This window comes from Dipodomys merriami, unplaced genomic scaffold, assembly GCF_024711535.1.
Source record: "Dipodomys merriami isolate MVZ:Mamm:240054 unplaced genomic scaffold, mDipMer1.0.p SCAF_658, whole genome shotgun sequence".
Classification (NCBI taxonomy): Eukaryota; Metazoa; Chordata; class Mammalia; order Rodentia; family Heteromyidae; genus Dipodomys; species Dipodomys merriami.
This window is the reverse complement of record NW_027206244.1, coordinates 296,500-368,588: the sequence shown is the minus strand read 5'-3', so window position 1 is coordinate 368,588 and position 72,089 is coordinate 296,500.

Below are 72,089 nucleotides of genomic sequence, written 5' to 3'. Positions count from 1 at the left end.
TCATGGGTACGGCTGCTTTGACAGTCCTGAGTTTATCTTCAAATCAGTAAATGTGGACTTCTTCCAGAACATTCTCAAGATTCCTACCTTGGATATGGACTTCTTCTAGAACTTTCTGACAATTCCATCCTTGGGAGTCGATTTTGGTATCTGTTGTCTATGACAGTTTCTCACCTCTTTCAGAATGAGTGGAGGGAAAAGTTTGGAGGGTCACAACATGGAGGGGATTAAGGAGATGGAGATGTGGATTAATGACAGTTTGGTAATTACTCATCCCGTGTGTGTATTGGCTTATGTACAGTACCCCACACATAAGTACAAATATTGTATGTTCACTAAGAAGAAAAAAAGCAGTCAGGTGCAGTGATACATGCCTGCAATCCCAGTACTTGGGAGAAAAGGTGGGAGGATTTTCAATTTGATTAAGGGAAGTTCAAGTAGTAGAGGCTAACTTTGAGCAGAAGAGCTTAGGCACAGAACCTAGGCCCAGAAATTCTAACCCATGACCGACAAATGGTTAGCACTCTACTACTTGATCCACAGCATCACTTCCGGTTTTCTCACCAGAAAATTGGAGATAAGAGTCTCACAGACTTTCTTACTCAGGCTGGCTTTGAACCATGATAATCAGATCTCAGCCTCCTCAGTAGCTAGGCTTACAGGCATGAGCCACTGGCACCTGGCTGCACATGTGTTTTGAACCCCTAAACCAGAGCTCAGCCTCTGTCCTCCTGGTTCCGTGGAGTCTCATGGACTTTCCTGCCCAGGCTGGCTTTGGGCCATGATACTGAGATCTCAGCCTCTTGAGTAGCTGGAGTTACAGGTGTGAGCCACTGATGCCCAGCTAGTCTGGGGGGGTGTTGTATTCCTGGTTCAGGAGGTTAAGAGGACCTCCCCCTATGGCCTCCCATGACCCAGGCACCCCAGGGTTCCTTTGTGTCTGCTTCCCTTCTGCCTGGGTGGAAGGTGAGCAGCTTTTCTCTGCCAAGACTGGAATGTGATGATCTTGGGCCTGGCGGGCTCTGCCATGGCTGCAGACACTGCTCAGCCCCGGACTATGGCCATGGACACTGCAGTAGACCAGCACCACAGCATGCAAATGCAGATAACAAGGCCGTACCTGTGAGGGTGGGCAGAGCACCGCACTGACAGGCTGAGTCCAGATGCCCGGCTCTGCCATGTCTGTCCCTGGGACTACATGGTCCGTTCTTGTCCTGGTCCCTAGACAAGAAGAGACATGCTGATGGGGAGCCATTCAGCCAGGCAGTGGATGGTGGTTGTTTGAGTGTGGATGCTGAGGGACACAGGCAGTGACCAGAATTTGACTAAACCCCGAGATCATGGACAGAGGGGATGGTGATCAACCCTCCTCCCTCAGCGTGGGAGAGGGGCCTGTGGGAACTCTCTAAGGGAATGGGGCCAAGTGAGCTGACTCTCAGCTATGGTCTGGGTCTAGAAGATTCTCCAAGGCTCACACATAGAAAGATTGGTCCTCAGTATGAGAGCAATATCTAGTATAGGTATGAGTCAAGCGGAAAGGTCAGATAATGTGATGTTAGGAAAATGAACCCTTAAATATGTATTTTAATGTTTTCGTTTCTTTCATGCATGTGTTTTTAACGCATTTATAAGATTGTTTCTTTGTTGCTTTGTATGTCCCTCCCCCACAGTGTAACCCCCGCTTTCACTATATTTGATGTCAGTATAACATGTGGAGGAGATGGGGACAAACACGTCGTTTAAGGATTCAGGTGGACCTGTGCAACAATGAGAAGTACAAAATGTCATGTCAAAACCAGCTTTACAATGTCGATGTGGGGGGGGTATAATTGGTGTGGGGGGAGGGGGGAGGCTTGGAAGGTAGGTGAAGGGTAAACAAAGGAGGAGGCCGCAATGCTTGGTAAGAAATGTATGCATTATCCTGCCCATGTAATTGTAGCCCCTTCTGTACAGTATGTTCTCAAATAAAAGAAAATAAAATTTAAAAAAAGAACATGATTTAATAATTACAGCATCTCCAGGAGGAGTGGGGTTTGGACTCTTCTCTCTCTCTCTCGTCTCTCTCTCTCATCTCTCTCTCTCTCTCTCTCTCTCTCTCTCTCTCTCTCTCTCTCTCTGTCTCTCTCTTCTCTCTCTCTGTCTCTCTCTCTGTCTCTCTCCTCTCACCCTCTCTCTCTCTCCTCTCTCTCTCTCTCTCTCTCTCTCTCTCTCTCTCTCTCTCTCTCTCTCTCTCTCTCTCCTCTCTCCCTTCCCTCTTTCTCTCCTAGCTGCCATGAGGTAAGAAGGGTAAGAAGTCTTCTCTGCTACAGGTAAACCCACAGCAATGGGACCTGCTGCCCTTAAATGGAAACCTATGTGGCAGTGAACCAAACTAAACCTTCTCTCGTGGTGAGTGATCCCACTGTGGGTCTGGTCACAGTGCTGGGGAGCCGGTGCATGCAGCCCTACACTGGACATCCAGCCCCAGAGCTTCTCCAGAGTCCCTACTGGCTCAGAGCCCCAGGGGTCAGAAACCACGATGGACTAGGATGGAGCAAAGGGTCAGAGCCCCTGCCAACCCAGTGGTCCCTCCCCATCCCCTGCATCTCCCTGAAGGTGTCTCCTGTTGTGCTTGTGGGTTTGGGGAGGCCCAGTGTGGTGCTGTTATTTGAGAGTTAATGTCTTTACCTTGGAAGGAATAAAAAAAACCAAACATGTGTTGACAAAAAAATTTGTTCTGCTCTTTAGGCGGTAGGCACCGATTCCCTCGCCAATTAGCAGCATCTAGTTCTAGTGGAAGATGGGTCCCTGGTGGCGTTGGCAGCCACCCTGGATGCGATGGTGAGAAGCTCCTGATGGCCCATCTATGCTGTCTGCCCTTCCAAAAACCATCCTCCCTCCTTCCCCTCTGCAGCCCCTCCCCACCCACCAGCCTGCCTGCCTTCCTTGCTTTAAAAATTATGTTAAATGCTCAGCACTGAGAAGTGGCAGCTATACTCCTGCCAGAGCCTGCCGGCAACAACAGGGAATCCTGAATTAGGAGGTGAGGATGAGGAAAAATAAAGACATAAGACAAAGGATGGGGTTGGGAAGTCTACAGCTTAAGACTGCAGCCCCAATTTATTTTTAACTTTATTATATACTATTAGAAGTAAAGAGGTAACATAAGGTTACCAAAGTCTAGAAAAACAAAGAAAATTTCAGTAAAAACAGAGTGCAGTAAAAAAAAAAAAAAAGACAAGGTCAACTGGTAGACAGTAAAACAAACTCTGCAGGCATAACAAAGAAATCCCAGGCACCTGGTGTTTTTTAAGTAAGCCAGTTTCTTGTGCATCCCACATTGAGCATTTGGGTCAAGATGACCTTTAAACTTCACTGTCCGCTCCCAACAATCTCCAGCTCTTTCTTTCTTTCCTCCTCCTCCTCCTCCTCCTCCTCCTCCTCCTCCTCCTCCTCCTCCTCCTCCTCCTCCTCCTCCTCCTCCTCCTGCTCCTTCTTCTTCTTCTTCTTCTTCTTCTTCTTCGTTTATTTATTTTTTTAACATTTTTTATTTATTTTTTTGCTAGTTTGATATCCCTTTTATTGACTCATGTATTGTGTGGACAGAAGTTTTGGGTGTTTGGGGAGTTACAGGGATCCTGCTTGAAAGGATCCTTCATGCCCATCCCAGGAGACCACCCAAAGGCAAGCAGGCACAAGAGAAAGATTACTACAAGGTGTATTAGAGAAGCCTATTTCCCCGAAGAGGGAACACATGGCATCCGTCCCTATTCAGGTAGCAGGAGGGTCTGGGAGCAGGAAGTGAGGTGGGTATTTGCTCAGGTGTGTCTGGGTGGAGAGAGGGGGTGGCTAGCTGCAGGGCGGGAACTCCAGGGCAGACAGTAGGTCAGGGCTGGGTGGAGCTGAGGACCAAAAGTGGGCATAAAGCTAACTTCACTTGGCAGCTGGTTTGAGGCTCAGCTTTCCAATACGGCTTCTTGCATTGGTCTGACAATAGTGTTGATTGCTGGCTGGCTAATCTAATTTTGTTCACTTGGTGGAAGACTTCTCAACAGGAAGAGGGGGGTAAACTGCAATGCACAAATACCTTTCAAGCTTCTGTTTATATTTGCTGATGGCCCAATAGCCAGAGCAAAGTGCATGTGCAAAGGGCAGAGTGCGTGTGGGAGGGTGTGCAGGGAGTGAATTCAGGAAGTGAGATTCCCTAGCCAGCTGTGAAAGGAATCATCAAACAAGTTGTTGAAACATCTCCAAAAATCTGAGTGGTTTCCTCCAACTAAGGACTCTTCTTATTTTTGTCAGTCATGGGGCTTGAACTCAGGGCCTAAACACTTCCTCTGAGAATTTTTTGCTCAGAGCGAGCGCTTTACCATGGTAAGCCACAGCTCTACTTCCAATTTTTAGGTGGTTCATTGGATATAAGTCTCATGGACTTTCCTGCTTAGGTTGGGTTTGAGATCGTTAGATCTCGGCCTCCTGAGTAACTGCGATTACAGGCATGAGCTACTGACACCCAGCTTGAGGATTATTTCTTGCCTAACACAATTCCAAGCTGAGGAAACTCAGCAGGAATTCTCTTATTCAGTTGCTCTGCCATGGGCTAAGAACTTCAAAGCCCATGGCCTGGTATCAGTGTCCACCCTTTCTGGAACCATGGGCCCCAGGAATTCTCCACTGCTCTGTACAACACTGGGAAAAGCAGAGGATGGAGGACTAAGGAAATGTTTTAGAGATCAAGTGTGGAAATGTTGTATGGCAGCTCTAGCTGTTGCCAGGTCAGAGGGGCTGGAAGGTTCTAGAAAGAATTCAAGGATAAATGGAGAGGAGACACGAGTGGGAACAGGCTTACTAATACAAAGTGAAGGCAAAGGGCGAAGGCGGCAGAATAAAGGACTAATGGCCTTGAGGGTCCAAGGACCCTCGATCTTTTCGGGGAGCTTAGAGGTGGTCATGTCTGGAAACCCATGTCCATAACTTCAGGCCTGTGCAGCACCAACACCGGCATGTTGGGCAGGACTTGATGGTCAGACTAGGACTGTCCCCTTCCAAAACTGTGGGGATGGCAAGTCAGCAAGACCTCGTTGTATGTCACGACTCATTCTATGAAGGGCAGCAGGTCAAGATGTGACTTTTTCTTTCTTTCTTTTTTTTTTTTGGCTATTGCTGGGGTTTTGAACTCGGGGGCCTTCCCTTCTAGGCAGTGCTTTACCAGTTGAGCCATTCCCTCCATGGTTTTTTTGCTTTCTTTTCTAGATTGCATCTCTTGTTTTTGCTTACAGCTGGACTCAGAGCAAGATCTTCCCTCCTGTGATTGCTGAGGAGCTGGAATGCAGTTAACTTTGGCTTATTGGTTGAGATGGGGAATCTTCTTGTTTGCTACACTGGCCTTGAATTTAAACCCTCCTGATCCCTACCTCCCTTGAGAGCTTGTTTGATGGGTTGTTCTAATGTAATTCGTAACCCTCTGACATTCTGCCAAGCTTTTAGAAACTGACTAAGATGTTGGAAATTAAACAAGTTCTACCTGAATTCCAATTGTTGTAGGTGTTACAGGTGTTCTGTGGTCTGTTTTGCTTTATGGAAGGATGTGAATATTTTCTGGGGCTTACTTCCTGATTTCTTATAAAGTTTTTAATTCATCTTCAGGAAATTAGAGTGGTTTAGCTTGAAAGCTAGTGACTCCTGTTAGCCATAGCCAGAATACAGGACTGATTTCCATTTGTCCAGACTGCCTCTGGTATAGATGGGGAGCTGGAGTAGTATGAGGGAGGTTGTTTGAGGGTAGACCATTCTTAATCCTGGGTCCACCCCCTGTCTGTGGACTGGCTCAGGGTCCATCACTCCCACGTGTCTGTGCTGGCAGCGAAAACGTTGATGGGTTAGTCAGGGAATCTGAGCGACAGTGTTCCACGTGGCACCAGCCGAGCACCTGACAGGGACCTCCAGCGATCATTGAGCCCAAGCCCGGTCCTAGCCGCACGCTACCAATGCACTGATGTCGCAGGCTTCTTCTTCTTTTAATTTAAAGTTTTTATATTTGTAGAGAGATTCCCAGTGCATTGTTTATTTTTCTTGCCCTTTTCCATATTTTATGAGGGAAGAGTGCCATGGCAGTAACAGCTGTGATTCATTGAACCTTTATGTTGTCTGGCTCTGTATGCAGCACCGTGTTGCAGGGTCTTCATGATCAAAACAGACCGGGGGGAGGGGGGAGCGGGATTGTCGATGTCAGCACCTCATTTCCACACCTCAGGGGTGGGAACCCCTCCTGGCCAAGGCACCATGGTACATCAGTGTTTGTTGTAGTGGAGACCCCACCCTCCCACTTTGTCTGTCAGATGGATGAGATCTGAAATTCATGTTGGCCCAGCACTGGTGCCTCACATCTGTAATCCCGGCTACTACAGAAGGCTGAGATCATGGTTCAAAGCCAGTATAGGTAGGAAACTCCTCAAGACATTTGTCTTCATGGAGCCAACCAAAAGCCAGAAGTGGAGCTGTGAAAGTGAATGAAAATGCTTTGGGACAGCGCCCAGCCCTGAGTTCAAGCCCCAGGACCGGCACAAAGGAAAACAAACAAAATTCCCATTGCACAGAGGACTGTTTTATCAGTGACACCTTGTGGGAAGTGCTGTCTCCTCCTGCTTTTGAGTGAAATCTGGGTCCTGTGAGACAGGTGGGCCCTGTACATCACTAAGCTCTGCTGCCAGGGGCCCAGGCGTGGCTGCTAGGGATGTGGTAGGCCTGCAACCACAGGGGACAGAGGAGCTGCTTCCGCCTGGATCCAGAAGTTTCCTAGACTCACAGGCTCTCCTTTCTCCTTCAGGTATAGGAGGGTCATCTCCCAGAATTGTGGAATTTTCTATTTGTCGTCCTGAGCAATCCTTGCCTGCTGCTTCCTGCTGTGGACATTTTCAGATGGCAGTGGGAGAGCCACACAGCCTGTGATCATGACTCCATTCACTGGGACGGAGCAGGCCTGGGCTTCTTGGAGAATGAAGAATTCAGAGATGGTGCCTTCTGACTCTATCAGAGGTTCAGGTTGACAAATGGAGACATGGCATTTTGTGGTCTTTTGTTTTCGGCAATGGTTGGTAAAATCTGCACCGGCAGCAGCTGACAGCTGACAGCATCCCAGTGTTGGCCCTTCGCCCCTCAATTTCATATCCTCCACTCGAAGCCACATAGCTCTTCCCTAAGCTAAATAATGAGACACACAGCTCTCCCAAGAAGACAGGGCTGTGTGCAAACATTCGCCTGGGTGATTGTGCACACTTGTGTGAGGGAGAAGTTTCCACCAATCAGAACAGATGCATCTCAAATAATGACTGACCTTTGAGCTTTTTCATTTCTCCTAGGGATCTGGAACACAATGGAAGCATCTGGAGTTGACTGGGCTCACTGTTCCAATGATTTCACATAAACACAGAGACTGAGTGTGTCCTGGGGTCTTGGAATTGAGCAGATGTGGGTGAGCCTGCATCCCACCTTGCCATCTGACTCCTGCATTAACCTCAGGATGCAGCTTCCATCTTTGGACACTTTCTTTTGGCCTCCCAGAGGCTTCTTGGTTTGAACATTATGGGTCAAGACTAGCTCAGGCAAACAAAAAGTTTATGAGACCTCATTTCAATGAAACAAGCCAGGTGTGTATCACATGCCTATCACCCAGCTACACAGGAGCTGTAGGTGGGAGGATTGCAGTCCGGGCCAGCCCTGCGTATTTAGAAGTGATTAGAACAGTGGGGGCACAGGAAGCAGAAGGTTGGAGGGGTGTGTGGGGGTTGGTTAGCAGGGGGTACCATTGCTAGCTATGGTAGAGAGGGAGAAGGTGGTGAATCTCCTGGAAATTGTAAGTCTGGGATCAGGAGGGAGAGACAGGAGGTGCTCACGTTCCTGGTCTTTGGGATCCCATACACACATCTCCCTGCCTGTCCCTAGCCAGCAAAGCCAGACCTCATCTTCATCCTGGGGTGCACACACAGCCTGACCCACCCTGGGTGCCAGGACCGAGACAAGGAGAGGTCTCGGGAGACATGGAAAGCCACAACAGAGGACAAGCGAAGGCTCTCTTTGCCCCTTGTTTCTCCTTTGGGAGCCATTTGGAGCCCTCACTGTGCTCACTTTCTTGGCCTGTGATGTGTTCTTAATCACATTAATTCCTCCTCTAAATATAGAGGCCATCTGCTGCCAGCTGGCTTGTGATCACTGATCGCCCACTTAACAATCACTTCCTGCGGCTGCTGGGTTGGGGTGTCCGTGGGGCCAGTGCAAAGCACAGTCCTAGAGTTCCGGAGGCCTAGACCTGCAGGCTTCACCCAAGGGCTGAACCAGGGCCTCATTGTGGAGGAGATGTCTGCCTGACTAGCTCATTTGTCTATCTATCTTTATCTATCTATCTATCTATCTATCTATTTATCTATCTATCTATCTATCTATCTATCTATCTATCTATCTATCTATCTATCTATCTATCTATATCTATCTATCTACCTACCTACCTACCTACCTATCTATCAACCTACCTACCTATCTACCTATCTACCTATCTAATGAGTCTATTTTATCTGTCTGCCTGATCTATCTGTCTTCTCTTTCTAATCCATCTATCTGTCTTATCTGTTTGTCTAGCTAATCCACCCTTCTCTCTTTCTTTGTGTTGGTCTTCTGTTAAAGCTCCTTCAAAGAGGGTGCCAGCCTGGTGGGAGGCACCTGTGCACAGGTTAAGGGATGCTAATGACACATATCCCCTCCCAGCTGGTCTCTGCCCTCCCAACCACTGCCTGGTCTATTCCAGCACTCCTATTAAGGACAATTGAGCCCTGCCACTAATTACTTTTAAAGTACTAGATCTCAATTAGAGAGTTCATTACATTTCACCATCTTGTCCCCATTAAAGACATTTTCATTATTAAGTTGATTTGGCAGAATGGAAGAGCCCTGCTGAGACCGAAGTGTTACTGTCCACAGTGCCTCCTGCCCGCTCTGCAGCCTGCCTGGTTTTAGGGATACCCTTGAAAGCTTTGCTTTGGGACCTCCTCCTCCTCACTCTCCAGTCAGTTAACAAATATTCTTGAGGTCTTGGCTTTGGACTCAGTGCTGGGATGGGCTGGGGACAGTGGAGCCGAGTTAGAGTGTTACCATTGCTCTAAAATATACTCGTGAGAAGAAAAACTGCAAAGAAGAAAGATGAAGCTAGGCACAGAAGTTCATGCCTGTAATCCAACCTACTCAGGAGGTTGAGATCTGGGGACTCGGTTTGAAGCTGGCCTGGTCAGGAAAGTCTGTGAGACTCCTCTCTCCAATTATCCACCAAAAAGCCAAAGTACTGCTGTGGCTCAAATAACAAAGCACCAGCCTTGAGTGAAAAAATCTCAGGGACAGCAAACACCAGGACTTGTTCATGTGTGCATGCACATGCATACAAGTATGAACACACACCACATACACACAAGAAATAAAATAAAATAGAGACGAGGCTTTTCGGAGGTTTGGGTTGGGTGGCCTGGGCCCACATCTGTGGCTCCACGCAGCCCCACGCAGCCCCACACAGAAGAACTTCTGGTCTCGAACTTCCTCACAGGTCACGGTTCCTTGCCTACTCCACTGGGACCAGTGGAAGTGCCTCTAAATCCTACATCTTTTAAAATTCATTCATTTATTTTACATTAATTTACTTCACTGTTCTTCTAGAGATGATCTACAGTGGGATTCTGATTATGTGAGTCAGGTAACAAGTACATTTCCTTTCCTACAGTGTCTTCCATTCCCTTGCTCTCTCCCGGTCCCTCTCTTCTGTCTCCACCTGAGAGTTGCGTAGTTCACTTTCACCAGTGTCTAGTGCCCTCCACTGTTGCACTTGTCACCTTCTTCCCCTCTAGTTCTGTGCCCTTCCCACACTCTTCCAAAGACATACACGTGAATATACCATATATAAGGAAAAGACGACTGAATCGTCAAAAACTAAAAACACATACTAGGGAGAACATAGGCCATTTGTCTCTGATCTTTGCTTACCTCACTTAACATGATTTGTTCTAGTTCCAGCCTTTTTCCTGCAACTAACATTATTTTATTCTTTCTAATGATGTGTAAATTTCTATTGTGTATAGGTACCATAATTTTTGGATGCCCTCATCTATTGTGGGCATCTGAGTCGTTTCATATTTTGGCTAATGTGAATAGTGCAGCAATGAACATGGATGTGCAGGTGTCCTTATCTTATCCTTATCTTATCTTATGGTTATCCTGGCTCATGATGTTCAGGGTAGATGCCCAGGAGTGGGATGGCTGGGTCATAGGGGAAATCTGTGTTTAGTTTTTTGAGGAACCATGGGACTGCTTTCCAGAGTATGGTTGTACTAGTTTACATTCACACCAGCAGTACAGTAGGGTTCTGTTGCAAGTATTTCTTGTTGGAATGCAAAATGTTGGCCAGTCTACCTGTGGTGATATAGTATCTCAGGGTTGTTTTTATTTGAATTTCGTTTATGACCAGGGATGATGAATATTTCCTCCATGTTTCTTTGCCATGCTTACCATTTCTTCTTCTTCTTCTTCTTCTTCTTCTTCTTCTTCTTCTTCTTCTTCTTCTTCTTCTTCTTCTTCTTCTTCTTCTTCTTCTTCTTCTTCTTCTTCTCCTCCTCCTCCTCCTCCTCCTCCTCCTCCTCCTCCTCCTCCTCCTCCTCCTCCTCCTCCTCCTCCTCCTCCTCCTCCTCCTCCTTCTTCTTCTTCTTCTTCTTCTTCTTCTTCTTCTTCTTCTTCTTCTTCTTCTTCTTCTTCTTCTTCTTCTTCTTCTTCTTCTTCTTCTTCTTCTTCCTTTCTTCCTCCTCCTCCTCTTCCTCTTCCCTCCCCCCCTCTCCTCCTCCTCCTCCTCCCTCCTCCTCCTTCTCCTCCTCCCTCCTCCTCCTCCTCCTCCTCCTCCTCCTCTTCCTCCTTCTTTTCCTCCCTCCTCCTCTCCTTAATCTTCTGTCTGTCATGGGTCTTGAACTCTGGGCCTGGGCACTGCCCTTCAGCTCAAGGCAAGTACTCTACCACTTAAGCCATAACACCACTTCCAGTTTCCTTGTGGTAAATTGTAGGTAAAAGTCTCATGGGCTTTCCTACCTGGGCTGGCTTGGAACCATGATCTTCCAATCTCAGCCTCCTGAGTAGCTAGGATTACAGGTGTGAGCCACCGGTGTCCCGCTTCTCACCTCTTCTGAGAAATCTGTCCTTAGCTCCCTTGTCCATTTAGTGATTAGTGTACTAGATTGGGGAGGGGTTAGTTTCTTGAGCTCCTTGTATATATTGGATATTAGGCATTTGCCTGATGTATTTCTTGTAAGGATCTTTTCCCAGTTGTTTGGCTGTATTTCTAGGTGATTCTGTCCTTAACTATGCAGAAACTTTTTTATTTTCATGTAGTCCAGTCTCTCTCCTATCTGTTGGGCTCCTGGGATTCTATTCAGGAATTTCCTGACTATTACTCAAAGTCTAATGTCTCTCCTGCTCTTCTTGTAGTAGTTTCAGTTTTTGAGTCTGATGTTGAGGTCATTGATCCACTTTGAATTGATGTTAGTGCATGGTGAAAGGCAGGGATCCACTTTAGTTTTCTTCATATAGCTGCCCAGTTTTCCCAATACCAATTGTTGAAGAGGCGATGGATTTTCCACTGTATGTCTTTGGCTCATTTATTGAATATCAGATTACTTTATAGTGATTTTATTTCTGGGTCTTCTAATCTGTTCAATTGATCTTTGGATCTATTTTTGTGCCAGTACCAAGCTGGTTTTTTTTTTTGGCTTTGTAGTAGAGCTTGAAATCTGGTATTGTGATACCACCACATTGCTCCATCGCTCCCTAAATTGCTATGGCTATTCTAGGTCTTTTGTTGTTCCATATGAATTTTTGGATAATTTTCTCTATCTCAGTAAAGAACATCATTGGGATTTTGATGGGTATTGTTTTGAATTTAGCAGTATGGCCATTTTCACAATATTTATTCTACCTATCCATGAACATAGAATATCTTTCCATTTCCTTGTGTCCTCTTTGATTTCTTTGTTCAGAATTTTTTTGCTGGTCCTGAGGCTTGAACTCAGGAATTGGGTACTGTCCCTGAGCCTCTTTGTACTCAAGGTAGTTCTCTACCACTTGAGCCCCAATACTACTTCTGGCTTTTTTGATTGGTTTATCAGAGATAAGAGTCTCAACAGAGACTTTTCTGCCCAGGCTGGCTTTGAACCATGATACTTATAGCTTAGCCTCCTGAGTATCAAGGACTACAGGTGTGAGCCAACTGCACCTGGCTCTTTCTTAAGATTTTTATAGTTTCCATTGTAAAGATCTTATAAGTCTTTGATTGCTAGGTACTTGTTTTTGAGGCTATTACAAATGAAGTTGTTTTCATGATTTCCCTTTCTGATTGTACCTTGTTTTGGCATACAGAAAAGCTACTTATGTTTTGTGGGTTAATTTTGTTTACTGCTACTTTACCAAAGTGGTTGACCAGCTCTAGGAGCTTGGGGATGGAGTTTTTGGGTCCTTTAGGTATAAGATCATATCATCTGCAAATGGGATAGTTTGATTTCTTCTTTCCCTCTATGAATCTATTTTATGTCCCTTTATTGCCTTATTTGTTGTTGTGTTCTTGAAGATGGTCATTCTGACTGGATTGAGATCCCTTTTTAACAGAGAGGATATTTTTGGGAGGGGAAAGAAACCTTATTTGGGTCTTCAATGATCAGTGACCTTTCCAAGAGCAGCTCTATTTGATTATCTGTTGAGATGAAAATCTCATGGTGGGTATAACCTAGACAAAATGTGTGAGAAATTACATTTTAACCATCTGGGCAGAGTCTGATGTTACCTTTTTAGAGACTGCATACTACTTCACACTCTGAATGGACCATTATGTGTTCTGCTTCCTCATTTCACAATCTGTTCTGTGTGCATAAGTCCACCACAGAAAGAAGGTGGCTGGAAATCCATTACTATTTTCAGTTCTGTGTCATGGCTCCTCAAAGCGGAAATCCTGGGTTCAAGATACTTAATTTTAATGTTGTGATGAATGCCATTCTATCTCAGAGATAGAAGCAACTTGTAGGTGGGGCAACACTTTCTTCCCCCGTGGGTGTCAGTGTATTCCAGGTGCTGATGACACAGAGTTCCACTGGAATTCACATCTCTTTCACAAGTGGCGTGTGCCAGCCCATTTCCTGCCCAACTCCATGTTTACCTTCTGAAGTATAGCGGTTCCTGTGAATTCCCCAGAGCTCCTTGCAAGTTAGTTATTCACCTTGTGTCCCGCATCTGTATACAAAAGCTCTTCCCAGACACAAATCACCTGCCTTTAGGTCCTTCTTACATGGTGAAGTTCTACATTTTTACATAATTAAATAGGCATACATATTTAATTATTAAAATTATCTTAAAATAGTTATGCCAAGGGGTTATTCATGCAGACAAGTCAATCAACTTCACTCCTTTCATCATTCATATATGTATATCTTTAATTTTAGGGTTGGAGGAGTTCCAATATTGTTTAGAAAGTTTGTTTAATTCCCTAATGGCACCTGTGATCTTCTTGAAGTTTTTGGTTTTTACGTTTTTATTGGAAAGGCTTTCTGGGGTTGGAACTTGGGGTTTTGTGCTTGCCAGGCAGGTCCCCAGTGTTTTGTGCTTTAGTTGATTTTCAGCTAGGGTCTTATGCTTGTGCTGAGACCAGACTTGGACTGTGATACTCTTATCTCTGCCATCCATATAGCTGGGATTGTAGGCATGTGCTGCTACACTAGGCCTGTGGTTTTTCACTTTACATGTATGTCTTCACCTATATGTAATGTTGATTTTATCCTACAAGTGGATGAGGTTCCTCTTTCAAAGTTTTCTGATTGATACTGCACTGTCTCCCAACAGTTTATAAAAAATCCAGTATTTATTTTACAACTAAGTGACTAATCTTTTCATAATTTAGTATTTATACACAAAGGGCATCACATTCTGATTTCTCTCCTTATCAAGTGGCTCAAACACAAGAACTTGCACTTGCTCAGCTTGCTTGTTAGGCTGGTGCTCTACTAATGGAGCTATGTTTCCAGCCTGGGTTTTGGCTGACTTTTTTGGAGATAGCTTCTTAAAGACTTTTCCACCTGGGCTGCCCTTGATCTCAGCTAGGATTATGGGCATGAGCCACTGGCACCCAGTAAACGACTGTTTAAAATATGAATGCAATTTCAGAGTTGAAACAGATCAACAGAGAGCAGAACTGTGTCAAATTATCTGTTACACTTTGGGGATGTCATATTACATCCTGAATTTGCTTTATGGATTTTAGTAAACATGATAGCTTTCCTTATCTGCATCTTGTACCTCTCATAAATGCATTCATAAGTCATTTATAGCTTTTACATTCCTGTAAAAGGGATGCTGTGAGAATCAAGGAAAGGCATTGATTTTTTAAATCCTTTGGTTGAACTCATGCTAGCTTTGGGTGGTGGTGGCTCCAGGGCAAAGATGTCTGACTCTCCCTAGGGGATGGCATCTCTTGGGACCCTGGGAACTGGGCAGTCTGTCATGACAGAAAAGTGTACAGCTAGGCCATTTGGCTTGGGCAATAGAAAAGATCTTCATTAGGCAGAGGTTAGAAGTCTGAATTCAAGGCCAGCAGAGTTGGCTTTCGGTGAGGGCTTGGGGCAGATGTGTTGGTGCCAGACTGACATTGATGGTGAGCCACCACATGGTAGGTGGCATGCCAGGCCTCTACATGGCTGGGCAGACCATGGGTGTTTTTGTAGGGGCCCTGCTGGGAGGATGCTGGGAGAGCTTGGGAGGAAGTTTGGCCTGAGAATCAAGGGCAAAGGGGAGGCTTTGGGGAAGATTCAAGAGGTACAGATAGAGCAGGGGAAGGCGTACAGAAGGGCAGGAGGTCAGCAGGGAAATGGGGGCAGCAACTGTCAGCACAGGCAACCAGCCATAGCAATCTCCACGACAGACTTGTATGGGGAAGGGAGAGGAGGGGAGTCGCCTGGACACTTGCAGGGAAGCCCAATTCCGACTCCACCTATTCCTAGCTGTGTCACCCTGGGGATTTTTAAAAAACTACTCTGAGCTCAGCTCTTCAGTTGGCATGGTGAGAGGAGCAGGGCACAATGAGTTGATGGGTGTCACCTTGGCAAGAGGCCCAGAGAAGGTTCTTCGTGGGTTATAGCTCTCCCAGGGGATTCCTAGATTAAAGGTGATCGCACTGACTAAAGATGAACCCCATGGAAAGAAGGGGGTCTCTGGTAGCTCCCATGTGTCTGAGCCTTGGGAACTTATGAAGAATAGACGATGTGCATGGAGTGCTGGACCTACCTCTGGGCCCAAATCTGAAGACAATGGCAGCTTTTATATCTTACTATCAAAATCATCCAAATGTCCTTGGCTGCATGTTATGAGGATGCTCAGGCGGCCTGTGGGACCCGTTGGAAAGGAGCTGGGGCCCTCACTCTACCCAGAGCCACAAGAGGACAGCTAGCACCTCTGAGATGTTGAGCGTATGTGCCAACTTGGAGTCCAGGAGATGCTGCACATCAGGCATTCCATGTGTCCACAATGGACCACCCTTTTGACCTGGCCTTGTCCATATCCACTACTTGAGAGCAAAGTAAGTGGGCAGTGGTGGCTGCGAACAAATCCATTTCTGGGACCCACACTACTCCAAGGCCATCCTTAATGCATCCATGAGGGAGGGGCCTCATAAGCTAATTACCATCCAGTAGGCTCCGCCTCTAAAAGGCAACATTCTCCCCCCTCTCCTCCCCACCTGTTCAAGCCATAGCAACCCTCCATCTTGGGATAGTCTGTTGCAGAGCCACAGCGAGCTGGAAAACACATGTCAAATGGTGAGAACAGCATGCTGGACTCCAGAGTGATTGTAGAAGGATCACAGGATCATGCAAAAGACATTATGAAAATCGATTCTAACACCAACATGGCTTATCTGTCACCATTGCTACTCAGCTGGCCCGCAGATCCCTGTGTCCCCAACCCCCCCCCCAAGCTCCCACTCCCTGCCCCCTAGATGGGCTTGCCATTTTAGTGCTATGGGCCAGTGGGTGTCATCAGGACAAAGCTTTGGGCATCTCGCTGTTCCTGGTGGGGCCCTGGCTCTCCTTCCAGACTGGCAGGTGATGGCTGAGTGTGTGGAGGAAGGCAGAGTTGCCTCTCTTCCCAGGGACTGTGTGGAAATTATGTTCTTATAATGAGGGTCCTGAAGAACCCCCTGCCCCCCAAGCTTAGATGGTGCTGCTGTACAGTGCTCAGCAGGCACATAGCAGCTGTTGATTATGACAGAACATGGCATGATGAGGGCCGGGGGTCCCCCCAGGAACAAACTCCCACTACACTGCCTGGCTGTCCCCATTAGTAGTGGCTTTTGAGGTGACAGGCTGGGTGAAATGTCGCCATTGGCATCCTGTCTCTGCCCTCCCATCTTGGGAGAGCCCTAGGTGGTGAGGTACCTCATGACATTATTAATGCCGCTTTGCTAAAAATTTCACACACTCAGACAAATGCCTTATGGCATTTCCTGCTTTCCTGGGGCTCCACGGATGGAGAGAAAACGTCCCGAAATAGCAGCACGGTGCTGGTTGTCAAGGCAATGGGACCCTCCATCCAGCAGCGGGGACTACCAAACTGGGCTCCCGGAGGTGAGGGGCAGGGATGAAATAAATGACAAATGTGCCCAGGGCCCTCCAGAAGCCTCAGATCTTGGTTTTGTAAATCTAGGGTGGGCCTCCTCTCCACCCATGTGTCCCAGCAAACAGGGGTGGCCGGGGTCAGGTGGTGAAACCAGACAGACAAAGGAGGAGTATGCTGCCAAGTGCAGCGGGCAGTGTGGAGTTGGATATGGCTGTGCTTCTCGTAATCTCTAATGGGCTCATGGGTGTATATTCATGGCTAGGTGTTAGGGAATCCTTTGGCAACGGAAACTCTGTTTTGGGGATCCTGCAATGGTTTAGGAGTGTGGTGGGGCTATCAGAGCAAGGATGGAGTTGGCTGGAAAATGGGGAGTTATGGTTAGGGAGGCTGGGGTGTTATGGGTTGGGAACATATGTGTTAGGTTGTGGGGTGGTGGTGCTTGCTCCTTGCCGGATCCCCGGGAGGAAGAGTTCCCCTTGGACACAGAGCAGGGAAGTGGCTCCACCGAGCATTGGAGGAAGTGAGCTTTCCTGGCTCTTTTCACCCCTGGAGTAGCACTTACGTTGAGTTTTCAAAACCTCGAACACCCATCCACACATGGCCCAGGAATGGAGTAGGTTCTTCATTCTTGAAGGCTGGCCTCCAGTCTGGACACACTGTGTACTCTTTCTTATGCATTTGAGACCCATTGTGTGCTCCTGGTTGTGTTAAGAAAGGCTTGGTCACTAGGCCCAGTGTGTGCTTTTGTGTGTGAAGGGCAGATTAGAACATCTACTGTGGTGTGTTTTTGGTTGAAGTAGGCACACTGTGTGCTCTTGGGTATATTATTCAGGGATAAGCCAATAGACCTAGTGTGTGCTTGGGCATACTATGCCCTTGTGTGTCTTTGAATGTTTTATATTCACTGTGTGCTCTTGGGAAGTTCAGTTCATGTCAGCCAATAGACCTACTGTGTGCTCCTGGGTATGCTAGTCAAGGGTGGGTCAGTAGACCTACTGTGTGTTTTGGGGTGTATTAGGCAAGGTCAGATGGAACAAGTGAAGTTTTCACCACTAATAGGGCTTGCTTCCCAGGGGTCCACCTCGTCTTTCATTTTGGGGTAGACCAGCCTGCTCAAAACAAGAAGCAAAATACTGTTCTCTATCATGCAGGGAAGCCTCATCCAACTGTGTCTGGCCAACACCGAACTCCTTCTCTCAAGGCCACGGGTCAACCAGAAGGAGAGATCTGTGGGAAATTTGAATTGTGAGGTGTTTGGTGTGAATCTAACAAGTGAATTGGCAAGCATGAAGACCGCCCCCCCCCAGCCTCAGCACGGAGATGCTGCAGGAAGAAATCTCAGCTGGGATTCATTTGCTCAGAAAGACAGAAGCCAGCCCAGGAGCCGGGATTGTGGATCAGTCAGTGAGTTGGCCTGAGGTGATGGCTCTGTCGGCCAGGGTCCTCCACCCTCCTAGCGCAGCCTTGCTGACATTCTCCATTGGGTTTCTTGATGACATGATGCTGAGAGACCTGGGAAATGGCCAGTGTCACCCTGGGGACAGAGAGACACCCCCCACACTTTTGAGGCTTGGTTCTCAGTGAGGGTTATTTTTCTGGGGACCGTATCCAATGAGTTCAAGGCCGGGACTCAACACCTCCCCTCTGCTGTTGACTCACAGTAACAAATATGAGAGCTGGGCATGACATTTAAGGCCCAGTAGGGGACAGGGCCCGAAAGGAAATCATAATGAAATTGGGAGAGAAATGAGGAGAGGTGGAAATGAGCACAGAACCATAGGACATGACTCCCCCAAGCAGGTTTATGACTCAGAGAACCCCAAGTCTGCATTCATCTTCTCTAAGCCTTGTTTCTGGCTTGGAATCATGCATTCTACATAATAGGACCAGAAATCTGAGTATAGGCATCCCGCTCACTCACACACCTGCAAACCTTCATTGGAAATGGGGCAGAAAATGAGATGTGGGATTATCAGGACAAGTGTGGCCTCGTCCCCCCACACCTGTGTTCACCTTGAGGCAATCAGGAGAGTGAAAATCCCTGCTGTCCAATGTGACCCAGCCCTCCTTCCTTCCTGACAGGACTTGGGTTTGAATTCATGGCCTCTCACTTTCTGGGAAAGTACTTCACCACTCTCTGAATGGTCCTGGTGTTTTTTCTTTTCTTTTTTCTTCTTTGGGGCTGCTGGACTTGGAACTCAGGATTTTGCTCTTGCTTGGCTGGCACACTACTACATGAGCCATGTCTCTGGCCCCACTTTTTGCTGGTTATCCTGGAGATGCGGTTTTTCAGACTTTTCTGGTGAGGCAGATTTTGAACTGAAATCCTTTGACCTCAGCTTCCTGAGCAGTTGGGATGGCAGGAGTGTAATCTGAGCCAGGGCCTGACACTGAGTTTATACAGCTTTGCAGTCCTGTAGCCATGAGACGCAGAGACAGGGACAAGGTGCACTTCCACGTTGCTTTCCTGACGACCTTCACCCTCCATGCAAGAAGGACGATGGCATGGTGGGGTGCAAGCACCCTCCAAGTCCGTGTCCATGCTTGGCCTGGCCTGGCCTGTCCTGGCCACTGCTTCCACAAGGTTGGCTTCTAGGTTGGGAGGCCCAAGTGAATGGAGCTCCAAGATTCTTTGCTTTTATGTCTAAGAGGCTGTGACCCCCAGATCTTCCACAGCAGTGAGCAATGTTGCTTCTGGGATGCTGGGATGGGACACCCCCAATTCCTTCAGACAGACAGAAACCCTGCCTGCAGAATTCCTCATCTCCCTGGAAAAAGAATGAGGATGTAATTCTGGCCTCTTCACTTCCCATCGCTTTGAGGTAGGGGTGAATGACTGGGAGACTTGGTTGGCTTTCCACAGCCTTGTCTGGTGCTTGGGGAGGAGATGGAGCTGAACCCTGTGGGTACAGCCGCCCTACCTGACTGATGGACTTACAGCCACTTCCATGGCCACAACCACAGCCACAGCCAACTTTTACTCTCAAGGATCCACTGAGGCATGGATGGCCTCAGAGGCTCTACATGCTGACTGGAGCTGAGGACCAAGTGGGGTTACAGAATGATCTGGGCTCACCCTCCCTCTCACGTTGTCTGCCCACCTCCCCTCGTCCCAGCCCCTCAGACAGGACATATTTCAGCTCTGCAGCTTTCATCTGGAAGACTGTCAGGTCATTGTTCAGAGGAGTCACACCGTGGAAATCCTCCCTGCGTAAGCAGTGAGGTTGTGGAAGTGCATTTGTAGTGCAGTGTGTGCCTTCAGGGATGGTCACATTTTAGATCTAACTACCACATCTGTCCTCTGAGCTTGACTCACTCCACAGGCTACTTGTTTCCCTGAGAAAGACATAATATAATTCTTAATTTAATTCTATTGTATATATTTAATATATTTAATTCGTATATATTCATATATATGTACATATACTTTACTTCACATACACACACACACACACACACACACACACACACACATATATATATATATATATATATATATATATATATGTGAGTAAGCATACAAACCTTGGAACAGTATATGTGCTTACTTTTATGTTCTAGTCCAACATGAAATTTAAATATGGATGGGTAACTTTCTTTTTCTCTTTTAAGTCTGAGACTGATACTAGAACCTGGCACTTTCCTCATTGACTGGCATTCTACCGATGGAGCCACAACTTCAACCCCTTATTGGTAAGTTTGACAACTTAATATGTTTAAAAACTTTTAGTTTGGAAAATCACCACCATAGACTAAACAAAAAAATAGCTTAGCAAGATCTGGGCTGTCATCCGTTTGTAGCATCCATCATAGAAAGCAAGTGTGATCATAATATATCAAGAGCATTTACAAATCAATAAGATGAAGGCTGATTACCTTTGTCAAAATAGTGGGTAAAAGACACAAATGGTAATTTGCAGTTTCCAAGATGTGGGAAAATATGTTTCCAACTAAGGAAATAAAAATGAAAACAAGATGCATTTACTATAAATTTGGTGTTCCCAAAGAGGCAGGGCCAACACTTCAAGCAAAGGCCAGCCTAAAGTGCATGGGGAAACTTGAGTTCACTGATGTTAGCTGGAACAAATGTTGTGGAGCATGAACAATGTCAAATCTCTGGACCCACATTAATCTCTAAATAAATTTTATTTTCTTGAGCCTTCCCTTCCTGTCTCCTTTAGGAAAAAATACTCAAACAGGAGATTCACAGCGAAGTAAATGGATGGCTTTTTTTGCCTCCACATAGATTTTATTGTGCATCTGCAGTGGGGGTCGGGTCTGTATTAAAAGGAAAGATTTGTTTCTACCACTTCCTATATATGCAGTAATTGCAATTCTTTTTGACCAATTTGTAGAAAAATTGAAGTCAATGGCTAGGAATTTTCCCCCTTTTTATTTTTCTTTCCATTCCAAAATTACACCAGAACTTATTCTTGAGGTGTAGGTGTGTGTGTGTGTGTGTGTGTGTGTGTGTGTGTGTGTGTGTGTGTGTGTGTGTGTGTGTGTGTGTGTGTGTGTGTGTGTGCCAGCACTGGGGTTTGAACTCAGTGCCTCACACTTGCTAGACGTGGTGTTCTTCCACTTAAGCCAGTGGCCTCCAGCTCCTTTGTGCACTGCTTATTTTCCGGGTAGGGTCTCACTCTATGCCTGGCTTGGCCTGGCCTGGGTTGTCCTCCTGCACGTATTGCCTGTGTTGCTCGGGATGCCTAGTGTGTACCACCATGCCTAGCCATTGTGCTTCGTCTTTGGCTGGGATTACACATATTTGCACCACCACAGTCATCCACTGGTCAAGATGGGGGACTCAGACTCTTCTGTCCTGGTTTGTCTTGAAATGTGATCCTCTTGTTCCCACTTCCCAAGTAGCTGGAATAACAGGTGAGTCAGTCACCATGGTCAGCCCTGCGTATGCTTTTAAAAGATATTCAATTTCATAAAAAAAAACAACACACAAGACATTTATCCTCTGGCCTGTTTAAAAACTGACACCATGCCCTGTTTTCTCCTGATGCTGGTTTGTAGCCTCATCCTGAAACCGGCCAAGATCTTGGTTGCTCAGGCCAACCTTGGCCATGAACCACATTAGCATCTGGTCCTGTAAAGATGGCAAACTTCTTGTGTTTTAAAACACAACAGAGAAGAGCGCTCCCTGTCCCTGTGTTCCCACCTGCCACAAGCAGGAACATTTGCTCCTCGAGAGTCTTTTGTGGCTCAGTTCCCAGGGACACATTCAGGCAGGCAGGCAAGCTTCAGAGCTGAAAAGTACACATCCTTGTTCAGGAGAAGTGCCGGAGGTTAGGAAGCGCCCCCACTTAAAGAAGGGAACAGAAGATAGAAGGCAGAGGACTGACTGGGTTTGCCATCGTTCTCTCCCTGTCAGCAGAGACACAGGAACACTTCAGTCGGATTGGCTGCAGAGGCAAATGCTCTATTTCTCACTCAGCTTTCCTCAAACATTTTAAACTTTTTGGTTGGAAATAAGAAACGTGAACTCAGAGCCTAGGTCCTGTCTCTGCCCGAGGCAAGTGCTCTACCACTTGAGCCACAGCTAATTGGAGATAAGTGCCTGGGCTGGCTTTGAACCAAGGTCCTCAGATCTTAGCCTCCTGAGTAGCTGGGATGCCAGGTGTGAGGTACAAGCACCCAGCAGCCATCTTCACTGCATTGCTCTGTTCTTTAGGCACAGATTATACAGGACGATGTAGTGAAGAGCTCACAGTACAAATCACACTTCTTCCTTGTTATCTTCTTAAAGCTCTTACAAACACGCAGGTTCTGGGCTAGGTGTGGTGACATATAGCTGTAGTCTCAGCTACTCAGAAGGTAGAGACAGGAGGATCTTCAGTGTGAGGCCAGCAGGGGTAAATGGCACACTGGCAGTTATGAGTTATTTGTTTTATTGGTATAGCTATGTTGAATTCCTTCCTTCCTCCCTCCTTCCCTCCCTACCTCCCTTCCTCCCTCCCTCCCTCCCTCCCTCCCTCCCTCCCTCCCTTCCTTCCTTCCTCTCTTCCTTTCTTCTTTCCTTCCTTCCTTCCTTCCTTCCTTCCTTCCTTCCTTCCTTCCTTCCTTCCTTCCTTCCTTCTTCTCTCTTTCTCTCTACTCAGTTATGGGCCTTGACTGTCCCTTAGCTCTTCAGCTCAAGATGAGTACTCTAACACTTGTGCCATAGCACCACGTCCAGTTTTCTGGAGATTCACTTGAGATAAGAGTCTCAAGGACTTTCTTGCCCTGGCTGGATTTGAACCTCGATCCTCAGATGTGAGCCTTCTGAGTGGCTAGGATTACAGGTGTGAAATACCACCACCCAGATTCTTGAGTTTATTTCTCATTTCCCCTAAGCAATTGATTAAAACACATTTTCCTTCAGGAAGTTAGGATCCCTCTCTTGAAGTTCCTATCTCTCTTACACTGAAAAACCACCATGTTGATCTGGTCAGAGTCTGATGTTGCTCTTTACAGACACACGGTGGCGCTGTTGACCTTACGTCCACCTCTCAGGCTGGGCAGGCCCAAAGTCCCAGGGATACCATGGGAAGCATCTGAGGACCAGCCAGAGCTCTGTCCCCATGAATGGTGTCATAGCCCTTGTGGTTCAGCCATTTCCACAAGTGGCACAGTTGGAGCACAGCTGTCTTGGAGCAAGCCTTTCAGGTCCACATCTATCCCCACTCTCAGAGAAGGCCCTGGGCCTCTTCTATCCCCCTAGCTCTCCTGACCTCTGGGTCAAGGTGGGGGGGGGTCAGCCCCTGGAGGACTTTGGTGACCACCTGGGTCTCTCTAGCACGTGGTTCTGAGCATGGGACACTTGCTGGCCTGGCTTGTGTTCTTCTGGCAATGAACGGGGCTCTGTTCTTCCTTGCATTTCCAGCAAGCAGTAGAAGGACTGTTGGGAGCCTGGAAAGCCTCCACAATGCCTGGGGATAGGAGCATGCCTGGGCCCTGGCAAAGCCCAGCCTGCAGGCCCATCTTGGCTTGGACGCTCTGAGTCTGTCAATTTAACTCTCCACACTGCTGCCATTGATTTTTATGTCTCTACACTAATTAGACGTGTTATCACTAATCTTTCGTAATCACCACAAGGAGCTTGTGGAAAGTCTCTGAGATTTCAATCTACATTAAAAATAAGAAACATTATCACCTCTGGGAAAATGAAGAAAAAAGCACATGTAATTTTAATGTTTAAATCAATAAAGCTATCCGGCTTCTCTTTTGTGCTGGTATCAGAGGAATTTATAAATATCCCATTCAAAGTTCTTCCTGTCCCTCTGATTCCCCAGGGCTGAGGGCTGACTTTTGGTGTCAGATGGAAGCTAAGCAGATGAATGTCAAGAGCACACTCTTGTGGGGGGGCTGGGATGGACTTGGGGGTGGACAGGGGCGGGGAGGTGTTCTCACTCCTTTATTTTGATTTCTGTTGATTCTTATTCAAAAAGCCTTTGAAAGGCGAGAAAGGAGGAGAGAAAAATCCTTTCTTCTTTAATTAATCTGTCTTTCCAATTGTTAGATCACCAAGTTTGATTGCCAAAAAACTGACCTGCCCCAGGCAGATTAGATCATGTAGGTCCAGACAGGGAGGGAGAGGTAACCAGCATGCTAACCAAGGATCCTGCCTTTGGGAATGTGGAGAAAAGAGATGATGTTCAAATGCAGAGAAGCAGAAGCAACTCCAGCACATTCTCTCTCGAACAATGGGAATGAGAATGTATAGATACGGAAGAGAGAGGAGCTTGTTTTTAATGTGCTGTAGATATGACAGGCTGTAATTTGGAACATCTCTGATCAGAAACAGAGGTGACATGTAGCCAGGTACGGGGGGGGGGGGAGGCAGAGAAGGCAAACACATTCTCTCTGCCCCAGCCAGGCTGGCACAGGCCATGGAGACAGCTGGTGCCCACTGGGTGCTGTTGTGTGCCACAACTGCAGAGGCAGGCTGTGTTCGCAAAACTCCAGTGTGTGTGGGGGAACTGTAGTCAGCTCGAAGTGAGACAGCTGGGGAAGAATACGCTGATCCACTCTCCCTGCTTGCCAGGGAGCTCCCAGCTCATATCTGGTGAGACCTCAGCTGCTGACTTGGTGGCAGGAGGGTGAGGTTTGTGGTGTGCTCCTAGTTTGTCTGGAGATGAGAGGCAGCTGTTGTGAGGATGGGGCCTTCCTGAGGCTCCCAGGAAGGAATTCCTGGCTTTCTAAAGAGAGAACAGACCTGGGCTGGCATACTTGCTCTGCTTTGCTATGTGCAGTGAGGAAAATGATGGAGAAAAACACATTCAAGAGGTTATTATAGAGACAGTGAGTCAGCTGCAGGGAACGCGGGCCTGGCTGAGATTTTTCAGGTCGGGATCAGGTGAACCGTCCCTCACTGAGTGTAAACTGATAGGAAGCTTGATAGACAGGTAGAACTTACGCCCCTGGTGTGCAACTGCGCATGCCCAAGTTTGCTGTGACTGCTCATGTGCAGTTAGTAGAGCTAGACTGGCCTCCTGCCAAGGCTTCCGGACACCAAGAGGCCTAGGGGTCACTGTAGGTCACTGTCCTGTGTTTGCACTGGGGCCTAGGGGCCACTGCAGTTCACCATCCTATCCCACACTGGTGAGGGGCTCTGCTTCTTCGGGGAACCCTGGCCAAGGGGACTAGGGACCAGGCCGTGTAGCCTCAGGAATCCCGGCTCCCTTTTGATGGGCCCTTTGCTGGCCATGTACACTTTTCACTGGTACTGGGCTGTGTCCTCTGGAGAGGTCTCTCCCTTGTCCTAGCCTCTCCCCTGCCATGGAAGACCGGCCTTTGTCCCCACCCTCCAGAGTCTCTGTCAAGAGTCAGTGAGGTTGCAGACACCAACCCTAGCACTGGGGTGGACAGAGCAGGTGTATCCCCTGTTGTGACCAGGAATGCTGACCTGCCCAGGAGCTCAGCACATGGTACTCCTGTACCTCACCACTGCCTCATGCACTCCTCCCAAATCCAGGGGGATTTCTTCTCAGAAAGGGGGATTTTCTGGATTCAAGGTTTCTAGACACCTTTGTCATCTAAATGCGGATTTATGGACAGAAAAGGCAAAAGAGGTGATAAAACCAAATTTTCTATCTCTCCCTTTCACTCCTTCCTTTCTTCTTTGGCCTGGGATTTGAACTCGGGTCTTTGAGCTCGCTAGGCTGGCACTCTACTACTTGTGCCACATGCCCAGTGCTTTCTGCTTTCATGACTTTTTCTATAGGGTGAAGTTTCCATATTGTCAATGATTGTGTGGCCAACAAGACCAGTTCATTCACCCATTCACACGCCAACAGTGGTCTTCAGGAGGAAAGGAAATGCTAAAAAAAATAATAATAGTACACAAAGTTTTTTGCCTTTTGTTTTAGCCGTATATCTGAGCAGATTATCGTGGCTTTGGGTTTTCACCAATTGTGATCAAATTTTGGACAAAAAGCAGCTAAGCAGGGGGTGGCTGTAATTGGACGCTGGTGGCAAGCTCTACTGTCTCATTTCTGGGCCTGTGATGAGGGCTACGTTGGGGCCAAGCTGAGCTGCGCACTGCCTGGCAGCCAAGAAGTAGAGGCAGACAAGTTGTTTCTGGGAAAAAGACCCACGCTGGGAGGATACTCCACAGTGACTGCGCCCTCCTCCAACAGGGCTTCAGTTCCAGTGTCCACTCATGAGTGTTACCCAGGGATAAATATGAGAGCTTATGACTAAGTCAGCTCTCAAAACCCTATCGTCCAGAACCAGGCCTTTGTCCCATGAGCCTCTGGGGGCGTCTTTGGTTCAGACCCTGATAATAGCATTGGAACAGCAAATCTAAATCCCAGCAGCGGTCCTGGGAGAGGGCTGTGTGGTTATGTCTCAAAGTCAGGAGCCTCCTTGGCAGAATGAGTATCAGTCCTGGGCGACTGAGCAGAGGTTTGAACCCAGTGCTGCCCAACACCAGCACAGTGTTTCTCCTGGCAGATCTCCCCAAACTACTGTCAGAGTGGATGTTTCTAGAATCTTCGATGAGGCAGCATGTGGCCCTGAGCCTTGCATGGAGCCCTCTTGGGAAATACTGCCTCCAAGCCCAGAGGGACGGGTTATCGTCAAATGAGCTGTCCATACCAAGAGGAAATTAGAGAGAGATGTAGAGCAATTTTGCAGTGCTCTTGCTCTGCTGACAGCTGTGTATGCAGCTGGCAACGCATAAGGAGGATTTATTAGAAGACGTCATATTTGGTTAAGTACTTTGTATTAAGATGAGTGTTTCCCTCATACAATGGGTTTCCAACCATTTCCAGGTATTTTTTTTAACTCCTTGCATTTCACCGAGGCTGAATTAATTACAACAATTACCAGTCAGAAAACCCATACTGCCCAATTATCATGTAATTCATTTTCGCAGATCACTGTGAGTTTGGATAAAAAGTGGAAGACTTTTAGAAACTGCTGTACTTTCCTCTACAAACCTTACTGTTGTGCTCCATAGTTCTAGGGTGGCTTGAAGATGAGCTAAAGGCATGGCCTTTGTTAGAGTCGTGGCTTCAGTGGATAATATGGCATTAGTAGAAGTGTGGCTTCAGCAGAAGGTGTGGCTTCAACAGGAGGTGTGGCCTCAGCTGTAGGTATAGCCTCAGCAGGAGGTATGGATTCAGCTGGGGGTGTGGCTTCAGCAGGGGGTGTGGTCTCAGCTGTAGGTATGGCTTCGGCAGGAGGTGTGGCTTCAGCTAGGGGTGTGGCTTCAGCAGGAGGTGTGGCTTCAGCTGGGGTGTGGCTTCAGCAAGGTGTATGGCCTCAGCAGTGGTATAACTTCAGCAGGTGTGGCTTTAGCAGGAGGCACTCCTTGTGGCATCCAGCCAGGTTCGAATCCAGTTGTTGCAGCCTTAGGCAGATATGGAATCTTTCTGTACCTGTCTTTGCTCATGTGTAAATAGGTGAGTGCATGTGTCTTTGTTTTATGGGGACAAGGATAAGCCAGTGTAGCTGGTGCCCCAGAATGGCCAGTGAGCAGTGAGCACCTGTTGGTGTTGGCTGTAACCTTCCTGCAGGCTCACACAGCTAGCTAGCTAGCTCAGACATTCCAACACCTCATGGAAGGACACTCCAGGCTGCCTTAAAGGTCCTGGATGCAGGCAACTGTACTTGGCCCAGTCGTCCCACTGTCCTTTCCAGCCAGAGGGAGTGTTGCAGTTTCTGGCTATGCATGTGGGGGACCCAGTCATTTTGCTGTAGGCTGACACAAATGAGAGCCACCAAGTGGTGTCTCCATTGGAGTTCTTAATCTCCCTCTTTCTACCTGTCTCAGTGTGGTCAGACGTAAAACTCATTGGCCTGGGGCCAGCAGCACGGCTGACCCAAAATGGAATTAAACCACATGTTTCCTTTCTTCTCTTCCCTCCTCCTCCCTGGGCCACCAGCCGATGGAGAAAGCTTTCATTGCTCTCATTGTTTCCCTGCCCTCTCCCTTTCCTCCTCCTGCTCCTCCTCCTTGTCTTTCTCTGCTCCCAGGCCATAAGGTGAGCAGCTTCCCCCTGCACAGGTTCTCATGTGCTGCCATAATGCTCTGCCTCAGTGCAGGCCCAGAGTTGTCGAACTGGTAAACCTTGGATCAAAACCATGAGCTAAGATGAAATTCTGTACCTTTTAAATAACTTCTGTCTCCTGTATTTGTCTCCACAGCAGCAGCAGCAGCAACAACAAATCCATTGGTGCCAAAAGGAGAAGTATCCAAGAAAGAAAAGTGACAACGGAAGTGCTGTTATTAAAAATCATTTCTGTTATATCACTCTGAGGCTCACGGTGCTGACTGAAGTCTGTCTCAAGTTCCTCTACTGGTTACAGCCATACTTCTGAATGAATGTCAGGCCCCTTTGGTATCTGCTTGAGACTGGCTTCAAGAACTGTCCTCCATGCAGAGCACTGGTACCTACCCAGGGTCGGGGTCTCTACATGGAGTCCCGCTCCCCTCACAGTTCATCTGTCAGGCTTCTTTTTAACTCTTGAATTATGCTTTGGAAAAGCAGCCAATTGAGCAGAAAACATAAATTGTAACCTATTCTTCCTTGTACTAAAGTTTTAATATACTTTTTTTGTCTTTAGCTCAAAAGAAATCGGTTCTACATCCCTTTTAGACTATACTGACTCAGTTCCATACAATCTCCACGAAAGCCAAATTGCTTAATTAGACAATAATATCAGAGACATTGACCATTATATCTGATTACTGACTTCTCAGATGGTTGGCATTACCATTTATATTCTTTGCAGGTGTGTTTTTTAAGACTGAAAATAATTTATTGAGAGATGGTTCTTGGAAGTTATTTTTAATAGCCTAATGGTTTTTTTAATTTTCCAATCATTTATATTCATCATCTAGAACCGAAAATGGAGTCAGATTGATTCTCATCATGTGGCAACTCCTTTTTCCTCAGTTACAGACTGGTGGGACATGGAGATGAAGCCGAGAGAAGAATTATTTCACCATTACCTATGATGTTAGAAGGGACAGGCCACAGAGGAGATGAACTCTGAGTGGGGAGCCATAAAAGTAACCCACCGAAGAAGGTATGTTTTATGGTTGGACATTTTATTTGGTTGTCATAGAAGTCTCTCAATACTTCCAGAATATTGTTGCTGTTACCTTGCATTAGCGGAGTGGGAAATGAGGGTCAGAGGAGAAGCAAGATAGACAGGGGCCTGGTTCAGGCCACGGATCTCAATACTTTGAAATAATGTCCCCTTTCCCCTTTTCAATTACCACCAAGTAATTGGACCACCTTTTCAATTACCACCAAGTAATTGGACCAAATGGTCAGCTGAGCACCCACCAGATGTGTGACACCCATGCCAAATAGTTCACATGCACTTTGCCCTTGAATTTCACAGCCACAATGTGTGCTTTTGTTATCTCTAGTCTACAGATGAGGAACCTCTCTCATTGAGAGGGAAGGTCCAAGTCAAGGTCAAGTGACTGGCAGAAAACACAGAGCTGACTCGTGACAGAGCCACACTTCTATCCTAGGGGTTCTCTGTGCTTTCTCCTTACCCAAAGCTGAATATCAATCAGTATCACAAATTGATATTGCAAAAAAATAAACAGCTGGATGGAGGACGTTTTCTGCAAGTAGTTACTGTGGTGAAGGGGAAAGAGCACTGTTGGGACCAAGGGTTTAACACATGGCTTGGTGGAGGTGGAGTAGGATTGGTAAGTTTGCAGCAGGAAATCACATTTCTCTGTCATTAGTGTCTCCCTGGAGAGGAAATATGGTCTCTTTATATTGAATATCAAGAAGAGCTCCTGCTTTAAAAGCCATCAGAGCAGCTAGTCAGGATTTGGGAGAACCTCTTGGTTCTTACAAGCTCAATTAGACAAACACAATGATTGTCAACAACCATAATAAGTCCTCAGACTGTTTTTATGCAAATGTAACATTCCAGTAAGGGAGTCCTGGATCCTGTGTTCAGCTATCCACAGTGGCACACTGTGTTCCATTTAGGGTGCCCCACTGTAGGAGGGTCCCAGGTGTGGTGGAGGATTTTGTGGTACTTGAACAATGATGCCCTCTGGTATGGTTTGTACTTGAAATATCCCCAAAAGCTCCTGAGTTGAAGGCTTGCTCCCCAGCTGGTGGCCATAGTGAGAGGTGACTGGATCCTGAGGGCTCTGCCTCTACCAATGGGCTCATCCACTGATGACCTCATAGCTGAGTGGGCTGTCAGGAGGCGGGGCCTTGAGAGGTGATTGGATCTCCTCAGGAAGTATCTGGCTCCACCAATGGGAATCAATTGATGATATCATAGCTGAATGGGCTGTCAGGAGGCGGGACCTTGAGTGGTGATTGGATCATGGGGTTCTCGCTCTAGCAACGGGCTCATCCACTGATGACCTCATAGCTGAGTGATCTATCAGGAGGTGGGGCCTTGAGAGGGGATTGGATTCCAAGGTTGCTACCTTCATCTATGGATTAATGCCTCCACAGGGTGGGGGATGTGACCTTGAATGGAGTAACTTTTCCCAGCCCTTTCCCCTCTCCTTTCTCCACCTTGTGTTTCTGCTGCCACATGTGCTGCCTACCTCAGCTCAAAGCTATAGCTCCAGCCAACCACAGATGGAGACAAGCCCAAAGAAACCTTTCTTCCTTCGAGTTCAATTCCTTAGATCTTGTCACAGCATTGGAAAGCAGACCGACACTCTCTGTGAGAGCAAGCTCAAGGATCTGAGGCTGTACGGGGAGGGGCGAGGTGGAGGAGAGGAGGGGGCTCAGAGCAGGCCCGAGAGGGGGGCACTCTGGAGCTAGCAGAAGCGTCACATTGGACTTGCTATGATCTCTAGGCTGTGACGGTTGGGGACAGGGTGGAGATGGTGTGCTCTACAGTATGCTCTACAGATCTGCCAATGTGTGTAGTGTGTCACAAGTTTTCTGAGAAAGAGAGCACCCAGGGCTACATGGCTGGATGAGAGGATATGGCATAATTGTGGCTCTCCTCACACTTAGAGGCTTGGGGGACATTCACAAAAATCCTGTCACTGGCTGAAACCTCAAGACATGGGAAGATTGGCTCAGATCTCCATTTGTCTTCTATCTTATAGTGTGCTTGTTAAGGTTCCTCCTCCTCCTCCTCCTCCTCCTCCTCCTCCTCCTCCTCCTCCTCCTCCTCCTCCTCCTCCTCCTCCTGCTCCTCCTCCTCCTCCTCCTCCTCCTCCTCCTCCTCCTCCTCCTCCTCCTCCTCCTCCTCCTCCTCCTGTTCCTCCTCCTCCTCCTCTTCCTCCACCTCCTTCTCCTCCTTCTCCTCTTCTCCTCTCCCCTCTTCACATCTCTTTTCTTCCTCCTGCTTTCTCCTCCTTCTTCTCTTCTTCCCTTTCTTTCTTCAACTACCTTTCCTCTTTCTTCCTAGTTCTCCTCCCTTTCTTCCTCCTTTTCTTTTCCTTACCTTCCTCATCCCAGGCCTTGTTCTTTCACTACTTGGCTTATGTGATTACTTCCAACTGAATCTTTTGAGAGCAAGTTTGTCCTGGACTCCCAGCTGACTAGCTCAGATCTTGGAGGTTCATGTAGGCACTGTCTTTATGGATGATCTGAGCACCACCTTCTGGGGACAAGAGGCATGGGGCCAGAGTCACCGTGGCGCACCTGGGCCTGGGTAGAAAAGCCCACTGGGCTGTTGGCATATTCACCAGCTGAGGGCTGGTTTATGCCGGGTCCTTGTTGCTCACTGTGGACTAACTTCCACTCCCAGCACCCCTTTGGAAATAGAAGCTTGGGATGCATGCTTGTCGTTGAGGCTCTCAGGACTGGACAAGAGGGAATTTACAAGAAAGCAGACATGTGATTGCTTGGGGAGTTTTAGTGTGGAGGACCTTGCAGCCTCATGACCCAGGCCCAGGGCTGCTGGTCCTTTCTGTAGTGGGAACTCTTGGCGATGACAGAGTTGTGGTTATGAACTGGAACACAAGAACTCATCAGACACACCTTGCACCTTGCCATGGGGGTCATTTGGGGAATCACAGAGTGGCATTGGACGGTAACAAGGGAGACCACCTGTCCAGTTGCTCCTGAGCACCCCCCCATGAGATGAGGCATGGGTTGGTGGTCACATGTTTGACATGGTCTTACACGATGTGATGGGACACTTGATTAGCACAGACCTGCCCTTTTCCTTCTCTCTCGATGCGGAGTCCCTGGCTACCCCCAGGGCCTCAGGCTCAGGTTCCCCTGGCAAGTGAGAGTGGAGGGCATCCTCTTGTCCCAGTGGAACTGCTCCCACACAGGCCATGTGGGAGAGAGCTGTGCTGGGCTCTGTGGTTCCTGCCCATCTGGTGTTCCTGCAAGGGACCTGTGGCTGCTTAGTAATATCATTGCTGTAAATCTACAACTCGACTTGTCTGCTAGTTTATATTTAAAGTGTTTTTACTGAGTGCTGGTGGCTTACACCTGTAAACCAAGCGACTCAGAAGGCTGAGATCTGAAGATCGCAGTGTGAAGCCAGCCTGGGCAGGAAATTTCTTTTCTTTTCTTTTTGCCAGTCTTGGGGCTTGAACTCATGGTCTGGACACTATCCCTTAGCTTCTTTTGCTTAAGGCTAGCTTTATATCACTTGAGCCACAGCACCACTTTTGGCTTTTTCTGTTTATGTGGTACTGAAGAATCAAACCCAGGACTTCATGCATGCTAGGAAAGCACTCTATCATTAAGCCACATTCCCAGCCCCAAAGCTTTGCTCTTTTTCTTCTACTTTTCTCCTGATGCTTTAGGAAAAGATGGAAGAGACAGAAGAATAAAAGATGGGGAAGAATGTGTCCTTAGGGTCAAGAGATCAGAGCTTTACTCAAAAATCTAGAAAGAGCCAGGGGCAAGAAGCTCATAACTATAATTCTAGGTACTCAGGAGGCTGAGATCTGGAAGATTACGGCTCAAAGCCAGACCAGGCACATGAGGCTCCATCTCCAATGTAATCAAGAAACATCTGGGCTGGAGGCATGGCTCAAATGGTAGAGCACTGGTCAGTCAGCAAGAAGCAAACAAAAAGCCTCGGTTCAAACTTCAGCACCATCAAAAAGACTCTGAAAGAAGAGGAAGGAAAACTAGTAGACATATGTACTGTGTTGTTTAATTACTGCCCCTCGCAGGTTGGTTATTTTCGAGGTGGGGTCTTGCTCATGCCTGCACTGGAGTGGTCTGTGGTCCTACTATTTGCGCTGTCTCATATCTCTGGGGATGGCACAAGCGTGCCACTACTCCTAGCCATTGTGCTTCCACTGTGTCCGCATGTCAGGGGCAGGCCACCACTCCAAGCTACTGGTTGAAATGGGGTCTCGCAAACTAACATGTCTGGGCTGACCTCGTACCACAATCCTCTGAACTCCTCTTCTGAAGTAGCTAGAGATACAGGCTCGTGCCATGGTGCCAATTTCTTCCTGTTGTGATAAAGCCACAAATGCCACCATCGGTAGCCTACCCTCATGACACAATGGGACACTTGTCACTTCTCAATGTCCCCACCTTGAAAGGCCACGGACACAGGCCCATGGGAGTCAGCCTGCAACACATGCACTTTTGGAAGGACGGATGCAAACCAGTGCCCTCAGCTCATTTTGCTTTAGTTACTTTTTAGATAGAGCCTCACATTCTTGTCCTGGTCAGCCTCGACTGTAGTCCTACTGATGCTGTCTGCAGAGCTGGGATGACAGGTGTGAGCCACCATGCCCTGCTTGCTGGTTGAGATGGAGCTTTTTTTGCTTTGCTGGCTGTGATCTATGATCTTCTTTACTTTGACCTCCCCAGCAGCCCAGGATTCACTGGAGCTTTGAGTCTCGCCTTCAACTCTGCCACACTTTCTACCTTCCCTGTGCCAGGCTCTTCCCTTCACATTTTGTGAAATACAGTCTCAGTTCTCTGCCAGGCCTCTGTGATTTACTGCATGGTGGAGCAAGTAAGACATCCTTCATTTTCATACACAGGAGGAGCTTTAAAAGTTAGTCTCTGAAGTCAGACTGTAAGGCCTCTTGATTAAGAGTGAAATCGCAGACACGATGCCCCAGCTGAGCGCCGGGAAGATGAAGGTGCTAAGTACAGAGCAATTACAGCTAATTTTCTGATGCCCAGATGCCCGTGGACCTCAAAGGTAGTCTGAGTTCAGGTGTTAGTTGGGGTGGGAGTGGGGTGGCGGGCTCACTGGGCTGGCTTTGGGGAGATGTGAGTTGAGTGTGACTCCTGAAGCTACTTTGATTAAGGGAGGTCTGAGGGCTAAAGGGTAGGTAGGAGATGGAGGAGGGCTCCCTGGGTATGTGGAGTCTCCACATCACTACCAGGCTTTGGAACAAAGAAATAAAGACATGAGGATAGATCTCCCTCTCTTCACCAACAAGAGAGTGGGCAGCAAGGGCGGGCAGGGGAAGGGAGAGGATGAAGGGGTGCCTGTGGAAAGGGAAAAACTGAATTAAACAGAAATTCAAATTGCATTTTTTTTGTTTGAACCCAAGGCCTCCCTTTTTCTCGCCCTCCTCTTCATCCCTCCCTCCCTCGAACTCAGGACCTTGTATTCACTCTAGAGATGAAAAGAAGCATACAAAGAATCTTGCTTGGCTTTCTTGCTCACAGCTGGCAATCTATCATCTGAGCCATACCTCCAGTCTGAATTGTTGCTGGTAATTTGAGAGACAGATTCTCAAAGACTTTTCTGTCTGGGCTGGCTTTGAACCAGTCTCTCAAGCAGCTAGAATGACAGGTATGTCCATCAGGAACCAGGCTTGCGTGTCCTTTATTTCTCAAATTATATAACACAGGCCCAGGCTTTTCTGCCTGAACGCGGCACTTCTGAGATAACTTTTTCTTCAAAGAACTGCGCCTCCTTCCATCTCTCAGGAAATGGTACGGACTCTGAGTCTCTGAGCACCTCATGGGGAATTCAGTTTCAACAGTATCTTCTCCCCAGCTCCAAGCCCACATCTCTGGTCTCCGTGTAGGAATGAGGGCAAAGGAACACTTCTAGCTCTGGTCTCAGAGGCCTGGGTCCAGGTCTGACTGTGTCTGCTGATCTCTGGGGTTGGGGTGAGTCTATGTATGGATCACATGGTGCAGACAGGGCTGGTTATCATGGTGGCTGGGGAGGGAATGAGGAGAAAGAGGGGGTTGTAGAAGAAGGAGGATGAAGACGAAGAGGAGAAAAGTAGAGAAAGGAAGAGAAAAAGTAGTAGAGAGGTGTTGGGAGCCAACAGTAAAGTTTAAAGTTCATCTTGACCCTGGTGCTCACTTGAAGGTAAGTACAAGGAACTGGTTTACTTAGAAAACACCAGGTGCCCGGGATTGCTTTGCTATGTCTGCAGAGTTTGTTTTACTTTCTACCAGTTGACCTTGTCTTGTTTTTACTGCACTCTATTTTTACTGAAATTTTCCTTGTTTCTCTGGACTATTGTAACCTTATGTTACTTCTTGACTTCTGATAGTATATATTAAGAAAAGTTAAAAATAAATGGTGCGCAGTCTTGAGCTGCAGACCTCCCAACCCCAACCTTTGTCTTATGTCTTTATTTTTCTGCATCCTCGCCAACTAATTCAGGATTCCCTTTTGTTGCCGGCAGGCTCCAGCAAGTGGCACCCGAACAGGGAACTGAAAACCTGGGATCATGGCAGAGGACCCAGCTAAGGTAAGAGGACATCCAGAAATAGAGAGCGGGAGAGAGTATAGTCGGGAGTAAGAAATTATGGGGCAAGGTAACAGCCACATGTTATATGTGCAGGCTCTCAAGGGTATGCTTCATGCTCAAGCAGTGAAAGTTAGACAGAGTCAGTTAGAATGTATCTTTTACTTTGTTGAGGAAGTATACCCCTGGTTCCTGGAGGAAGGAACCATTAGTTTAGAAACTTAGCAAAAAACAAAAAACAAAAAACAAAAAACATTCAGGGACACTATGATGCAAATGCCCTGTAAGTTAAAACATTGCTGCTTTGTAATTGTCTGGTATCTGTGTAGCCTGCAGGTTCTGTATTGGGGTTGGCAAGAGGTATTGGCGGACGCACTATAAGACAGCCAACTGGGCCAATGGGAGCCATCCCCCAGATCCCCATCAGGGTAAACTATTCACTAGTGCGGACATTTGGGCCCATCTGTAGTCCAACACTTTCTGTCTGACAGTCTACAATGCGCACGCTGTAAATGTGTTTTGTCTCAATGTTTGTGTGTATGTATTCTGGAATTCTTGGAATGTTTCTTCTCTCAGATTCATCCTGATGTGAGAGCCTAGAGGAGACTGGCTAACACTCGCTCAATATCTGTTTCTCTCTAGCTCCTTCTTTTTTACTTATACTTTAAACTGACCCCCTTTTCTACGCTTCACAGCCACCTCCTTCACCCTCTCTGGATCAAGAAGTCGGGGGGTGGTGGGGGTGAAAAACCTGGAGGATCTAACAATAACTTAAAAGGGCCGGCAGGGAGAACTCACAGCCGGATGAAAATGCCACTGACCACCTACAAGTGACACCAGCAAGACCTTAGCCTCCAGCCTTGACGGCCGCTAGGGACTTCTTTCCCTTTCTCCAACATGACTGGCAATTTTCCTCTACCTTGGAAGGCCCCTGGGTCAATGTTTGCAGGAATCTAAAAGAAAAATCCTCCGGAGGTGAGTAGAGGGGGTTCGAATCCCCTGGTAAGTGGATTTGAGTCCCACTTGTGAGTGGTGGTGAGATGTCGCCCCATTCACTGAGACCTGATTTTGTCTTTGTGGCCACTGTTTGTCTTGTTTACTTCGGTGTGTTTTCTGTTCTATGTTTTCTGAGGTAGGGATGAACTGGGGGCCCATTAGTCCCCAACTCAGCCTTTTGTTGTTGTCTTGTCTAGTTCTGTTTTAGAATTGGTACCAGTTTTAAATGTACATACAACTGATTGATTTTTGTGCGCTTTAAGATCTGTGTGTGTGTTGTGTGTGTTTGTGAACATGTTTAAGATAAGAATTATCAGCATGCTGTAACAATTGGGTGAGTTTAAGTTTAAAATTCAAAAGGTTATGAGGTTTGGACATTACCAAAAATTTTAAAGAATTTTCACATTGTTTTAAATGACCTTTTAAGGATTCTTTAACTTAAAAAATTAAAAAATCTGGTATTTTAAAATGCATAAGGCTGTTTACACTGTAATCAAGTTATCTGGCTTAACAAAATGCATTGGCTGTTTGGAATTTAGTTCTCTTGGCTAAAATTTGGGAATAAATATTAAAAGTTTAAATGTAAAAGTTTGTTTAACACTGTCAAACACATTACTGTCCTGTCTGTCTAAAAGTATGTATTCTCATTCAAAAAACCAAGAGATAAGAAAAGGAAAAACTGTAAAAGCCAACAAAAGACCTAGCTTTAGGAGTAAGGGGTAAACAGGCCAAAGTTCAGTTCAGCTGGTCATACATGGTGGGACAGGCCATGGGAGGAGTCCACGCATGGTGAAAGGGGACAAGTTGGCACAAATGCAGTTCATCATACCCTAAAGAGTGTGATTAGGTGTGTGCCCATTCCACAGGAGGGGCCAAGTGGCCCACTTTGTTCTGTCCTTTTTCTCTACAGGTAAATACTAGAAACATGATGGTAAAAAAAAATTAGTGATGTGATGATCTGATTAGTATTGCTAAAACTGCCCCTTGGACTTAAAAAGAGGGTTAAAATATATTTGTATAATGTGACTTGCTTTCAATGATCTTCTACAATTAGGATATGTTTTTAAAAGTCATAAAGGTGTTAAGTTTTCCTTCTTGGTACAGTAATGGTGATTGTAATTCTTGCATTAAGGAAAAATTGTCATGTGAGTTTATAAGTTTTAATGTGTATCTGTTTTAAAACAAGCATCCAAGAGACAATGAGTGACACTTGGCCTCAAGATTTTAAAGGATTTTTTAAAAATGTAACTAAAAACTAAAATATAAAATAATAAAAGATTAATAGGAGGCTTAAAAATTAGGAATGGATTTCTGGATATAAATTTTAAAAGTAAAATTGTTGTTAACATTTGCCTCAAAGTGGAAAAATTAGGATTACCAAAATAATTGCTTTGGGATTCAAAGTGACAGAGCGCTAGCCTTGAGCTGTAAAGCTGAGGGATAGCACTCAGGCCCCGAGTTCAAGTCCAGAAAACAGCTAAGGGAAATGCAGATGAGGCATTTATCCCAGTGTAGAGAAGACATTCGTGAGACAAGAGCTATGGAGGAGCATCCAGAGGCAGTAAGCCACTGCTCGGATGGCAAAAATGTCAGATCCTAGACTCATTTGTGTGTGGCCCTTCAAAAATTGGTCAGAGCCAGAATGTCATGGGAAGATAGTTTGTAAGCATGCCTAATGTCCATGACTGTCTACCTTGTAGGGACAGAAACATTAGTATTCTGTGATAGTACTAAAAAGTGAAGTTATAAAATGTGTGAGATGGTTTAAATCCCAGCCCCTGTATGTTTCAAAAGCCCTAATTGACAGTAACTTTTGAGCTAACACCAGCTACAAGAAATTTATCTGTTCAAGAAAATCGTTTGTAAACTTGAGAGTGTGTTTCTATTAACATCTGTCTATTAACATCTGCACGGGTGACTTAGGCATTGTTAGGGTCACTAGGGGTCACATTCCTAAAGATGCTTTTACAAACCAGAGTGCTAAACAAGCTACACTGCTGTAGCTGGAGAAAAAGTCTGTGCATTTGTCAAAAGTTAAAATATTGTTCTTAATGATATCTAACCCTGGTAACCTCTTTCTAAAATAGACTAAGGTTATAGGTTCCTGGCTAAGTAGGATCAACACCCCTGAGTCTGCTTGAAGAAGTTACAGAAGATGAATCTTCACCCATCATCCCCTTTTTGTCGGTCATGGGGCTTGAACTCTGGGCCTGGGTGCTGTCCCTCAGCTCTTCAGCTCAAGGCGAGCACTCTACCACTTGAGCTACAGCGCCACTTCCGGTTTTCTGGTGGTTTATTGGAGATAGGAGTCTCACGGTCTCTCCTGCCCGGGCTGGCTTTGAACCGCGATCCTCAGATCTCAGCCTCCTGAGTAGCTAGGATTACAGGCGTGAGCCAACAGCGCCCAGCTCCATCATCCCCTTTTTAGAATAAGGGACCAGAGTCATAAAAAAAAATGTGGCAAAATAGACAGAAGAAAAACGCATGGAAAATAGTAGTACAGGCCTGAACCCTCTACATCTGCCTAGAAAATCAGCCTTATTAAAAGAACTATCTAGTTAAAAAGCTTGTCATCTTGATAATTTGTCCTGGGCTATTGTCTAAATAGTCTTAAAAACTAGTGGGGCCACAGCCTGCCAAGCCTAGGTATTACTTGTATCCTTAACCAGTCTGTTTAGAAATATACAGCCTAGCACGAGGTGTGACAGTCCCTTGGAGACACTGAAAGACCCTGCTGTTGCTGTGGCTGCTACAGCCTTACAGTCACGGGGAGTTACCCTGACCTCCTCCACCATGGAAAAAGTAGACTAAACTCCTGCCTGATTCCATCTTTTGGATGGCTTCGTTTTGTCCATGTTACCATATAACTACTCTAATTTTATTATGGCTACTCCTCTTGCCGGGAGACAAACAAACATGGTATTGCTCATTCCCTACACTGCTTTGCCTTTATGGGACTTCCTAAACATATTAAATCTGATAATGGTCCGGGATATGTCGGACAAGCTTTTCAAACTTTTTGTAAATCTTACCAGATTTTTCACTCTACAGATATTCCCTATATTCCTCAAGAGCAAGAAATTGTTAAACAAGCCAATGGGCTGTTAAAACTCCAAATTTTTAAATTAAAAGGTGGGAATTATACCCCTTCTCTCCTGTTAATATTCTTCTCATGCTTTCTTTGTACTAAATTTTTAAGTTTATATTGTAATGGACTTTCCACAGTACAGTGACTTTGGGAAAAAAAGAGAGCAAAGAGCTTTTGGTTGAGTTAAGTGGAAGGATCCTTTAACAGGTGATTGGCACGGGCTCGATCCAGTTTTAACATGGGGTTGAGGACATGTTTGTGTTTTTTTGCAGGAAGAAAATGAATCCCTCTGGTTGCCTGAGCATTGCGTTAGGATTGTGGAGGCTCATTCTGATGACACAAACCCTGACACATTGGGCTTACGTGCCAGATCCCCCGATTGTGCACCCTACAACTTGGGAGGGAGATGAAGTACTCATTCACGTCAATAGATCAGCATACAGTACAGCACTTGATCCCTTCATCCAGCACACCAAGATGGGAGATACCTCAGCTTCAGACATTGGAACTCCATTCTACTTTACCACCAGCTCTAAAGGCTCCATTCCAGGCTGTATTATAATGCTATCCATGACTCATAAAATTTGGATCCCAGACAAAAATCAAATGTACAATATACAGATGACATCTTTACCAACTGGTTACCCAGTTCATGCAAATTTTACTCCATCCTATATGATACCCCGTTGCATTAATTCTTCACAAATAGTAGTATCTACAGGAAAGCCTCATCCAATAAGGTACAGGCATGTGAAGCCATTTGTTACCAATATTTCTGGAACTAAATTTCAATTAATGGACTGGTTTGGAGCTAATCTTACTAATAAGTACAATTTTGGACTGTGGTGGATGAATGGGCATCCTCAACATCATGTTTGGATGCTAGTGGCTGCACTCAACAACATAACCTGGCCCAATTCATCCCTTTCAAAAAATATTATGAGTTGTGTATCACCACCCCATGTCATTATGTATAGACCATTCAATATCTCTATAGGAGCTAATTATTTTAATGTCACCTGTTCTAATTGTTCTTTTACTAATTGCTTGTATAGCGGCATAACTGAATCCATACTTATTGTTAGACAACCATCTGTTGTTATGCTTCCTGTAAATATTTCTAAAACTTGGTATAAAGATTCTGGCATTCAGGTGTTAAGACAATTGAAAAAACTAATGCACCCTCATCGATTTGTTGGGCTACTTGTAGCTGATGTTTTGGCTTTTATTTTGTTAGCTGCCTCTTCAGCGGCAGCTGCTGTGGCACTAACACAAAATGCACAAACTGTCCATTATCTTAATCAGCTTGCTCATAGTAGCACACAAGCCCTACCTCTGGACGCTAAAGTGGCAAAAACTGCTAAAAAAACTTTTTAAACAATTTCAACTCTATATCACTTCCCTGACTTATGTTAAAGGATTGCTAATGTCATTGCTTGGCGTGGGAATGCTTTTGCTGATAGTATTTCTATGCCTTCCTTGTATTATACATGCACTGCAAAACTCTCTTATGAGTTTAGCCATACAGCTACATAAGATCAAGCTCTATATAAATGAATTCCCCGAGAGGAACTGTAGCCAGAGTCGGGTAAGAGGGGGTGCCAGTCTGACCAACCTAAGACAGGGCCTTCAGCTTTGCTCTGAAGAAGTTCCCGATGACGGGTAAGGCAGACAAGGTGATCCACACAGCCTAAGACAGGCGGGTTCGCTTCTTCAAACAAAGATGGGGGAGATGTTGGGAGTCCACAGTAAAGCTCTACGGTCATCTTGATCCCTGTGCTCACTTAAAGGCACACATAAGGAACTGGCTTTCATGAAAAACACTAGGTGCCCGGGATTGCTTTGCTATGTCTACAGAATTTGTTTTACTTTCTATCAGTTGATCTTGTCTTGTTTTTACTGCAATTTGTTTTTATTAAAACTTTCCTTGTTTTTCTGCACTATGGTAACCTTATGTTACCTCTTGACTTCTAATAGTATATAATAGGAAAAATTAAAAATAAACGGGACTGTAATGTCTTTATTTTTCTGCATCCTCGCCCCCTAATTCAGGATTCCCTTTTGTTGCCGGCAGGCTCTGGCACAATGGAATTCTAGACTGCCATCAGAAAGAATGACATAGCCCCATTTGTTAGGAAATGGAAAGATTTGGAAAAAATTATGTTAAGTGAAGTAAGCCAGGCCTAAAGAAACACAAGTCCCATGGTTTCCCTTATTTGCAATAATTAGTATATGTCTGAGACAAGCAGTAAAGATCAGATAAGTTGATTTTAGGTGAAATGAACCCCACTATAAGTATTGAATTGTTTTTTTCTTCTGATTGTAACATATTTATAAGATGATTTCTTTGTTGTTTCATATGCCCCTCCCCCACAGCATAACCGCTGCTTTCATTGGATTTGATGTTGGTATAATTTGTGGAGAGGAAGGGCAAAAACAAAGCGTTTAAATAGGGATACAGGTGGACCCATTGCAACAATGAGATGTACAAGTCGTTATGTTGAAAAACGAAGTTTACAATTTTGATAGGGGGCGGGGGGGGGAAATGGGAAAGGGTGGAAAGAGGAAACAGAGGAGGAGCCAACAATTCTTGATAAGAAATGTACTCATTACCTTGCCCATGTAATTGTAACCCCGCTGTATGGTATTTTCACAATAAAAATTTTTAAAAAGACAAAGGCTGGTTCAATCCATTGTTCTCTCTTATGGGAACATGGTATGCTAGGTGTGGAATAGAGACCTGGCGGGCAGGGGAACAGATTCAGACCCAGATTAGAAACTTGCAGTAAGGAGTGAGCGAATTATGGGACTAGGACAGACTTGCAGTCTGGAGGATTGGATGGAAATTATTTGGACGGTATTTCTGTGATGTAAAAATATGTGTACCAAGTTGTAACATGAGGAAATAGACTGCAAAATGATGCAGTATCCAGTATCCCTACTCTCTGTCACTCACTCATCCCCTAAGCTCTGGGTCTGATCCCTCCATAGTCCCAGCATAAGAGGGACTATGACAGTGATCCTGAGTGGTTATTCCTGAGAACAACCACTCAGGATCACTTGGTTATTGTAATTGTGGGATGGACGACATTGTTTTGAGCAGTCTCCAGTACAACTGTGGAGGCACCTAACTAGAGCTAATCCTAGTTATCAGCCCAAGTGGGCAGGTTTGATGGGCAGGGCAAACAGGAGCTGGTGCTGCCCTGCTCCCCAAGTAGATATGTAGATGGGGGAGGACTGTAAGAGCAGGTATGGGGTGACTCCACCCACTGTGTCTGGATCACAATGAGCCCACAATGCATACCTGTTTCTAGCTGAACAATAAGATACAAGAATTGAGGCCACATCCACATTCTGTGCTGCCTAGTACCATTGGCATTTTCCTCTATTGGATCATACCACTACCAGCAGGTGAAGGAAGTAAAGGTGCTATGTGGTGACTGAGTGAATTTCAGAGATCCTGTAGGAAGTGGGTGATTGCAAGAATAGAAGTGATTTCAGAAAGCTTGGGAATATGGCCCCTCCATCTTCCCTATCCCATTGCTGGGATATCTAACCAAACCAGAAACGCATGCACAATAAAATTTTCTTTAGGCAAGAAACAACAGCAAGAGTATCTGGAGAGGAATTGACCTGGTGGACACACTAACACCAACAAAAAGAAAACTGAAAACAGGTAACCTCATAACAATAATTACTGTGGACTGTAAATCAACCAAGGGTGAGACCAAAGACCATGCAGACCTGGAATCTTCCTCTGGTTCCTTTCCTGCTAGTGTCCTTTCCTCTGACACTGGAATAACTAACAATATGTCAGAAGTCCTACGTTACCCCAAGAGAGTAACCAAAAGATAAACAAAGATAATAAGAGAGAAGGCATGGCTGGAGAAAGCTAGAGAACATGAAAGAATTAATGACCAAATTAAGCCTGGAGAGAGACCATGTTGCAGAGGACTTGAAGTTGGAGAGGTCCATGAGGAAAGACAAGGTTCAACAGATGAACGAACTGAGAGATGAGAAAGAGCAATGGGCGTGATAAGTGTTTGACCTAGAAATAAACATGGTGGAACTTCAATGGCATTTGGCAGAGCTACCCTCCAGCAGCAGCCTGCAGGACCAACTCAGACCAAGCTACAGCTGCCAGCCAAGACCTATTAGTTGCAGAAGTAGCAACAGAAATGTGAGAAGCAGTGTTACATTCAAAGGCAGGAAAACTAGAGCCTCAGTCTCCAAAATTTGAAGCAGCAGGAGCGGCTGTGGTAACTGGAGCAGCAGGAAAAGGCCTGGGATCTGCATAAGCTCTTCAAGACATTGGGAAGATTACACATTAATGAGGCCATGAGATGCACAATTTTGCATAACCTAGAGATAAAAGAGCAGCTGGACCAGCTGCAGGATGCCTTCCACAGGCTAAGAAACAGAAGGAGGAGCTCTCTCATGTGCTGCACTCAAAGCTCCAAGTGAAGGAAGAAGCTGGACCAGCAAGAGGAGAAGTTAGAAGAATAGAAAGAGATGGCTGAGTTAAGGAGCCTAGTGGCTCAGAATCTCAGGAGCTTCATGAACAGCTGCAGGAGCTCAGAGCTACCTGTGAACAGCACAGGGCCTACAATTTGCAGCTGACCTTAAAGAATGAGGCCTTGCCGCAGCACCTGCAGAAGCAGACACAGTTGCTGAACAAAGTTGGAGGACCAAGAAGGACCATCAAATATTACACAACACTTGTGATGTGCCTTAAAACCAACAGACAGAAGCAGGAGCAGCTATGGGCCCCAGCTGAGCTTTCTGGCTTTCACTAGAGAAGGAGGAGTGAGTAAAAAGTAAAGGGGGTGATTCTACTTGTTGTGACTGTCCTAGAGGACAGACAACCCAAAGACTAGGTGGGATTTTTATCTTTATCCATTGATGAATTAAAGAAGGTGAAGCTTAGCCAGCAGCTACAGGAGCAACAGACCTACTATGGGTTCCTGGCCAATATGGTAGTCAAGAGACAGAGAAAGCTGAAGCAGTAGGGTTTCTTCTCCAGAAGTTGAAACCACGGGAATGGAAGCAGGACACACAAGTGCCCAAGAAGACCCTGAAATTTTGAAAATTCAGAAACAACTCTTCAGTATTTAAATAAAAAAGTAATTACACAAATTGATCTAAATACCAAATGTATCATCTGTCTTAGATTTTCTGTTTATTAACTTAAAATCACATTCCTTATGAAGGAGAAAAATAGCTGAACTAACATTAATATCTCTAAAATATTTTCTTAATTAAAAAATTTCCTCAAAGAAAAAGATTAGTGTGAAAATCACCTTTGAGCATACTCTACAACTGAGGTGTGAAAAATTAAAAAAAATGTAATGAATTATATACAGCTCCATATTCATAGCTTTTTAATGAATTACTTTAAAATGTCCTTCATTTTTGAAATCAGTTCAGAATTCTTGCACAAATTAAAATTGGGGAACTACATTACCAATAGAAAATTAATACAGTATTTTTTATGAGATTAGAAATCCGATGAAAATATAAAGATTGCAATGGCTTAAGTGGTGAAGCACCAGACAAGCAGGAGGCATGACAATTTACAAATGAAAAGACTTGGATGGTCATCTAATAACTCCACAATGAAAGCTCAGCTAATTTTCAAAATCACAAGATAAAAAGTCAGCTATAGTATGGTGGAAAAGTAATTAATTCATAGTACAAAAATAAAAGATACAAAAAGGTAAGAAAAAAAAATTTTCCAATCCTGTTCAAATTTAACTTTCACCTAGCCAAAATAAACAACACTTGTCACTGTCTAAGGAAATTGTAAGAGGCATTTCCATGAAAGAGGAAGTTAAAGTTGTGGTTTCCAGGATGGAAATTCCAACTCCAGATGATATGTAAATCAACTTCCCTCAATGAGAACTCAGGTACAAACCCTTTTCTTGGCCCACCGCCCTGAATCAGAGGACCTATTCCTCCTCTTTTTGTGAAAGGGAACTTTCTTTACACTTTTTTTTTACCACCTCCCCATTGCTGACACATTATATAGAGAAGTCTCTTGGGGTTGTGGTGTTTCTTTATCTTGACAATGTCAGTTTGAGTTTTTGAAATGTGGTTAAGAGTTCCCTTCTCTGGAGATTCGCTATTGGCTATTTCCAACTTCCTGTCAGACCCTTTTCTCCAATGGTAAACCACTACTAGTGAAGATTCTATACGTTGGGAACTCTATAGGAGAGAACCTTTCTCAAATGAAGCAAACCATTAATATTGTACTAACTTGAATTTTATGCACAGTAATCCCATTTTGTTATGAAACATGGAGGTAACATATAATAAAACATAGCATGTAAAAAATGAAGATAAGATAAAGTAGCAACAATGCAACAAGAGAGCAAGAAAATATTTAAAAATTGCTATAAAAATAAACCCATGCAAATATGAGTCCCCAGTGACTGCTTTTCACCATGAAAGAAGGTGGATCTCAGAATAACAGCAAAAAACAAAACAAAATAAAACAAAAAAACATTTAATTCAGTGGGCATTGTTGTTTTCCCAGTAATCCTTGCTACTCAGTAGGCTGAGCTCTGAGGATGGCAGTTCATAGCCAGTTCATATAGGAAAGTCCAAAAGACTCATCTTCAATTAACCACCAAAGTGGAGCTGTGGTCCAAGTAGTAGGAGAAAAAAAAAGCAAACAACAACTACAACAACAACAACAACAAACCCTCACGAATAGTGCTCATGCCCTAAGTTCAAGCCCCAGGTACATTCGAGAACAAAATGCAGTACTGGTTTCAGTGACACAAAGCTCTATAGCAGACTTCTGATTACTAGACCCTGTTACCTGGGAAGAAAAAAATAGAAACACCTCTATACTAGACCATTGGGGTGTTAAACTTTCTATTAGATTGGATTCTTTAAGTTTCAGTACTAATTTCTAAAACTAAAATAAAATAAAATCAATTGGAATACTTAGAGAAATAGCTGGTAATAATGGAGAAGAAATAAAATGCAGGGCTGAACACTAAAGATGAAAGAATGGCTTCAGAAAAAATAAGTCATAATTTTTGGGGTAAAAATGAAGAGAACATTAATTCAGGCTAAGAGATTAATAATAACAATGGCAAAGCTCAATTTACCCATTAGGCATACTGAGTGGTTAACAATAGCCAAAAATTGGAACAATACAACGGTTTGCTGTCCAGTTGTGATGGTTCTTTGTTGGTGTCTGTCTTTCACTCTATGTACCCAATTATTGTGCATTCATCCCCACTGCCATTATCATATGAAGGTAAAAAATAATGCTTAGCCAGCACCAGTGGTGCACCCCTGTAATCCTAGCTACTCAGGAAACAGATCTGAGATATCAGTTCAAATCTGGCCCGGGCAGGAAAGTTGTAGACACTCATCTCCAATAAACCACTAGAAAGCTGGAAGTGGTGCTGTGGCTTAAGTGGTAGAGGGCTCACCTTGAGCTGAAGAGCTGAGGTTTCCCTCAGACCCAGAGTTCCGCAGCACTAATGACAAAATTTTTTTAAAAAGAAAAATTTAAAAAAAGATTGAGAGTCAATGCCTGAGAGTCAAAGATGCAAACATAGTGTTAGGCTACTATTTCTCTGCTGACAATTCAGATAGGGGATTATGCTTTCAAAGCTAGTGGATCAACAGCAAGAAAGGTACAAAATTGATTATAGTAACAAAACCATAAATGGGAAGGTTATGCCAGGGAAACTACAGAACCTATAACCCTAAAGAGAATATTCTGATAGGATAAAATTTATAGCGAATTGAATATTGATAATGTGCTCTTGAAATCCAATGTATATAGATATATGTATATATATGTATATTTATGTCTATGATAATTTTTTAGATCATTCTCAATAATGGCATTGAGTTATTAAATTATATATTAGAATACCACATCATTTTATAATAAAAAGGCAAAAATGATATTTGAAATAAAGATAAGAGAAATAGAGTGGAAGAAGCGCTCAGGGACAGATCCTCTACCCTGAGTTCAAGTCCAGCACTGACAAACAACAAGAAAAACAACATCGCAAGGATGAGTCAGTATAGACAATAGACAAGAGGAAGTGATCTCTGAGCCTAGGATCTTTGTTCCCTCATAGTCAGGTGATCAACGATAGTCACGTGATTACTGGTATGATTCAGGCAGGTGATGGGAAAGCTGGGAGGGGCTGGTCTGTGGGCAGATTTAATCCTGATCACAACTCAAGCAAGAGATAATTCTTGGCATCTCAGCTATGTGCAAAGTGTGAATTGGAAGAACTCAGTCAAGGAGATCCTAAGAATAAACACAAGTTTTTATTCCAAAAACAAAAGCAAACACAGAGAGGACAAGGCCTAACTGGTAAAGTACCAGCCCAACATCAGGCCTGACAAATTACAAATAAAAAAATTATAGGATGATCACCTGTTAAGAAATACGAACTCAGCTACTTTTGAAGACCCACAAGATACAGTGGATAATCAGTAATATGGCCTACAGTCCTGTGGAAAAGTAATAAATGCATAGTTCCATTATAAAACATACAGAGAAGTAAAAAACAAAACAAAACAAAATAAAACAAACACAATAAACTTTTCCAATCCTGGACAAACCTACATTGCACCTAACTCAAATAACCTAACCAAATTGTAAGAAGTAGGTCCTTGAAAGAGGAAGTGAAAGGTGTGGTTGCCAGGATGTAAATTCCAGCTCCTATTGATATGTAAATCAGCTTCCCTAAGCAACCAATCAGAGACTTCCTTTCCTGGACCCACCCTCTTTCAGTATAAATAGAGTGGAAGTCTGAGTCTCAAGCATTGCTGAAGATCCTACATCAGAAGGACGGAGGCCATTTGGAGCTTGTATACTCCAGGTGAGGATTAGAGTGGGAGAATCTACTCCTCTTTTAATTCTTCTCTCCTTGGTATGGTGGTGGTGGTGGTGGTATTGTTTTGTCAGTTGCTGGGATTGAACCCAGTGGTAGGGCAGTGTTGCTGGGTCACTTTGTGCTCAAGACTGGGCATTGTCCTTGGGCCACTTTGTGGTCAAAGCTAGTGCTTTACCACTGGAGCCACAGCCCACTTGTGATTTTGGAGTGGTTAATTGGAGATAAGAATCTGTGTCAGGGGGACTTTTGTGGCTGAGGCAGTTTCAAAGCTTGATCCTTAGCTCTCAATCTCTTGAGTAGCTAGGCTTCTACGCGTGAGCCACCAGCACCTCATTAGATTCTAGGAATGATGGACCCTGACACTGCCCAGGCCTTCCAGAAAGAACTGAGATGTGCCCTCTGTATAAATACTTTCATAGAGCCAGTCACCCTAGAGTGCGGGCACAGTTTTTGTTGACCTTGTATCTGCCTCTGCTGGGAAGAGACCCAGACTCCAGCCACGTGCCCTGTGTGCAGGGGACCCTGCCAGCAGAGAGACCTCAAAACCAACGTGGTTCTGAGGAGCCTGGTGGCCATTGCCAGAAGAGCCAGCCTCAGGCATTTTCTGAGCTCTGAAGAATACATGTGTGGGACACACAGGGAGACAAAGCAGATGTTCTGTGAGGTAGACAAGGCCCTGCTCTGTAGGAGCTGCTCCCAGTCTCAGGAGCACAGGGCTCACAAACACCATCCCATAGAAAGGGCTGCTGAGGAGCAGAGGGAGATGATTTCAAAGCAGATGCATGTTGTATGGGAAAAGACTCAAGAAAACCAGCACAATTTACAGGAGAAGAGGAGACTCATCAACCGATGGATTTGGTATGTGAAGCTATTCCGAGGCATGACTAAGGATGTTTTTAGAGTGCTGTTTTTAGAGCTGGGCGTCCAGGAGGAGGAAAGACACCATTCCCAGCTACTGATCAATGAAGGAAGAGCCATGTTACTGCAACTCAGAGAAAGGGAAACCCAAATGCTTCAGAAGAAGCATCAGCTCAGGAATATGTATCAGAAGCTGATCGAAACATACCAGAAGCCAGATGTGGACCTGCTTCAGGATGTAGATTTGACCCTAGAAAGCTGTGAGTCAGTCTTGTTCTTCCTGCCTCTTCCTCTGAGGCCAGAGCTCAGTGCCCCTCCCATTCCTAGACTGATAGAGAGGCTCAGCCAGTACCTGGTGGAGATTGCTTTCAATGAAGCTACGAGGAATCAAGATCTTGGGAGCTGTGTTGGACACGACAATCCCAATGCGTTTTGAATTCTGAAGAGTCCTTCCACTTTACTGCTTTTGGACGCCAAGTCTTCAGCTCTGGGAAACATTACTGGGAGGTTAGTGTGAATGACTCTTCCACCTGGGCCCTGGGAGTTACTAGGCATTCCTCCATAGAGAGCAACCTCACTGAATCTGAGGATCTTTTCCTCCTTTTGTTTGTGAAAGAAAACACACTTTCCACCATTTTTACCACCTCCCCACTGCTGTCTCACTATGTAGAGAAACCTCTGGGCCAGGTTGGTGTGTTTCTTGATCTTGACGATGGCAGTGTGAGTTTTTGGAATGTGGCTAAGAGTTCCCTTATCTGGAGATACCCCACTGGTGCTATCCAATTTCCTGTCAGGCCCCATTTTTTCAGTGGTAGCCTGGTGTTCTAAGTGAAGAGAATATCTATATGTTGGGAACTCTATGGCAGAGAACCTTCCTCAAATGAGGCAAACCACTAATACTGTACTAATTTGAATTTCTCGGTGCAGTAATCCCATTTTTTCATGAAATATGTTGGTAATAATAAAATGTAAAATGTAGACACCAATACTAAATGAAGATAAGATAAAGTAGCAAGAATGTAACAAAGGAGTAAATAAATATTTAAAAATTGCTATACAAATAAACCCATGCAAAACTGAGTCCCCAGTGACTGCTTTTCACCCTGAAAGGAGTGGGAGCTCAGAATAACAATAAAAATCAACACTTAAAGCAGTGAGCACTCTTGTTTTACCAGTAATCCTTGCTGCTCAGCAAGCTGAGTTCTGAGGATAATGCATAGCCAGGACGAACAGAAAAATCGAAGCGACTCTTATCTCCAATTAACCACCAAAGTGGAGTTGTGGTCATGTGGTAGAAGAAAAAAAATCCCACATGAACAGGGCTCATGCCCTAAGTTCAAGCCCCAGGAACAGCTAGAACAATAAAGCAGTACTAGTTTCAGTGACACAAAGTTCTAGAGCAGCCTTTTTATTAATAGGTCCTGTTATCCATCCCGGGAGGAAAAAAAACAAACACCTCTCTCCTAGATCATAGGGGTGTTTACACTTTCTATTAGATTGGATTTTTTAACTTTCAGTACCAATTCCTAAACAAGGGGAAAAAAAACGTATACTCAGAAAAAGAGCTGTTAATAATTGAGAAGACTGAAAATGCATGGTTGAACACTAAAGCTGAAGGCATGTCTTTAAATAGAAGAAGTAAGTCATCTTTTGGGGATCTACAAATGAACAGAATACTATGATAGGCTAAGAGATTCACAATAATAACTATGGCAAAGCTTAATTTATATATTAGGCATACTGAGAAGTTAATAAGAGCTACCAGTTGTAACAATATAATAGGATGCTGTGAAGGTGTGATGGCTCTTTTTTGGATACTTAATTGTAGTTCTTTCATCCCCTGTGAAATTATCATATGGAGTTAAAAAATGCATACCTTTGGTGCTGGGAAGGTGGCTTAGTGTTAGAGCGTTCCCTTGCATGCTTGAGGCCCTGGGTTTGATTCCTGAGCACCACATAAGCAGAAAAAAAGCCAGAAGTGGTGCTATGGCTCAAGTGGTAGGTACCAGCCTTGAGCTGAAGAGCTGAGGGACAGCACCCAGGCCCAGCGTTCAGGCCCCACGACCGGACCCATCCACCCCCCCAAAAAGCTTACTTTTTTGTTTCCCTTTCACTCTAGATACTTAATTGTTGTGTGTTCATCCCTTCTGTAATTATCTTATTGATGTGAAAAAAACTATTACCTTGAGATTCAATGATATGTATGTAGTGTTAGACTGCTACTTCCCTGTTGGCAATTCAGATATAGGAGAGTTTGCTTTCAAAGCTCATGGTTCAACAAACAAGAACAGAATACGTTCAAGATCCTGGAATGTGGAAGCTTATGTCATCGATTCTACAGAACTTACTATCCTAAAAATAACATCCTAGATAATTTTCTACTGTTTATAGTGAATAGAGTATTAAAAGTGTGCTCTTATAAAACAGACACACACACACACACACACACACACACACAAGCATTAGTAGGTTCTCTTATCAGTTTATCATATATATTAATTTACCATTTCATTTTAATATAAGCTTAGTCATATATGGTGTTTATTAGCCTTTTAATCCAACATAAAGCTCAGGAGAGTGCATAGATCCTTAGTTTAAACCCCTGGACTATTTCAGGAAAAAAATTAAAATGAGTAAGTCACAATAGAAAATAAACTTGGAGGAAGTAATCTCAGATCCAAGGATCCTTTTCTGACACACAGTTAATTGATGGACATTCAGGTGATTACTGGGTTCAGACTGGTGAAGGAGGTGGGCGTAGGGGGTAGGTTCCCTGTAGACTTAACAATGATCACATCTCATCCAATTGCTAGTCAAGTTGGCATCTGTCTGTCATCTCAGCTATGTACAAAGCTTTGATAGGAAGATATTAATCCAGGAAAGCTTAGGTATAAACACAAGATCATATTCCAAAAATAAGCTAAAAATGGGTATGTCGTATACAATTCTGGTACTGTACTGTTGAATTCATACCATATGCTTAAACTCTGCAAACCAATTTATTTAACACTAAATTAATCTATAACAATGCAATGATGTTGGTCCAGTTTTTCAATTTAGAAAACCATAGGCAGGTGTTAATTAACATAAGGTGGTGCTGAGTTTATTAAAAGAATGTGTGGTCATGTTTTACTGTATAAATGTGAGTATAGAGAATTCAGTGCAGTCTTGGTTTATCTTCTCACACGTGATTTTTAGGGTGACTTCACCGTCCTATTATAGGATTAAAAGTAGTATTTGTGACTTTGACCACTTTTGGTAGTTTTTGACTTTTGTACTGTGCACTATTGCTTTTATTTTTCTCTCATTTCCAGAAAAAAAAAAGATAAATTACTTGCTGTAATCATGTTGTAATGCCCTGGCTTATACATTTAAATTTCTATTGTTTATTTCTGTGATATCTGTATACATACAGACATCATTCTGACAATTTATCTTATCATACAAACATATACTATTCCATCTTTCTTTGCATTATCTTTCTTTGCATCTATCTTTGCATTAGTAATTAGTAATATCCTAGATAATGTGTTACTTATTTCAGAACTTCATGATTATTTTTACTACTGGCATAATTAATGCCATTGACAAAAGAACTCAATAAATTAGATGTAGTCAAAATTTTCTACCTTATATATCTAGAAGCATCAACAAAACTACTTTATTCTTGTTTGTGTTTTAAATTTCTGGCCTATATTGTTATAGATCTATAGTTTATTTTTATTGTATTTTATTTATCTATTCATCATTTATTTTTGTTTAATTAATTATTTTTGCTAGTTTTTAAAATATTTTATTTAATAGTTGAATAAAGGAGTTGCTATTCAATAAAGTAGTTTGTGAATACAATGCATCTTGATCACTTTAATCTCTTTTTAACATTTCCATTCATCTCTCCCAACCACTTATTCTCTGATTTTTCTTAATTTTGTAGCATATGCATTGATTTTTTTTTACTTGCTCCTGCTTTCTACCACTTTGCTATATTCTATATCTACTTTCATGGTAGAACACTTTTGCTGGTTAAAGATTATCTAGTATCCCTTTAAAAAATCATTTTATGTGTAATTGAAAAATGTTATATTTGTTAAATTAATTCTATAAAATTTAGGGATACTTTGTATTCTGAAAGTATATTCAATCATCATCACCTTGGAATATTCTCAAATATTCCTCATTCACAAAGAAATCTCATACCTGTCTGCAGCTATTCTGAATTCTCCTTAGACTTCCAACCCCAAAGAAACTGTTATGCCTGATTTTGATAATTCAAAAATTTCATTAAAATCAAATCATTTTATTTGTTATTTTGTGTCTGGCTCTTTACATCTAGCCTGTTGTCAGTGTTTCCACTAATATCAATTCTCCATTTCTCTTTTTTACTTGATAATGGGCTATTTCATGAGTATAAAATGTTTTGTGATCTGTTTTCCTATTGGTCAGCGTGAATTTTTTTTTCAATTCTTTGGCTGTCATGGATAATATTGCTGTTTTGAACTTAAGTGTATAAAAATTATAGACAAAGTTTCTGAATCCATTGGGAAGATTACTATTGACTTAATCATTCCTTTGGGGGAAACTTAAAGCCATATTTGCACTTTTTTTTGATTGTGGAGATTGAACACTGATCCTGGGCACTGTCTCTCAGCTCTTCAGCTCAACTTGAATGCTGTACCACTTTAGCTACAGCACCACTTCTGCGTTTCTGGTGGCTAATTGAAGATAAGTGTTTCATGGACTTTCCTGACCAGGCTGGATTTGAATCACAATCCTCTGGTTTTAGCTAGGATTACAGGCAAGAGCCACCAGCACCCGGCTCATATTTGCATTTATGTGCACTTAATGACACTATGTAGACAAAGAATGGAAATTTGAACCAAATGATGTCATTCCAGCTTTTCAGAAAAATTGAGGTAGCAATAAATATCTCCTCCTTTTCCATTTTGTTACATTAATGACTCATGAGCTATGGGACCCTTACATTAGCATCTTGTGACATCTGTGTAGGTGTATTTAGTATTAGAAAATGTTCATAGAGAAATATAGAAAGACAGATTTTCAGAAAGCAAAGGATATCAGGTATGAAAGAACAGCATAGAAGGAGACACATTTATCTAGCCTAAGAGATTTAGAATACTAAAACAATGAGGAATAAGCCTAGTTGATAACTAGTTCTTCAATAACCGAAAATGGTTCCCTAGAACTGTTTCTGCTATACCTTAGCTACTATCATTTTTTCCTTCCATCTGGAGGTATTCCTTCTCTTCTCTCATGACTGTAAATTAGCGTCTGCCGTTTTGGTGCTATGATTGGCCAAAATGATTTCCAAATCTCACTTAGACTATCCTTCTCATTGTGATTAGCAGTGACCCCTCTCAAAATCCTGGAATATGTGTATTTCAAGAATTAATCTACACCTGACATCTAAGCACATTCCTGGCATTAATTGCCCTGACCTAATGAACAAAACTTTTTTTCAACACAGTATCCTAATGTAGGTAAAGCACATGAATTAGGGTCTATTGTCAAGTATCAGTATTGAAGGAACAATTATATATTCCAAGTTTGGGTTCTTTATTTTGCATTCACTAACTAAATGTTCATTGTTGTTGTTGTTGCTCTTGTTGTTTTGGCAGTCCTGAGGCTGAAACTCCGCGCTTGGGAATTATTCCTCAGCTTTTTTTTTTTTTTTTTTTTTTTTTTTGCTCAATTCTAACCCTCTACAACTTGAGGCACAGGACCACTTCCAGTGTTTCTTTTTCTGTTTATGTGTTACTGAGGAATTGAACCCAGGGTTTCATGAATGCTAGTCAATCACTTTACCATGAAGCCACATTCCCAGAACACTAAATGACTCTCTTAAGATGGCATTCAATTTTCATTCCATAACTATGTATCATAATTTTAGCCAGAAATTTTTGCTAGAAAAGGGCATTGATCAAAGTACTGAATCCAGTAAGGCTAGATAGACAATGAATAACAGTCACGGTCTAGCCAGGGCACAGAAGGACTTACCTCATGGAGCTGGTACAACAGAATGAGTGAGACAGCTCCTGACCTACAGCTCAACTCCAGAATGAGAGGGCCACCTTGGTTCCAACCACATTAGAGATGCTGGGTCAACTCCTCCAGCACCCATTCAATCAGTTCCTGAGAGAGAGAGAAAAAAAAACGAAAGAAGGTCAGAATTACACTTAAGCCAGGTACCTGTTGCTCAGGCCTGTAATCCTAAGTACAGTGGAGGCAGAGATATGAGGATTGTGGTTTATAGCCAGCCCTGGCAGGAACACCTGTGAGATTCTTATTTCCAAAGAACCACTAGAAAACTGGAAGTGGTCCTGTGTCTCAAGTGATAGAGTGCTAGCTTTGAGCTGCGGAGCTCAGGGAGCTGCCCCAGGCCCAGAGTTCAAGCTCCACGACTGAAAAGGAGTGGACTTCCCACCACAAGAAGTAGACTGAATAACACCCATTGTCCTAGGGAGCATGGCAGAGAAGTCAGGCTGAGCTTCCTGTCAGCTGGGAGTCATAAGTAGGTCACCCAGCTTCTCTGTGCCTCAGTTTTCCCAGCTTCAAAACTGAACAAAGTGAAGGATCCTGTTCCTCATGGGGATTGGGTATTAAAGAAAGAGAGTCATGTTTTCTTTCATAATCCCATACCTGTCACAACATTAATAACACAAAACCATCTGAGATCTTTCCAGGTCTTTTCTGTCATATACTCACAGAACTGCCAAGAACCGTATCTGACGGCCCCTCCCTCTGTGCCTGGCTCTGCTCTAGAGATCCCTCTGTATTAATCCCTTGTTTTCTCAAAACTGTCCCATGAGGAGATTGAAGTCCAATGGTTGAGGCCCAACCCAGAGCTTCACTTGTGGTCAAAAATGGGCTGCTGTGGACTGAGTTTGTGACAATCCATCAAAACCAATGACTGAGCGTGGCACTACATGTCTACCATCCCAACTACAGAGGACCGACCCTGGTGGCTCATGCCTGTCACATACAGGACTGTGATCCATCCCAGCCTGAGCATATATTAAGTCTCCATCTCAGAAATGCCCGACAGAAAAGCTGGTAGAAGACCTGACTGGCAAGCCTAAAGCCTTGAGGTCAAACCCTAATATACCAAAAAGAACCAGGGTCACAGTGCCAGAGGCTCATGCCAATAATCCTAGGTACTCAGGAGGCTGAGATCTGAAGATCACATCTCAAGATTTAAAATAGGGTTCGCCTCACCCATCAGAAGTCATGAGGAGAAGACCCAGAGTCTGACTAATGCTGTTGCACTCCATACTAGCAGGACTCATATCTTTACTAAGTGTTGGACATGCTCTCTGTCCTCCAGGAAAGCCATCCCCTGCAGCTGCACTCCTAGGTCCTCCCAAGCTCCCACTCCCACCAACCAGGCCCAAGGGAGTACACAGCTCCAGGGCACACAGATCCCTTGTTCTTGTAATTTAACAGTGCTGTGTCCCATTCAAGCATCTCACCCTTCCAGGCTCCCAGACCTCAGCTATGAAGCCCATGCATGCCCGAAAGATAGCAGGTAGAAGTTACCAAAGCATTCAGCCTCCTTGTTACCACTCACTTCTACACACACACACACACACACACACACACACACACACACACACACACACACACACACACACACATACACACACACACACACACACACACACATCCAGACTGGTGACAGAAGACTCATCCATGCAGCACCTCAATTTGCCAACTGATCACGCACCTGAGCACAGTCAGACTGTACAAGGAGAAAGATGATCTCTCTCTCTGTCTCTCTGTCTCTCTCTGTCTCTCTGTCTTCAGGTGAAAGGATGATCAAGCACAGAAGACAAGGGTTCACACAGAAAGGGGGGTCCATCTTCTGCATCCAAAGCCTCCCATCCGCAGAAAAAGGGAAAAGACCCCAGAAGGCAGGGGTGGACATACTGCTCCCCACCAGCTTCCCACCAGGGAAAGGAAGGGTGCAGATGTGCGGCTGTGTGTCTCCCATTGCTCCAGGTCAGGGGCTCTGTGTCGTCCACTCCTCACCCAAACTTGCATCTCCCCATTTCCTGGGACACTAGACACTGGATATGGGGATGGGATCCTCGGGTCCACACCCACCCCCACTCCTGGGGCACATTTATGGCAGGATGTGGGCCAGACTGTGGGGCACAGAGGAGGCGCAGGTCCTGGTCAGGAGGGGGGGGTGATATGGGGTCAAAGGGAGCGGGCCTGTGTGGCCACCACTCACATGTGCTGCTGGCAAAATCTGTTGGCAGCTGCTCCAGGTGGGGCGAACAGCAATGGCAGTGGTATGGTTGACATCAGGCCCAGAGCAGAGGACAAGGGTGCCAGGACCAGGTCAGGGCAACAAGATGGCTAGAGGTACACCATTGCCCCATTGTCTGAGGAATCCAAGAGGCAACATGGGTTTTAGCCAGCAGCACCAGGTTTGAAATGCTGTGCCATGGGGAAGGGGAGGAGGGGGCCCAAGCACAGGCGGGCACATGGTGGGCCTGAGCAAGGCCTCTCCTCTTAGTCCTCGAGTCTCCTGCTCATCACTCAGCTACCTCTACCTCAACTGCTGGTAGTGGTGTCAACCAACAGAATCTCAGTGCTACTGGGTAGTATGGAATGTGGGCATGGCCACCATTCTTGTATCCCATTGTTCAGAAAGATCCATGAAAGAATGGGGATGTGGCTGGAATCCTGTGATGCAGTCAGAATGGGTGGAGTCAAGATGATGGCAGCCCCTTTCCCAGGGAACTCTGTTCAATCCACTTAGGGACAAGAATGTTACCTGAGCCGGGCGCTGGTGGCTCATGCCTGTAATCCTAGCTACTCAGGAGGCTGAGATCTGAGGATCGCGGTTCAAAGCCAGCCCGGGCAGGAGAGACGGTGAGACTCCTATCTCCAATAAACCACCAGAAAACCGGAAGTGGTGCTGTAGCTCAAGTGGTAGAGCGCTCGCCTTGAGCTGAAGAGCTGAGGGACAGCGCCCAGGCCCAGAGTTCAAGCCCCACGACCGACAAAAAAAAAAAAAAAAAAAAAAAAAAGAATGTTACCTGCTTTAGCCGGATGGCTGCAAAGATTGTTGTGTATGTCTGTTTGTTCCGAGTCCCAGACCTTGAACTCAGGATCTGGGCACAGTCTTTGAGCTGATTTTGATCAAGGCTAGCCCTCTACCAATGGAGCTACATGGCTTTACTTCTGGTTTTATTGGCACAATTTGGACAGGAGTCTCAAGGACTTTCCTGCCTAGGGTGACTTTGACCATCATCCTCCTATCACAGCCTTGTAAGTATTAAGGAGGACTGCTGAGAGCATTTTCATATCATTAACATTTTGACAACTGAAACCTGTTAGGAACTTTAGCACTTTTGAAAAAAAATGGCCTTTGTTTCATCACAGTTCATTTGCATATGTCATTGTGATTTCATTCTCATATCCACACTATAAACTCATGGCAATTAAGATCTGACTTGCCACTGTGACATCACAAACCCTTTGTGACATCATCACCAATGTGACATCAGACTGTCGTTATGACACCTTCAGTTCATGGTGATATCACCAAGCTACACTGACATCATGGCATTATGACATTGCATTGCCATTTTGCTGTCATAGACACATTGTGAATGTATATCCTATGATTTCATTCTATTTTAAATGTGGCATATCAGTTGATATCAGAAACAAATTGTGACCTCATAACCATTGTAACATTATAAACCCTGTGTGACGTCATAACCAGTATGATATCACATTGTTGTTATGATATCTTTAGCTTATGGTAACATCACAAAATGACAGTGACATTATAGCATTTGCCATTAGGTCATTGTGACATCATAGTCACATTATGAATGCCTAATCTATGATTTCATTGTATTTGAAATGTGGCATGTGGGTGGATATCAGAAACTCATTGTGATATCATAACCTTTGTGACATCAATTTGGCAATGTGACATCACAATGGCAATGTGATGCTACTAAGGCACCATGATATCACAATGGTGATGAACTCAAAATGGGTTTCTGATATCAACCAACATGCCACATTAGATATAGAATCAAATAATATAAAGGGCAAATACAACGTGTCTATGATATCAGAATGACAATATAATGTTACAGTGCTATGATGTCATTGTAGTTTTACATGTCAAAATGAGCTGATGTCGTCATAATGGCAACATGATGTCACAATTATGATGATGTCAGAAAGATTTTTTTGTATTTTAATGGTATGTCTGATGTCAGTTGTCATTAGTTCCCCATGAGGATATGGATACAAAAAATGTTCTGTGATATCATAGAGGCCATGTGTGTTTTCAAAGGTGGTAAGAGGTCATAATAGCTTTTGAAGGCACACTGTGATTCATAATATCACAATGGAAATGAGATGTCCCATTGGGTTTTTGATGAGGTCACAATGGTTTTGTGATGTCACAGTTTATAATATCAGAATAATATATCCAATTTCAATTACTCTTAATTCAATATGAGGATACCAGGTGATAGAAGAAGCTTCAAAGTATGAGGTCATACTATGTGAAAACCCAATGAACAATGATTTCACAATGACAATGTGATATCTCAACATCATGTTATAATAATGTTTTGATGTCACAATTGGTGACACCATACTGATGAGGAGGTCGCAATAGTTTTGAGATGTCCCAAGGAGTTGTTGATGTCACAATGGCATGTGGGACCTCAGTTGTCATACACCATGAGTATATGGATTTGCGAAGGGATTCTGATGTCCCCAAAGTGCATGTAGTCAAAAAGGTAAAGAACTAACAGTTCTGAGATGTCACAAAGTGACACAATTGTTATGATGTCCAGTGGTATAATATCATGATGTTACACTGGATTTTAGATATCTCATATCATATCTGAAATATGAAGTCAAACACAGATTTTCAACTCACAAAGGGCCTAAAATATCACAATGACATATCACAAATGTTGTGAGGACGGAAGTATTTGATGTCACAGTGGGTACGTTCACTTCTTAACCCAGAGCTGGCCTGTAACAGGCCACTGGTGGTGCTGTTGAAGTGGCATGAGTGGAAGTGAGATCTAGGATGACCAACATCTGGATTTATGGCCTGCGGGAAGGAGGGGGGCAAAAGGTGTCTTTAAAAAAAAACTCTTAGATATAGGTATGAGTCAAGCGGAAAAGATCAGATAATGTGATGTTAGGAAAATGAACCCTTAAATATGTATTTTAATGTTTTCGTTTCTTTCATGCATGTGTTTCTAACGTGTTTATAAGATTATTTCTTTGTTGCTTTGTATGTCCCTCCCCCACAGTGTAACCCCCGCTTTCACTTTATTTGATGTCAGTATAACATGTGGAGGAAATGGGGACAAACAAGTCGTTTAAGGATTCAGGTGGACCTGTTGTAACAAGGAGAATTACAAAATGTCATGTCAAAGCAAGCTTTACAATGTCAGTGTGGGGGGGGAGGGGGGTATGATTAGGTGGGGGGAGGGGGGAGGCTGGGAAGGGAGGTGAAGGGTAAACAAAGGAGGAGGCTGCAATGCTTGGTAAGAAATGTATGCATTATCCTGCCAATGTAATTGTAACCCCTCTGTACAGTATGTTCTCAAATAAAATAAAATAAAATTAAAAAAAAAAACCTCTTAGAACTGGAACTCTGGGCCTAGGAACTGAGCTTCCTTTGCTCAAATCTAACACTCTACCACTTGAATTACAGTTCATATTTCATTTTTTTAGTAGTTTAGTGGAGATACGATTCTCACGATCTTTTCCGTCTGTGTGGGCTTCAAGGTGCCATCTTAAGAGCTCAGCCTCTTAAGTAGTTAGGATTGCTGGTATGAGCCACTGGCACCTGCTAAGGATGTTAGTGTGTGTGTGTGTGTGTTTACTAAGGCTTGAACACAGAGCCTATGTGGTATCCTTTAGCTTGTTTGCACAACGTTGGTGCTCTACCACTTGAACTACAGTAGCTCTGCTTCCCAGCTTTTTGGTCATTCATTGGTGATAAGACTCTGCCAAGGCTAGCTTTGAATATTGCTTGATCCTCATGTGTCAGCGTTGAGTAGCTAGGATTATAGGCATGAGCCACTGGCATCCAGCTTCAAGGATGTCTCTTCATACTGTCTTCTGTTCTAACAGCTGTCTACTTTCCCTGGCCTAGATCTCTGATCTATACATCAGCTCCCATCAGCCCTTGACTGTGTGGAGAACATAAAGCTCAAAACTGTCAAGCATCCTATTTCTATGTCTTCAGGGGAGGGTACGTTTCCTCTGAAGCCTGGAGGAGTAGAGGGAGGGGAAGGAAGGTTAGCTGTAGATGGTGCTAAGCTGGGAGAGAGGTACACTGTCTTAGCCAAGAAGGAAAGTGTGGTCAGATGTTAACAGCTCATGCTCTCATATTCTTAGCTCCTCAGGAGGCTGAGATCTAAGGATTGACATTCAGAGGCAGCCCAGCTCACTTTTCTTGTTTTTTTTTTTGTTTTGTTTTGTTTTGTATCAGTAGGATCTTTTTTTTTTAATTGTGAAAATACTGTAGAGAAGGGTTACAGTTCCATGGGCAAGATAATGAGTACATTTCTTATCACCAGCTCACTTTTCTAAAATGTGTGAGACTCTCCTTTTTCAATAACCACCTAAAATTGGAAGAAAAGCTGTGGCTCAAGTGGTAGAGTTGCTAGCCTTGAATGAAAAAAGTGAGGGAAAGAGTCCGGGTCCTGAGTTCAAGCCCTAGTACCAAGATGTGCACATGAACACACAAACACACACACACACACACACACACACACACACACACACACACACACACACACAGAGGAAGGTAATAATGTTGAGCTGAACTAGAACTGTGGGCAGTCTAGAGGCACAGTCATGTGAACTCTCGACACATAAGTTATTTCTCCCTAACTCCTTCTTGAGCTGAGGGGTCTGGGCCATGGTAGTAAGTACCATGGGACCTGTACCTCCATCCATGCATAGGGTACAGAACCAAGGGAAGAACAGGATGGATGCTCGTTTATACTTGGTGCATGATTTCAGATCTTCATCTGCTGCTGAGCATTGGTGAGGAAAGCAGGGCTCTGAGCCGGGGACTACTGGGATAGCCACTGCTACAAGTAGCAGCCAGCCAGCTGTGGATTCCTGAGCCTACAAGTCTTTCATGAGCCCAAATCAACACCCACCCAAGGTGTGCCTGACAAATTTGCCCCCATGAGTAGGCATTACCTGCTGTGCCATCTTGCAGCCCTTGCCCCTCCTGGCCCAGAAACCTGGTCTGAAATGCTGACTTACTGCTCAGATCCACACTGCACCCATGACAGATGCCATTCTGATGTCATTCTGGCCAATGTCCTCCGTGCCCCAAGGCTAGACCCTTCTCTGAAACTTTGGCCCGCTCTGTAGGCAAAGGCTCCCAAAGAGGCTGCTTTCAAGACTTGTAGGACACCTAGATATTGGGAGACGCTCAGGGGCCCACTGGAAATTACTCTTCCTAGAACCACAGAGTAAGGTTCAAGCAGGCCTGGTGTTGGTCATGGGGCTTGAACTGTGGGCCTGGGCACTGTCCCTTCAGCTCTTCAGCTTACCATTTTAGCCACAGTACCACTTCCAATTTTCTTGTAGTTCATTGGAGATAAGAGTCTCCCGGCCTTTCCTGCCTGGGCTGGCTTTGAACCATAATCCTCAGATCTCAGCCTCCTGAGGAGCTAGGAATATAGGCATGAACCACCATCACCCAACTGATTTGGACTTTCACCACAGTGGACTAGGAACTCCTGAAAGCTTTTCTTTATTTTTTATGTGCCAGTACTGGGACTTGAACTTAGGGTGTGGACTCTGGTCTCTTTAATTTTTGCCTAAAGGCTGGCACTCTACCACTTGAGCCACAGCTCCATTTCTGGCTTTTGGTAGTTCATCGGCAAGAAGAGTCCCTCTAACTTTCCTCCCCTCAGCTGGCTTTGACCCACGACTTCTGATCTCAGTCTTTTTGGTAGCTAGGATTTACAGGGTTTTAGCCACCACTGGCATTGGGCTAGAAGCTTTTCTTAAGCAACTGTTCTTCCCTGCATTTGCCCTGACTCCTCCATGTAAAGGAGGCCTGAGGGTCCGGAGCTGTGAAAAATAGGCTTCCAGCCACAGGAAATACCTGGGGTCCATGGTGAAAAGCCAAGATAATCTTCCCCCTGGTCCCCATTCTGGGACCTCCACCTTCTGCCCTCCCTGTGACTCAAGTACAAACCTTGACCCAGCCTTGAATGTCCTGCCGGACTTGTCTGAAGCCACAGAACCTTCATTCCACCCACACCATCTATTCTACACCACACCTCAGGAAACTGTGCGCATGTTGTACCTTCTGTCTGAGGTTCTCTATCTTGTTCCACATCTTAGAACTCCTGTGGAATTTTGGCACTGGTTATATCACCTCCAGGAGCAAGTCTTTCCTTCCCTTCTCCCTCTTTTTTTAATATTGAGTTGCTAGAGATGGAACTTGTGCAGGCTGACTGACAAATGCTCTAGCTTGGTGTGTGTGTGTGTGTGTGTGTGTGTGTGTGTGTGTGTGTGTGTGTGTGTGTGTGTGTGTATGTGTTTTTGCCAGTCCTGGGGTTTGAATTCATGGCCTGGATGCTATCCCTGAGGTTTTGTGCTAGCACTCTATTACTTGAACCACAGCTCTACTTCTCACTTTTTGGGTGTTTATTTGGAGAAAAGTGTTTCATATAGACTTTCCTGCTTGCAATTGTGATCCTCAGATGTCAGCCTCCTGAGTAGCTAAGATTACAGGGGTGAGCCACCAGCAACTGTCCACTACTCTACCTCTTACCTCTAATCTTGGCCCTCCTATGAGTACCAGAAGAATATGTCTCACCAAGCTCAGTTTTTGCCAGTCTTGGGGCTTGAACTCAGAGTCTGGGCATGTTCTTGAGTTTCTTTTGGTCAAGGCTAGTACTCTTATCACTTAAGCCACAGTGCCACTTTTGGCTTTTTCTGTTCTGTGATACTGAGGAATCGAACCCAGGGCTTCATGTGTGCTAGGTAAACACTCTACCACTAAGCCACATTCACAGCCCAAGGCTCACTTCTGACAGGAACTATGAGGGTGGGATTTATTGACTTACCTCTTTTTGGTGCAAAAATCGCTGGCTATTTCATATCTTTGCAAAGATTTGTGAACAGCCTGTGACTCAGCAATGAGGAATGGTGAATGAGGGATAGCCACCAGGCCCCAGGGGAGTAGGCTAACATATCCTACAGAGGGATAGCGAATATGGAGCCAGAAACTTTGACAACTCCTACAGCCTAGGAACTGTGGTCTCCCTGGAGGCAGTGGCGGGCTGCTAGGTGTCCCAATGGGATATCTCAGCCAGGACGTAATTCACCTGTTGCACAGCCCATGCAAAACCGGCAGGCTTCAGTTATTAAATGGCAGAGAAGGATGCTTTGTTCAACCTGCTGGCTCAGACTTAGGACTCTCTGAGGACTTGCCCAGGTTGGGGGTATGGACATGGGCAACCTGCTGAATGCCCATCATCCATACATCATCCATCCATACACAGAAACATGGAGTTATTGCCTCCTTTTTTTTGGGGGGGGGTGAGGCAGGTCAAGGGTTGTACTATGAGCCTAGGCCCTGTTCCTGAGCTCCTTTTGCTCTTGAGTCACAGCCCCACTCATAGGCTTTTTTTCTCCCTATGATCTCTTAGAAAGAAGATTGTTTTGGACTTTCCTGCCTCAGATGAATTCAAATTGGCATTCTCTACATCTTAGCCTCCAGAAGAGTTAGGGTTATAGGTAGGAGCCACTGACTCCTGGCTTTCTTTTCTTCTTGTTGTTCTTTTTTTTACTCATGACAATCTGAAATCTTCACGGTGTCATTCAATGGTTTGCATTCAAAGTTATCTACCCAGGCCTGGGTTTCGAATGCTATGACTACCACCCACAAATGGAGGGAGATCCTGATGAACTAATTTCTGTTCATGTGAATGCTAATGGAATGTTATAAAAGTAATAATTAAATTTGCAGTTAATTCATGATTCTATTTTAGAATGCCACACAAAAATTAATGGATTTATATCTTCCATTCTAGCACCATGGTATGATTAAGGATATTGCCTATATTTGTAATTAATGCTTTTATTAGTACTCAACTATGATACCTCATGAAATGGAGTCATAATTTAGTAACTAATAATTACTAATAACATATATATAATTTAATAATATTCTCACATTCTCCCTTTGTATGTGTGTATATATAAATATATACATATATATGCCGATATATATGTATGTATATATCATATATATATATATATATATATATATATATAATATCAATCTACACATCTATCTATCGGGCACTACTATAGCTTGATTACAGGTCCTCAGAATTTCCTGGATGCTCAGTTTGCCGGAGGCTGGTGTGCTAAGACTGTACCCCGTTTATGGATTGGGCATTGTAGGCTGAGTTGAAATTCCAGCATGGCCAAATATTTATTTGTGGAGTAAGAAGCCAATCTTACACTTTTTTTCATTCTCTGTGAAAGTCCTGGGTCTCAATACTATGTATAATCCATATGCAAATATATCCTATGAGATATGATATAATAAAGGAAATGTTATATGTGTAATAATACTAAATAAGTAAGGGTAATAAATGTCATATGCAGTAGGACCCATGTATGTAAATAGATCTCATATATATGAATATTATTTTTTCCAGTTCTGGGGCTTCAATTCAGGCCCTGGGAACTGGTTTGAATTTCTTTTCTTCTTTTCTTTTCTTTTTTCTTTTTTGCCAGTCATGGTGCCTGAAATCTGGGCGTGGGCACTGTCCCTCAGCTCTTCAGTTCAAGGTGAGCACTCTACCACTTGAGCTACAGTGCCACTTCCAGCTTTTTCTGCTTATGTGGTGCTGAGTTATTGAACCAAGAGCCTCATGCATGCAAGGCAAGCACTCTACCACTGAGCCACCTTTTCACCCCCATGAATTTCTTGTCTTCAAGGACGGTGAGCTTCCATTTTCACACACAGTGTCACAGAGTTACCCAGACCCTGAGTTCAAATCCCAGGACTGCTAGAAAAATGGTGCAATTTCCTAGCCAGGGTCTTCCTGTTATTATTACTTGTTTTTTGGCCTACCACAGGGCTTGAACTCAGGTCTTCGCATCTCTGCCACAGCTGATCATTGGATCCTACGACCCTACTTCAAATTTCAGAGCTGGCAAAAAAAAAAAAATAAAAAAGAGAAGGATAAAACTGAGAAGTTCAAGAAGGTGGTTTTACGTTTTTTTTTTTTTTTCTTTGTATTGTGACCATCCTGGGTCTAAATGACAAGACCCAGAATGTGTACATGACACTGCATTGCTAATGTTTGGTGGGCTATTAGGGAAGCCATAGCTGAAACAAGCAACTTAGACCTGGAGGTCCAATCTTGGAACTGCCACTAATGAATGGTGGGTGGTTCTAAGAAATTCATTCTGATATACATCCGTACAAATGGAATGTTATAAAAGTAACATTTAAATTAGTAGTTAGTATATGATTATATTCTAAAATTATACACAATTATTCTACATTGACTAATTTTCAATACTTTATTATGTATTCAATCATGATACTTAAAAAGGAAGGAATAATTTAATTGCCAATAATTGGTATTAATATCATATATGCAGTTTCATAATATACAGACATCTCTTTTGTTTTATACATATACATCTATCTATCTATCTATATCTATCTGTCCTGGGTTCCATTCCTCACTACCACTTGCACAGAAAAGTCCTGAAGTCATGCTGTTGCTCAAGCAGTCCAGTACTAGCTTTGAGCATAAAAGTTTAGGGACTGTGTCTAGACACTTACTCAAGATGCAGAACTGTCACCAAAACAAAATGATAGAAGGTTCTGACTGCAAAGATATAAGAATAGGACTGCAAATACATCATCGTAAGGGAAGCTAGGAGACTGGTGCTGAGAGCTGCCATCTAACCTGATGTAGCCAGAGGTAAACTGCTGCAACCCAGCTACACGGAACCGGATGCTTGGGGCTTCCTCAGCCCTGTCATCCAAGATACTGGGGAGCTGAGATCAGACACTGGTGGTTTTAAAATCCAGCCCTGACAGGGTATACAGCTATGTCATTGGTTTTATATGAGGAATGGTGTACTGAGTACATTCTTGCATCTGGTCCTTGTAAGAGCTCCCCAGATTATTGGGCAGATGAGAACCTTGAGGCTCAGATATGTCCCCATGTCAGGGCCAAAATGATGTATGTACTGAACTCTAGTGAATTTTCTCCTACAGACAATTGTTTTGGTTTATTTTTCTTGGTCATGAACCTTGAACTCAGGGCCTAGCCACTGACCCTTCCCTGTTGGGATCATGGCTAGCTCCCTACCAATGGGACCCAAGGACACCTGTACAAAATGTTACAGTCTAGGCATCTGTGGCTGATATCTGTCATCCTGACTACTTTGACACATTTTTTTTTCTCTGTAAAAATCCTGGATCTCAGTATGAAGTATAATCCATATGCAAATATATGCATGTGATAAGATGTAATAAATGAAATAAATGTTATATATGTAATAATACTAAATAAAATAAATAATGAATAAATAAGGGTAATAAATGTCATATGGAGTAAGCCCATGTATGTAAAAAGATCACATATATGATTATCAATTTTTCCAGTGCTGGCGCTTAAATTCAGGCCTGGAAACTGAAATTCTTGTCTTCAACAACATTGAGCTTCCCCTCCCCCACAGTGTCACAGTGTTACCCAGACCCTGAGTTCAAATCCCAGGCCTGCCAGAAAAATGGAGCAAATTCCAAGTCACAGCCTTGGGCCTTGTCCAGGCCGGGGCTTGAACTCATATTGTGGCAATTCTGCTTCAGCTTTGATCACCCTAGGATGTGGTGCAGCCAATGGACCCAAAGCCCATCCTGAGATCCTAGGTCCCGAGTTCAAATCTTGGGACTGATAAAAGAAAAAGGAGAAGGGCAGGGAAGATGGCTCAGTAGTAGAGTGCTTGCCTTAGATGTAGCAAGCTTCCGAAAACCTACGGAGGCACCGTTGCCAATAATGAATCACTGACTTAGGTTCAGCTCCCTAGTTGTTGTCTGCCTGAAGGAATCTTGAATTAATTGTAGCAGTTTGTTTCAACACTGGAACACAGTCTAACAAAGACAGGATAAGTGCAGGGAACTTGGCCTGCCCCGGGAGGTGGCACAAATGAAGGTTTCCTGTCAAAACAGAGCATTGGGGAGAGAGATATCTTGGGGTACAAAGAGGCCTTTTTCTCCTGGTCTTCAGGGCCAGCCTACACTCATCATCACTAGTTGGCCCAGAAAGAGTTGTTTGTTACAGAGCTGTATAGGAGTGAGGCTTTTTGTTTGCCTGTTCCAACAAAGCAGCAGACTTCCTCCAGCAACCTGGGGTGTGGAGAAACCCTCAGGCTACACTGGGAACAGGGAGGGGAGCCCTGGAACATGCACGGTCTTGAAAGCACCCTCTGTACTATGAAATCATTCTATTCAAAGCAAATTTCCTAGCTGGGTGCCTTTCTTCATAGCGACTCTGGATGTTCACTGATAGAAATACATTCACACATACACAGACACATGGAGTTACTGGCTCTATTTTTTTTTTTTGGTACAATTCCTGAGGCTTGAACTGTGAGCTTAGACATTGTCCCTGAGCTCATATTGCACAAGGAAGTGCTTTATTGTGCCTTAAACCATGATACATCATTAATGAAGGCATAATTTAATACCTAATAATTATTAGTGATATATTACGTGTAATTTAATGATATATAGACATCTCACATTCTATAAATATATTTATATATTTAAACATACATTGGAATATACATATACATCTCTCTCTCACTCTATGCATATATATGTATTTGCAGCAATTAGGCATCTATCTATTTATATATTCTCCAATTCTGGAGGTTAAACTTAGGTCCTGGGAACTCCCTGGCAATGTATTTGTTTGAGATTGCTGTGCTTTCATTGATCCCTTGACGAATTGGGCATTCTATGCCCTGAGTTCAAATCCCAGCAGTTCCAAAGACAATAGGTGGATTAAGCAGCCAATGTTGACCTCTTCTGCTGTCTGTGAAAATATTGTTTCCTAGGTACAATATGTAATACCTACGCAAATACATATATATGATGTAAATTATAAATGTATATAAATATTATTTTGCCAGTCCTAGGGCTAGAATTCATGCCCTGGGAAATGCTCTTGACTTTCTTTTATTCCAGGAGGGTGAGCATCCACTTTCCCACAGCAAAATAGAGTTTCCCAGGCCTTGATTTCAAATCCTTGGTATGGCATATAAAATGTCCCAAATTCCAAGCCAGAACCTTAATTTTTTTGAGGGGGGGGCAGGCACAGGGCTTGAACTCAGGTCTTCACAAGTCTGCCTCAGCCTTGATTACCCTAGGCTGGGGTGCAGCTCTTACACCCACAGATGATCCAGGGATTCTAGGACCCAATTTCAACTCCCAGCACTGGCAAACAAACAAACAAACGAACAAACCAAAATGGAAGAGGAAAAACCAGAAAGTTTTACACAACAGTTTTACCTTTGTTTCTATTGCACAGTGACCATCCTGGGTCTCACTGATTTGGCTTGAAAATTGTACATGACTTTGCATGGCTGAGGCTGGTGGGCTGTCAGTGAAGCCTGAGGTTAACCCAGACACCTGCGCCCTGAGTTCGATCCTGGGACTCCCACATACACATGGCTGAAGGTCCTAGGAAACTGATTCCTATCTCTAGGAACACTAATAGAATGTTTGAAATGTACTAATTGAATTACTAATTAACTAGTCTTTCTAATGTAAGATTGTATGCATTAAATATAGGTCATTGATTAATTTAATTAATACTTTATTAAGTCTTCTACTGTGATTAATTAATGGAGGAATAATTTTAGACCAATAATTAGTAGCCATAGAATATACAAAAGTAAGATATAGACATCACTCTTTATATAGAGTTATACACTAGAATCTACATAAATGTCTACCTGTCTCTCTCTGTATACGTTCATAGATGCATATGCATATGCAAATACACACACACTGCATTTTACACATCTATGTGTTTATATATTGGCCACTCCTAGTTCCAAATTTGCTAGACAACTTCATTTGCATCAGACTGCTGTGCTAACATTGACCCACTCCCCATTCATGAGGTGGGCTTTCTAGGCCCTGAGTTCAAATCACAGAACTGCCAAAAACTTAAGTAATCCTGGTGGAAGAATCCAAATGTCCCATTTGTCTTCCTTATCAGTGAATGTCCTGGGTCTCACGAATGAGCTATAGTACATTGGCAAATCTATGTCCTATGTAATAAGATGTAAAAAAGGTTATGTGTGTAATCATACTCACTAAAATACATAAGAAATAAATAAAACAAAAAATAAAATGAATAACTAACTGTAATATGCAGTAAACATGTGTATGTAAATATGAATCCTATATTTAAAATGCATGAGAATATTATTTTTGCAAGAGCTATGACTTGAATTCAGGCCCTGGGAACAGGCCTGACTTTCTTGTCTACCAGCATGGTGAGCTTCCCCTTCTCCCACAGTGCTGTAGATGTACCTCGGCCCTGAGTTCAAATCCCAGGACTGGCAGAAAAATATGGCATGAATAACAAACCTGAAGTAGAGGGCAGGGAATGTGCCTTAGGGATAGAGTGCTTTGCATCTATGAAACCCTGGACTTGACTTCTCAGGAACACATCACTAGAAAAAAGCCTAAAGTGGCTGTGTGGCTCAAGAGGGAGAGGGCTATTATTGTACAAGAGAAATTAGGTACAATGCTCAGGTCCTGAGTTCAAACTCCAGGACTGGTGTATGTGTGCACACGCATGCACACACACACACACACACACACACACACACACACACACACACACAGATACACACACACACCAGAAGTAAAGCTGTGACACAAAATGGTAAAGCACTGGGCTCCTGCGCTGAGCTCATGGTCAGCACCCAGGCCCTGTGTTCAACCCCAAAACCTTGTCACCCAGGGCTCAACTAGGAGAGGTCAAAGGTTTCAAAACCTAAAGTGCTTCAGCAGTCCTAGATGACAGGAAACAAGATCAGACATGTGCTTGGATTTCCAAAGCTTCCGGAAACCTAGCAGAGGCATCATAGGCCCATCATCACCCTCAATGAAACATTTCTTGAAGTTAAGTGCCCTAGTTGTCTGCCAGAAGGACTCCCGAATTATATTGAGCACTGTATCTGAACACCAGAATGTAGTCTCACAAAGGCAGGATAAGTGCTGGGAACTTGGCCTGCCACAGGAGGTGGCCCAAATGAAGGCTGCCTGTCAACCCGGAGCACTGGGGAGAGAGATAGCTTGGGGTACAAAGAGGCCTTTTTGTCCTGACCTTCACAGCCCATCCACACTCATCCTCACTAATTGGCCCAGATGGAGTTGTTTGTTACACAGCTGTACAGGACT